General features: G+C 41.5%; 5 protein-coding genes, 1 long non-coding RNA gene and 1 pseudogene across 8 annotated transcripts; 3 read left to right on the forward strand and 4 right to left on the reverse strand.

The window, feature by feature from the left end:
- The first annotated feature begins 6,946 nt into the window (after positions 1–6,946).
- Positions 6,947–12,704, forward strand: LOC311345582 (phospholipase A and acyltransferase 4-like; annotated as a pseudogene). Its single transcript, XR_014684147.1, has 6 exons — positions 6,947–8,384; positions 8,484–8,586; positions 8,839–9,101; positions 10,792–10,819; positions 11,057–11,585; positions 12,499–12,704. The product of XR_014684147.1 is annotated as a phospholipase A and acyltransferase 4-like (transcript).
- A 2,705-nt stretch (positions 12,705–15,409) lies between these two features.
- On the reverse strand, positions 15,410–19,496 carry LOC311345512 (toll-like receptor 13). Of its 2 annotated transcripts, XM_084469934.1 has the most exons (5): positions 19,456–19,496; positions 18,997–19,111; positions 16,533–16,623; positions 16,039–16,156; positions 15,410–15,842 (listed from the first exon to the last, which is right to left on the reverse strand). In XM_084469934.1, the coding sequence occupies exons 2-5, from the start codon at positions 19,027–19,029 to the stop codon at positions 15,605–15,607; spliced, it is 480 nt and encodes a 159-aa protein (XP_084326060.1). In that variant the 5' UTR covers positions 19,030–19,111; positions 19,456–19,496; the 3' UTR covers positions 15,410–15,604. The 2 variants fall into 2 exon arrangements, with proteins under 2 accessions (XP_084326060.1, XP_084326059.1); XM_084469933.1 differs by having other exon boundaries at positions 16,533–19,111.
- An 11,776-nt stretch (positions 19,497–31,272) lies between these two features.
- LOC311345557 (uncharacterized protein) lies at positions 31,273–34,317 on the reverse strand (the record flags this gene model as incomplete). Its single annotated transcript, XM_084469977.1, has 6 exons — positions 31,273–31,401; positions 31,864–31,919; positions 32,034–32,150; positions 32,513–32,890; positions 33,666–34,001; positions 34,209–34,317. 6 exons carry the CDS (start codon positions 34,315–34,317, stop codon positions 31,273–31,275), a joined length of 1,125 nt encoding a protein of 374 aa, XP_084326103.1.
- Positions 34,318–36,429: 2,112 nt separating this feature from the next.
- Positions 36,430–37,414, reverse strand: LOC311344699 (coiled-coil domain-containing protein 106-like; the record flags this gene model as incomplete). Its single annotated transcript, XM_084469056.1, has 2 exons — positions 36,430–36,653; positions 37,237–37,414. The coding sequence occupies 2 exons, from the start codon at positions 37,412–37,414 to the stop codon at positions 36,430–36,432; spliced, it is 402 nt and encodes a 133-aa protein (XP_084325182.1).
- A 3,738-nt stretch (positions 37,415–41,152) lies between these two features.
- LOC311344875 lies at positions 41,153–42,711 on the forward strand. Its single transcript, XR_014633642.1, has 3 exons — positions 41,153–41,253; positions 42,186–42,332; positions 42,453–42,711. It is a non-coding gene; the product is annotated as an uncharacterized lncRNA (long non-coding RNA).
- Positions 42,712–45,290: 2,579 nt separating this feature from the next.
- On the forward strand, positions 45,291–47,824 carry arl9 (ADP-ribosylation factor-like 9). The gene is made up of 4 exons (XM_084469999.1): positions 45,291–45,618; positions 46,001–46,178; positions 46,768–46,943; positions 47,197–47,824. The coding sequence occupies exons 1-4, from the start codon at positions 45,391–45,393 to the stop codon at positions 47,371–47,373; spliced, it is 759 nt and encodes a 252-aa protein (XP_084326125.1). The 5' UTR covers positions 45,291–45,390; the 3' UTR covers positions 47,374–47,824.
- An 18,754-nt stretch (positions 47,825–66,578) lies between these two features.
- Positions 66,579–70,501, reverse strand: hopx (HOP homeobox). The gene is made up of 2 exons (XM_084469321.1): positions 70,141–70,501; positions 66,579–67,074 (listed from the first exon to the last, which is right to left on the reverse strand). The coding sequence occupies exons 1-2, from the start codon at positions 70,288–70,290 to the stop codon at positions 66,997–66,999; spliced, it is 228 nt and encodes a 75-aa protein (XP_084325447.1). The 5' UTR covers positions 70,291–70,501; the 3' UTR covers positions 66,579–66,996.
- Between the last annotated feature and the right edge of the window lie 1,334 nt (positions 70,502–71,835).

Raw genomic sequence — 71,835 nt, forward strand, 5'->3', positions numbered from 1 at the left:
GTGTGCGTGCGTGCGTGTGTGTGTGTGTGTGTGTGTGTGTGTGTGTGCGTGCGTGCGTGTCCGTGTGTGCGTGTTCTGCCGTGCAGGCCGTGGTAGCAGATGTAGTTGCTAATGCGATATCCACAGTTTGGCCGATGGCTGCCGTGGTCGGGGAGGTGATTGTTCAGAATGCTCAGCTCAATCACCGCTAACTATACACACAATGTACACCATGATACGCAAACGATGACGTCATTGCCCCCCCACCAGAAGGGGAACGTTAGAGGTTGTTTTTTTTTGTATTATTTTTGTAGCTTTAAATACAGCCCCTTGGAAAATTGAATTACTAACTGTAAAAAGTATTTTCTGCTCAATCTAAAAGGTTTAACAACTAACAAAGGAAAACAGAGGGGAAAAGATTGTTTTCGCCCGTGTGGACGGGGCCTTATCATATCTCCTATGTTTAATTAGAATCCACAGCCTGGGGACCTGATAGAAATCTCTCGTGTTGGCTTCGAGCATTGGGCGGTATACGTTGGAGGCGGCTATGTTGTTCACCTGACATCAGCAGACGGTAAGTAGGCCCAACAACGCAAGGCATTTCTTAAAACATGAACCAAATGAAGGTGCATCTTTACATATTTTGCACATTTCCTACATCAAGAAATCTTCATGTTATATTTCTGTAATATGTCATAAAAATACAAGACATGTAAAGGATATGCCAACTTTTTCTTTTGTCTTTGTAAGATCTAGGAGTAAGCGTAATTCTCGGGTCAAGCCAGACCAATAAGAAAGCCATTGTCAAGAAAGAAACACTGGAAGATGCTGTTCAAGATAGCAAGTGGAAAATCAACAATTTACTGGACGACAAGTACCCACCCCGGAAGGCCAACGTCATCATGAAGGAAGCCCTCAGATGGGTGGGCACCGAGCTGCAGTACGATCTCCGCGAGAAGAACTGTGAACACTTCGCTACACTGCTACGTTACGGCAAGGGTGAATCTCGACAGGTGAGCCTTCCTAGTGTGTAATGTGTGTACTGTTGTTACACAGATGTAGACTATTATAAGCTTGCAAGGGATGCGAGTATTTATCTATTCATCGCACAATTTAGCAACTCAGTAGTTAGTTATTATGCTGTTATTGTGGACAACAGCATGTATCATACTCATGTGCCAGCATCACAGTAAATGTGGCACAAAGATTTAGCTCATTTTGGTGCTTGATTTTCTATATTCTATATTTCCTAATTTCCTTCTGGAAAGTACCCAGTATATTTATCGTCACATGGTCACTTCTGTTTGTGTGTGTGTGTGTGTGTGTGTGTGTGTGTGTGTGTGTGTGTGCATGTGTTCTGCCTTGCAGGTCATGGTAGTAGGTGAAGTTATTAATGTGATATCCACAGTTTTGCCACAGATTTTATCCCCGGCCGTCATGGTTGGGGAGGCGATTTTTCGGATTGCTCAGCTCATTCAACACTAACTATACACCCAATACACACCAAATGTGGAATGAAAAACGTTTTGTACACTTTTGTACTGGACTTTGTCCTTCGTTAAATGCAAATTAAAGAGCGTCATGCACTTGGACTTTGTTTTCTATTTTTCTCACATTGCAAGTAATCATGCAACGTGAATATTTATATGATTTAATACTTTAATACAAGTTTGTATTTGAGCTCTCTGTCCTGTGTCTGTGTTTTATTATTATGTGTATGTTTATAATTTGTTTGCCCATTTGATATATGGTTCAGTAATAGTACAAGTAAAAGTAATAGTAATAATAATAACAGTTCAATAACCTATAATAAATCCAATAGAATAACGTTGAAGGAAGGAGGTATTTCAGGTAAGACTAATGTAAGGTAACTCTAACCAGACATTTCAATCAGTTAAACACTTCGATTTAATCTTCTATAACGGCTTCAAATCCTACCAGTGAGGTGGAGTCTAGTCTGAGACAAACACTTGTGCTGTTTGTCACAGTAACGCAAGAACAAGTCATGCACAGTCTTCCAGAGGTCGTTGGTGGAGACGAGGTCGGCGCTGTAGCCCCAGTTGTCCAGCAGCATGGGGGCCGTCACGGCCAGGACAGACACACCTCCCAGGGCCAGGACAGACACACCTCCCAGGGCCAGGACAGACACACCTCCCAGGGCCAGGACAGACACACCTCCCAGGGCCAGGACAGACACACCTCCCAGGGCCAGGACAGACACACCTCCCAGGGCCAGGACAGACACACCTCCCAGGGCCAGACAGACACACCTCCCAGGGCCAGGACAGACACACCTCCCAGGGCCAGGACAGACACACCTCCCAGGGCCAGGACAGACACACCTCCCAGGGCCAGGACAGACACACCTCCCAGGGCCAGGACAGACACACCTCCCAGGGCCAGGACAGACACACCTCCCAGGGCCAGGACAGACACACCTCCCAGGGCCAGGACAGACACACCTCCCAGGGCCAGGACAGACACACCTCCCAGGGCCAGGAGGCCCTTGGGCAGCACGCCGTGCAGCATCTGGCCTCCTGAATGACCCTGGCTACACACACACACAGGCACACATGCACGCACGCACGCACGCACACACACACACACACACACACATGCTTACACACACACACACACACACACACACACACACACAGGGAAGGAATAAGATATGATGGAGGAACAAACATCCAAAGGGCGGAGTTACACGTGGCTCCGGCTTTGTTTCAGAGAGATGATCCTACAAGACGAACTCTGGTTTGTGTGAGTGGATGGAGCTCCAGGATTTCTATCAGTGTATTTTCTTTCAGTGTAAGTCTACACGGTGTTGATTTGAAACCTGTACACACACTTTTTCTGAGCACATTCAGTCCAGATGTATTATGCACAGATACAATGTTTTAGCTTGTCTTTCTACCACAGCAAAGTTCTCTAGTGGTCGAGTTGGTGTTCGCTGTAAGCCAATTACAAGCTTACAGATGGTTTGAAACAAATATCCGGTAAGTAGAACGCCCCGTTCAATCAAAGTTGAGCTGGTCTGCTATCAGACTTTTTCTCTTAAGTCAAAAATCAACACACAGCTATGATGCGCCCAAGGACTCACCACCACCGCCAGGTAGGCCTGCAGCTCCACCTGGTGGTGATGGAGAGGGGGTTCACCAGGCGGGCCTCCTCCTGCTGGAGCTCCACCTGGTGGTGATGGAGAGGGGGTTCACCAGGCGGGCCTCCTCCTGCTGGAGCTCCACCTGGTGGTGATGGAGAGGGGGTTCACCAGAGGGGCCTCCTCCTGCTGGAGCTCCACCTGGTGGCGATGGAGAGGGGGTTCACCAGGCGGGCCTCCTCCTGCTGGAGCTCCACCTGGCTCTCCAGGTCCCTGTTCCTGAGCCGCAGGTCCTGGGATGGGCAGAGGGCATGGGGAGGGTGGGCTTGGTTGAAAGACAAGATCAGAACCCACTCCCACTTGCCCAAGAGACATTAAAGGCTCATCTTATCTTATCTTATCTTACTTCTGCTCTACAGAAGTGGAAAAAATGGCTGGGACCATCTTTGGAGGCCGGAGCAAAGGAGAGAAGAACAGGCAGTGATTGACATCTGTTGATCTGGAGGGGCTTGATTACTACCAGCAGAACATGATTGACACATTGATTTTACCTCAAACATGCGTGAACTGGCAAGACATCCATTACCTTTCAAATTCAGTGGTTGGATTGTAAAAAAAAAAAATGGACATTTGTTTAATTAATAATGAAGGAATTGTGCTTTGTGGAATTAAGGTGCAATAATTTTCAAATTTCAAACTTTTACACCAGCAGCACAACTAATAAGGTGTTTTCATTCTGCGTTCTGCAGAAGCCTATGGATCTCTGGCAATAATGAAGATGCAGTATCTTTAATACATATGCAAGATGGATTTTTAACAGATAAAGTAACCTAATGAAGGACTTTAATGTTAGTTGTATTATTGTTAATCTGAAAAAAATCTAAAACCGGATGCCAAATGATACCACAATGATACCACACTTTCCACTTCATAGAAAGAATATAACCTGTTTTCAATCTATTTTAAGGGAGGCTGGCCAATGCTTTTCTTACTGCAGACATGAAACAACGGTATCACTGAAAAGGTGCAAGGACTATTATTTTGAAAAGGTAAGGGGAGAAACAGGGGAAGAGCAGCGGGGAGAGACAAACGACTGCGACTGGATGCCTGGACTCTCCTTATGGTTAACCAGCCCATCATCCATTTTATTTGTTTTTCCTGTATGTATGTATGTATGTGGGTCAGGGGGGGTGTCATAAATACTTGGCCTGTTAAGCCCTTTGAGACTGTAATGGTGATTAAGGGCTATACAAATAAAACAGAATTGAATTGAATTGAATAACATAACAAACATACAATAATCCGAGGCCTCAGTTGGGAGTTCGCCCTGCGTCTCCCTGAGAGCTGCGCAAGGAGAAGTCCAAAGCGTTGGCCAAAGCAAGGCCTTCTTATACAGTGGCAGACAGGTCTCAGGACGCTGAGAACAGCTCTGCTCCTCAATAAATCGATCGTATTGGCCAATCAGATGGTAGTAAACAACAGATGAAACGCCTCATGATGTGTGATGGAATAATCCATATGTTGTTTCCCCTCCATCATCCAAGCCCTGTCTCCTATTCCTTGCACCAGGCACGGCGCCAGGATTCCAGTTGTGGATGGGCCAGACCAATTGTGGGTGGTCCTTAAATTAAAAACGTTATCAAACTCCTGTTTAACCTAACAACAACTGACTAATATACTGTTATATTATCTGTGCATAATAGAGATTTTAATAGCTTGATGCTCATTAAACATTTTGTTTTATTGTAAAAAGTTTCAGTGCATAGGACGGACCTATCCGCGATCGCTCTCTCCATCACGCCTCGGGGCACCGCGGCCGGGGCCCGGTGCGGCTCTTCTTTATGTATTAAATCAACCAGAAACCCCCAAGGAGCCCAATGGTTGGTTCTCTCTCTCTCTCTCTCTCTCTCTCTCTGTCTCTCTCTCTCTCTCTCTCTCTCTGAGTCTCCCTGGAAGTTTAATTGGTTTTATTATTGTGACGGACAGTGCTGTTAGCCAATCAGAGGGGTCATTTGAATGTCATGAGAGCCAAAATCATGGAGCAGTATATTCGGCATTTTGATAGGCTACTGCTCCAGTGGTAATATTTTAATTGTTGAAATTGTTATTGGATACACGTTCATATTAAAACAAATCAATCCATGCAAAATACAGCCTCATTAGGCTACGTTCAATCATTACGTTGCAAAAACATTTGAAAAAAAATTGCACAGGTCTTTAAGCTTAATTGTTTACATTTACATGATTAATCTCTAAAAAGCAATACGTCACGAAATATTTCTGAAAACGTTCAAATAACTTCACTTGTGTAAAGCAATGTTTTAAATACCCCGCGCAGCATGTGAACGCAAAGGATTGTGGGGATTTTGGCTCATGATGCATGAGCATCATGAGCATCCTGAGGATGCATCCTTTAAAAATCTCGGAATTCTCCAAAAAAAAAAAGGACGCGAATTTCCGAGTGTTCTCAGCATTGGAACAGTGCTTGTCGGCGTTCTATGACGAGGCGTCCTTAAAAGGGCGGCCGTTGAGCATGCTTCCTTCACATTGGGAAACAGCCGGTGTCTTGCCTTCTCGCTGCGTGCCCCTGGGCTCGCCCCCCGTGCACAGCGATAGACGGACACCAGGTCCCGGTCCTTGCGGAGGGAACTGGAGCCGGTTCTGGCAGGTGAATGCTGAGTGTGTTAATCCTGTTTGTTGCTATTGACCACTTACCTGTTCACTTCTGTCACCTGTTGCACTGACCGCATTGCTTTTTTTAGTACATGTCCGTTTTATATATCAACCATTTATGTAGTGATCGACCGATTATCGGCCGATATTTGCGTTTTTTACGTGTATCGTATCGGCCGATTTTTTATTATTATTATTTTTTTATATATTCTTTCCCAGCATAATTTACAGAAAGTTCAATACATTTTCCTTTTTTAAATTGAGACGTATAACATTTGTTGTCATCATTGTGTCATTTTTATGATGTAAATTGAGGGAGCAAAAACAGTATCGGCTTAGCCTGGAAATCCAGACCCACATCCGAAAGGGTCTGGCAACGAGTCATGAAAATGGGCGGCACCAAGCATGCATTTGAAAATATCACTGCACACAATTGGCTAACACTACGACCAATCAGAAGAATACAAGGGGTGACATATCCAGACCAGCGGAGCTAACCAATAGATAAGACTCTTGCCGTATCGGTAAAACAGCAACGCTTCTGGCCCGCCTACATCAGATACACGGATGTGATTGGTTAATATTCTGGGCCAGGGGGAATTGGGGAGTGAGTATATTGCTTGTTCCCAGAGTGACTCCCTGAGCAAATTCAAATTGTGCTCTCTACCCTGGATTTCCAGGGTAGTATCGGCTCCAAATATCGGCTCAAGAAAATCGGTATCTGCGTATCGGCCATCGGCTAATGAAAAAATATTGGTATCGGTATCGGCCCTAAAAAATCCATATTGGTCGATCCCTACTTTTATGTTTCATGTTTCAGGGCACTGACGTGACGCAAAGGGTTGCTGTGGCCAGTAAGGAGCCTCGCTATGAGTAAACGAAGCACACATGCTTTGTTGTATTTTATTAACTTTTAGCCATTCTATTTATAATTTTTTTATTCTGTAGAGTGGACGTCCCTCACCCCTGTTTCCTGACTTGGTAGGCCAGGCAGGACTAGTGTGTGTGTGTGTGTGTGTGTGTGTGTGTCTGTGTTGCAATAATGATTGTAACCATGAATGTAATAACTTTTTATGAATAATTTCTGATGTTTATAATTTACTGCTTTTAGATTATCATTGTTAACTGAATTCTGATTTGTATCTTGTGTATTGTTATGTTTTGTGTCTTTCTATGTGGACCCCAGGAAGACTAGCTCATCCCCCATGGTGACAGCTAATGGGGATCCTTTTAAACAATAAACAATTAACAGAGCTGAGCTGGTGACGTCATCGAGTCCGCTTCTGTTCCAATTGCAGGTGCGTACTCCCGTCCTCGGAAGTCTGTACTTGGAAGTCCGGACTTGCCAAGTTCGCACTTCCAAGTCTGCGAGTCCGAAGTTTGCGTACTTGGTATTGAGAAACGGCCATAGCTCGTAAACTTTTTGCTGTCCATCAAACAGAGACAGCTTTTCATTGGAGCATGAAAATTCCACCTCGGGTCGCAATTTTTTGTGTCCCAGACCAAAAAAAAACAATGCCCCAGGCGTTGTTTTCATGTTTTTTTATCACATGATTGGACAATTCAGCGAATCAAATAGGCTACCTCCCTCAGCAGCATTTGCGCACCACAACTACATGCACATGCAGAGAAGAGATGGATCGCTAACTAGCAGAGAGTTGTAAAAGCACTTTCCACCCATTTCAGTGGAGGAATTGGACTCCCCAAACAATGTTATACTTAAAAGGAGCAAGTAAGTTACATATTCATTTAGTCTTTCGGCCTGTAGCATATAAACAAAATGAAGCAAATGTCCCATATTTCTAACTGCATTTGACATTGAGACTTACAAAAAATGGACGCTAAAGGACAGTGATCATGATTTGCCTCAATATCAGAATAACAACAATGGCTAAGCTCGAAGCTTGTCCAGGCCCTGCAAGTCAGGATGTAGGCTATGAATCTGAATGAATAGTAGTTAATAGGTAATAGGTAATGGCCATCCCCAAAATGCACCAGAATACAGGAAATCAAATCTACCAAATTATATTTTATTTATGTACGTATTCTGTGTGTGTGATAGGGTTAGGGTTAGGGTTAGGGTTAATACTGAGTATTAGACTATTGATCTTATTGATGTGGCACTATAGTAAGTTGGATATAAACTTAGTCTCTGAGAAAAGGAGTACCAAAGGTGATTGGTGTTTTTTATGGCCAGGGCACTTACTTTTATTACAACCCTGAAACGAAACAAAAGCAACGCCTGAGCTCTTAACACATATTTGATTCCTCTTCAGTAACACGCAGATCTGGTACGTTACACTGATCAGCCCAGAGGTAAGATAAAGAAAACTGTTTTAAATAAATATGCCTGCAATTTAAGTTCAGACATAGGCTGCTGTTAGTGATGTTCTTAAGAATAAATAAGACATCAAAGTTCAACTGTTATCTGCTTGATTACAACACGTGGATATGTAGACCTAGTCCTAGCACAGTATGACAAAGATAAAATAACAAAAACGTGATTCGCTATAAGTATTAATGTGAGTGCTCATTATGATAATCTCATTTTAATATTCAACCCTTTGTAATTTCTGTTTTTATGGCTCATTTCTTTTTTTAAAGGAAAATGGGCAATCAGGGGTCAACCGCGGTGAGTCTCTGTCCAAACTGTTCAATGTCACTAGTATTGCTCTGCCTAATACGTTTTCTTACTAAAGGAGACTAAATCACATCTCCTATGTTTAATTAGAATCCACAGCCTGGGGACCTGATAGAAATCTCTCGTGTTGGCTTCAAGCATTGGGCGGTATACGTTGGAGGCGGCTATGTTGTTCACCTGACCGCATCAGACGGTAAGTAGGCCCAACAACGCAAGGCATTTCTTAAAACATGAACCAAATGAAGGTGCATCTTTACATATTTTGCACATTTCCTACTTCAAGAAATCTTCATGTTATATATTTTTGTTGTAGGCCTTCTTAAGATGTGAATATGGGTCTAAAAGTGATTAAAAAAAACCTAAAACATAATCCAGCTCTTTAATATGTCACAAACATACAAGACATGAAACGGATATGCACACATTTTTCTTTTGTCTTTATAAGATCTAGGAGTAAGCGTAATTCTCGGGTCAAGCCAGACCAATAAGAAAGCCATTGTAAAGAAAGAAACACTGAAAGATGCTGTTCAAGATAGCAAGTGGAAAATCAACAATTTACTGGACAACAAGTACCCACCCCGGGAGAACTACGTCATCGTGAAGGACGCCCACAGGCGGGTGGGCACCGAGCTGCAGTACGATCTCCTGGACAACAACTGTGAACACTTCTCTACACGGCTACGCTACGGCAAGGGTGAATCTCAACAGGTGAGCCTTCCTGGTGTGTAATACTGTTGTTGCATGAAAACAACACAATTCATGACAGATACTGTCATGAATTGTATCTACGGATACAGAGATTAATGTGAATCCTGTACACTTCATGGAGGAAAAGTGTAACGCACACCAAATAGCGAGGTGCTGGCTGCCGATTAAAGTCCAGTATATGAAAGAGAGGTAGCCGCACACTCTGATTTACAATTATCAAAGTTATTTTTTAATTAATAGATCATGGTGATAACGTTTCGGCCCAACACTTCATGACACATTAAGCTATAACTCTTAACCTACTAAATAACTGATCTTTATCTGTATCAGATTTGGATAAGGACCAATCCATAGCACTATACAGTGTAACCTCCTTCCCTTTTCATCTGTAATAAGTTGTTCTAGGTTTGGGTTTTCCTGTGTTGTGCTGGTGTGTGATGGTAGTCTCTGGTTAACCACTGAAGTCCCTGCGCTCTCTCTGTGACCGGACCTCCCACCACAGGTGCGCCGGGCAGACAAGATTGTCATGGCACTGGGCGTGGGGGGCATATTGGATTTCCTGAGTGGAGGCCGGATAAGAAGTAGGCCTACCGCAGGAGTTCTGGGATTTTAGATTTATTATTGTTAAAATGAAAAAAATCTAAAACCAGATGCCAAATGATACCATTCTTTTCACTTTATAGAAATAATATAACTTGTTTTCAATCTATTTGAAGGGAGGCTGGCTAATGTTTTCTTACTGCAGACCAATGAAACAACCATAATATGATCATATGTTACTCCTGCACACTAAAGTATTGGCAACAAGTTTCCTATGACAACTATTATCTTACTAATTGTCTACTAGAGTCATTCAAATGTAAGACTTGTTGTGCAATTTGACATCAGTTTGTTATTTCTTACATTTAAAAAAAAAATTAAAAATTAAAACATACATTCTTTATGTGAGAATTGTGTGAGTCATCGTCTTTCGAAATACATGTATCTAGCAGCTATCTTTTATTAATGTATGTATTCTGTGTGTGTGATAGATTATTGGGGAATTCACCTTATTGATGTAGCCTAGCCTATATAGTAAGTTGGAGGGTTAGGGTTAGTCTATTTCTATTTCAACTTAGTCTATTTCTGAGAAAAGTAGTGCCAAAGGTGATTTGTGTTTGTGTAATGGGCAAGTTGTGTTACTGTTGGGAAGAAAGTGAGATTAATTGCTCTGTGACGTTTGGAAACAGTCACACCTGCAAAGCGAGCTGCTCCCACGAACCTGAAACTAAATGAAAAGCAACACCTGAGCATATATCTGATTACTCTTCAGTACCACCAGAGAATGTCTGATAGGGAGAGTAGGGCTCTGGTACCAGGCAGTTCTGGTACTTTCACTGACAAGTCGAGAGGTAAGATAAACAAAACAGTTTAAAATAAATAGGCCAACAATTAAGGTTCAGACATAGGCTGCTGTTAGTGATGTTCCTAAGAAGAAATCAGACATCAAAGTTCAACTGTTATCTGCTTGATTACACGTGGATGTGTAGACCTAGTCCTAGCACAGTAGTGATGACAAAGATAAAATAAGAATAGTCTTAAACAGGATTTGCTATTTGCAGTATTAGTGTGAGTGCTCATTATGATAATCTCATTTTAATATTCAACCCTTTGTGATTTCTCTTTTTATGGTTAATTTATTTTCTGAAAGGAAAATGGGCAATGAGGTGTCAACCGTGGTGAGTCTATGTCCAAATTGTTCAATGTCACTTGTATTGCTCTGCCTTATATTTTTTCTTACTAAAGGAGACTCAATTATATCTAAGTTTATTAACAATCAATGGGAAAAACTGATATCAATCTTTCATTGTGGATACGACCATATTCATCACGACAGGAAACATGTATTGCTTTGATACCAAATACTAAAATCTTTTTCCAAAATCATTTCACCCTGCAAATAAATAAATCTCTAGTCTGGAGTTAAGCCGCAGCCAGGAGACCTAATCGAGATCATCCGTGACCTCTACCCGCACTGGGCTGTGTACATTGGCGATGGATTTGTTGTGCATTGGGCACCGCCTTGTGAGTGACTCCACGGAACACACAGCCTTCACCAGAAGCGGACCCAACACAATCTGTGCATCGCCAGGCTAATCAGCTTGCAATAAGATAATAATACATTTGTATTGGATCCTTCACTACGCGCTTTTCGTGCTCTCTTGACTGTAGCGGAGAATCCAGGGGCTGGAGCCTACAGCATGATGTCCATCGTTTGCAATAATGCTCTGGTGACGCGGGCTGGGTTCTGGGAAGTAGTGGGGACCGACGAGTGGAGGATGAACAACATCCATACTGGACAACCAGTATGAGCCGCGGCCGGCCTACCTGGTGGTGCAGGGGGCCCGTCGCTTGGTGGGCACCAAGCTGCCCTACAGTGTCCTCCAGAGCAACTGTGAGCACTTTTCTACCGAACTCCCCTATGGCAAGGCCCCGTCTCGACAGGTATGATGTAGCATCACGTCTTTGCCCCATGCCTTGCAGAATGGCAATGCTTTTGCATTTGTGTTTCATATAATTTCATTATGTTGTTTTTTCTTAAGGGGTGCGGGGATAAGCAACACAAACCAATATGCATCATTGTAGAGTAAACAAATACAGCCCCACAATCTAACTTTGGAGACAGAACCAATACCTAAACCTAAGACAGTATGAAACACAATCCATGGCAGATACTGTCATTGCCATTGTTTGCATGGTATCCTACATTTCCCTACTGGGATCAATCAATAAGGATTATCCTATCTTTTATAAGTGACATGTCACATCAAACTATTTTATACCAATCATAAAGAGCAATAATAAGTGTAGGCCTATGTCAGGGTTATTCCTGACAGATATTAGATTGACAGCGTATGCTTATTAGTCAAAATCCAATCCAAATAGTCTGTTTCAGATACAGAGATTCATGTGAATCCAGTTCGCTTCATGACACAATAAGCTATAACTCTTAACCTAATAAATAACAGCTATTACGGCCAAATAAAGGCTATTTATCTGTTGGGCGGAGATTTGTTTAGATTTCTTCTATAATAAGTGGTTCTAAGTCTGGGTTTTCCTTTGACGTTGTGCTGGTGTGTGATGGTAGTCTTTGTTAACCACTAAAGTTCCTGTGTTGGTTTGGTGACGAGTGGGTTGGTTTGGTGACGAGTGGGTTGGTTTGGTGACGAGTGGGTTGATTTGGTGACGAGTGAGTTGGTTTGGTGACGAGTGGGTTGGTTTGGTGACGAGTGGGTTGGTTTGGTGAAGAGTGGGTTGGTTTGGTGACGAGTGGGTTGGTTTGATGTCTATGTGCCGCCTCACTCTACCCGGCTTTGCTTATGAATATCTGTCTGCCTCTCTTCCTCCTGGTCTGCAGGGGGAGCTGTCTGGGTTAGCTTTGCGGCTAATGGGCTGCTGATTGGAGGGAGAATAAAAGCAGTTCCTCCACTGAAGCTCGCTCTCTCATCTGCTGCTCTGGCCTTCTGCTACTGAGGGCTGGCTACAGTTTCTTTCCTCTTCTCTCCCCACACCTCTACTTTCTACACTGCATCACATTACTGACCTGCACCACATTCTGGTTTGACCCATACATAAACTGATACCTTTGACTTTTCTTGTTTAGTGTTTATCTAATAAATAATGGTTTAAACGTAACATCGGTGTGGTCTCCCAATGTCATTCCTGCTCTGAGCCAGGTAGTTCTGACACTAGTGTTATGCACTTTACTCTCGTTATGCACTTTACTCTCTAGTTTTATGCACTTTACTCTCTAGTGTTATGCACTTTACTCTCTAGTGTTATGCATTTTACTCTCTAGTTTTATTCACTTTATTTTAAGTCGTGACCCAGTTTGGGAAAGTCTGATCTAGTAGCAATCTAGTATTTTTGTGTGTGTGTGTGTGTGTGTGTGTGTGTGTGTGTGTGTGTGTGTGTGTGTGTGTGTGTGTGTGTGTGTGTGTGTGTGTGTGTGTGTGTGTGTGTGTGTGATAGAGTATTAGGGCATGGAGGCTAGCAGGATCAGATTCATGATAGGTGCTACATATGATGTGCTCCCATCTCCCCAGAACTTAAATCAATGGTTTAGTGAGGATGAGACATGCACACTATGGGCCCTATCTTGCACCCAGCACAATTGACTTTCTACACCGACGCATGTATCGTTGCTAGTTTGCACCCAGCGCAAAGCTGATTTTCCCCCGCAGCAACCAGGCGCCACTACACTTGCGCCTGGAGAGGCGTGTCGGCGAAAAGCAGGGGCGTGTTCTGGTGCAAATTATACTTGGTGCTATTTTACAGATCTAAACATTGCGCCAATGCAATTGCGCAACTGACCGAAAAATTCCTGGTCTAAATGCACTAGCAGATAGCACAGTTGGTGTTGCTATTTTGACGTGCCATGGCAGGTCGGAACTCCAACATACGCTTACACACACATAGGCTATACACAGCACAAACATGCAAACGATTAGCCTTATTTAAATATTATGATGTCAAAGATTGTTCATGAGTGAAACTGCATAGAAATAGCATTTGGATTGTGGAAATATATTTTTTCCATAGGGGCTGCATAAATGAACACAGTAGAGTAGGCTATGCCATGCGTTTAAATAATAATAATAATAATAATAATAATAACAATAATATACTCGAGCAAAGTATATTCCAGCCTCCCAAAATAAAATCTTGTTTTAAAATCTCGTGTAACAGCTGATACAGCGGTAAGCAGGTGCGTCATTTCCACCAGGGACATGTCCCCATCACTATTTATAATTTTAATTTTGTCCCCACCACTTTTAAAAATGTGCAAACCAGGTCCGTCAAGCTTGCATTTCGCTATGGCGACGGCTCGAGAGGAAATCAGAGGAGAGGAAATCTTAAAAAAACTGATGAGGGGTCGGGGCTTGCGGTCAATTGTTAACGTTAGCAATAGATGAAAGAGGAGGATATTATTGGATAACTAGCAGCTAGCAGTTAACTCTGAGTTAATATCAAACATCGTAAACCAAGGTAATTTGTAGGTTTCTCATGTAGGTTTGCACTTACAGCGCATTTTTGCTTGCTGAAAAAGGATCTGATATCGGTTCCAGCTTTTCTCTTAGACATGATGCAGGATGAATCCAGTCAAATAGCCTTGCGACTTGCACCTTTTTTTTGTTTTTAAATTAGGCTATATTTAATGTCATTGCAAGGGGGAGGGGGGAGGGTAAACGTGTGCTGTCTGCACATAGCGTTATAATGGAGAAGTGGCTTAATTCATTTTCAAGACAGACAGCCAAAATTGACATTTTTATTCAGAAAATAGCCGGTCCTTTTGCTTCCTGTAAAAAGCATGTTTGTGACACTGGATAACTATATGGATATGGATATATACATCATCTAGCCTGCATGTGGAGGGCCACATAAGGTAAGAAATGAAGTTTGAAATTCATGTGGTCATGCGTTTGAGACCGTCTAACTCAAACGCAGACGTGAAAAGCAAAGTAGCTGTGTGGGCGGTTCTACGGCGCTGTTGCTATTATGACGGCGAGATAAATGAGCTTTGCGCCCGACGCAAATCTAAAATGGGTTGGTCTGAAACATGTAAGTGTGTTTTGAGCGTAACGTGCAATAAACCAATGAGAGTGCCATCTTCCATCCCCTTTAAGAGCCAGCGCAATTAGCGCATTTGACTTAATAACATGCAAATTAACTGATTGATTGACTGACTGAACGACCGCCCAGAGACTTTGAGCGACCAAGCCCGCCAGCGACCACAGCGACCAAAAGCAGCCAGACGAGCGATCAACACAGCGACCAATGCGACCTACGTCGTTGGTCACTCACGGAGCTCGGCCCTACTGCACCCTTACCCAGTGTGAGTGGCAGGGCGACAACAAACGTATTAACTACTGATCCAATTCAAATGACTGGATGAGGGATCATCAATGAAATAATCCTGGTAGGTGGAGCGCCTATGCCACCATGTATAAGAAAGCATCCTGTTTTTCTTCCTTCTTACTGAACATACCTATTTTTGCCAGAAGGGGGCGTGCTTACACTTCTGGGCCTCCCCATTTTTGTCGATGTAGGTTCAAAACAACGTTGTACTTAACTAGTTAACAAATGATATGCGTAGTAACCAAGGCTTGACCAACCATTCAAATAACTACTTTATTGGTTCAATTTGACAAATTTTAAAACAAGGTTGTGGAATTGTTATGCCTGTTCGATCAGGCCAGACTAAGAGAACAACAAACACACATCTGCATACATATCAAGTGACTGATCCTGTCACTGTTCTGTTTGGCTTCAGCTTACTGCTTCAACCCGATAGCATCAATTTATTAGAGCTTTAATGGAAACTGGTAAGAAAGTTCACACAATATAGGGCAAAAATATATATATAGGTCACCTAAAATCGTACCTTACTTTACTCTACGACAAGAAAAAAGTAAAGTCAAACTCCATGGCAGCAGGTGAGAGCGGACTGTCATTCCAACAGGCTATAGGGCCGGCCCAGACAGGAAGTGTGTGTTGTCATCGTGGCTGTCTCCGCTCTCCAGAGCTCTGTGGACGTTCTGCCAGAAGAGTCCAGGGTGGCGGGCGGCCTGGGGCCAGCTCAGGTAGGTGCTCCTCCTCACCAGCTTCCTCATGCGGTAGTAAGGAGACAGCTGCTTCTCTGGCAGCTCTTCCAGGAAGAGCAGGATCAACACATCTTTCTTCTCATCCAGCAGACGGTAGCTGGAGACGGGACACATCACCACAAGGTCCTTAAACAGCATCCAAGCATCGGACAGAGACGAGAGTCATCACGTGAAGGGAAAGCTATAGCTAGGATTAGAAAGTGAAGAGATAAAGCCCTCATGGACGCTGGACCCAGAGAGAGTGAGAACATCTGAACTGAACCAAAGACAGACGGTACAGTTGCTGGTCTCACCTGGCCATCTGGATCTCCCTGGAGCACCACTCGCTCTCCAGGTAGTGTCTGCTGATCACACAGATGGTCTTCCTACTGCCATAGATGGCCTCTGTAATGTTCTCCATGATGGACCTACCTATGGAGGTCACACGCAGATATGGGCATTATTTCAATGACATGTATTTGAATTAAGTGTTTTAATTACCATAGGCTATTTCGTCCGTTGTATTTGATCAGAGTGAAAGAAAATAGACGTCATTTGTATCCAGATACATTTGGCCATAGTATTTTTTGTATTTGAAATACTTAAATTACTTTATTAGTGTCAAACAATTAAAGGAGGTAATTATATGTTCATACTTCGCTTATATTTCTTAATTCAATTTTGTAGTTTTGACTCTTGAAGTTGGTATTCGTCACATGACCTGATGCATGACTTGCATGTGCGTGTCAAATAACAGAAGGCAGACAGTACGTGTAAAGATCTGGTCAAAGCAGGCAGCCAGCCCTACCTGGCTGGAAGTCTCGGTGGTGCAGGCAGAGTCTCCAGCCTCGCTCGTCCTCCAGCGCAGGAAGCATTTCCCTGTGGACCCAGGCTTCATCCTGGACGTTGTAGGAGATGAAAGCGTCGTAGCAATACGGCTTGTTTCTCTTCCTCTCTCTCATATCATAGAGCAAGGCCATGAGGCGGTAGTAGGCATAGACCAGACGCCAGTGCAGGAAGTGGTAGCCGAAGGCAGTGAGCAGAGTGAGCAGAACCAGGCTGGTGGTGGAAATGTAGCAGAGGAAGCTGGCGTCCATCCAGCAGGAGTGCATGTCAATGTCCAGGAACATAGTTCCCCTTTCGCTAAGGGGGTACGTGCACACGTACTGGGCGACATTAACGATCTGTGTTTGATCGCTGCTCAGCGCCCACAGCAGGAAGCCAGAGTTAGAGCAGTCACAGGTCAGAGGGTTAACAGAAAGATCTAGATACGTTAGGGCCGGGAGGAAATGGAAGATATTGTGATTGATAACCGTTAACTTGTTCTCACAGAGTTTCAAACACCTGAGGCTTGTCAGGTTCGCTTGGGCCAGGAAATCTAAATTCTTGAGGGTATTCCTGGAAAGATCCAGAACCTCTAGCTTTGAGATTGGCTGAAATAGCTCAGGATTTAGGTCTGAAAGGCCACTTTCTCTTATGGCGAGACTCTTCAGGTGAGGTGTGGCTATAAACGTGTTTATATCTACCTCAACAAGATGGAAATTCTCAGCTGTAAGGTTCTCTAGATTCTTCATAACTTTAAGAAAATGTATTGGAACATGAAAAGGCTTTGAACAATGAATACCTTTACATATTATGTCCAGATTGCTCAAAGAAGGTAAATACATCAAGTTTTGGTAATAGTTTAGATCAACCCCTTTGTAGCCTTCTGGGATATTCAGATATACAGTGAGATTTCTTAACAACTGCAGTCCGCTTAAAATATTGTCCATCTGTAGTGGAAAAGACAGACTAGGACTGTTCAATCCTTCAAAACCCTTACTGTGTACATCTTCAATTATATTTAATTTTAAACAACTGAGGGATTCCAAACTTTTAAAATCTCCTGTTCCAAAATGCTTGATGTGGTTATTACTCAAATCCAAGAACTCTAGGTTCTTAAGACCAATCTTAAAAACATTGTCTAATTCCAACAACATGTTACCGCTTAAATCCAAAACCTTTAGATCCTTTTGATTTTGAAAAACACACTCATCTAGTTTAACAATGTAGTTGTTTCTGAGATATAGTTCTTTGAGTCTTGTTAAATTGAAGAAATCTAAACAGCCTACCTCAGCAATGTGGTTGGCTGACAGAAATAGGATTTCAAGAGACGAGAGACTGTTAAGGTCATGAGGCACGCTGAAGAGATTGTTTTCTGTCAAATCCAAGTATCTCAATCGCTTCATTGATTTTATTGAATTACTGGAGAGATTGGAGATTGGATTGGAGAATAGGTCCAACTTGGTTATCTGTGAACAATAGGCCAGCTTCTGGTCAATGTTGACAACAGAGTTATAATGGAGGTCCAGTGACCTCAGAGAGGGGATGCTGCAGGCTGTCTTTAAGAGACCTCTGTTGATCCATCTCTCTGTGTGTAACAGCTGAAGGTGCACCAGTGAGACCAGACTCTCTAGGAGCTTACTCATGTCTTTGAAAAAGATGCAATGAGTTAAAGATTGTAGATGAGTTACATTCCTGAAGAAATGAGGCTCGGGTATGTCCACCTCCATAACAGGATTTGTGCAAGTGCCATCAAAGCTTATCTCCTCAAGATAGGGAAAGACAGGTGTTGTGATGCTGAAGATTGTTAACTTTGATGAAGACAATTTTAAACCCCTGAGACTAGAGGACATGTTCAGGGGCAAATGTTTAGTCTCAAAAGAGCTGAAGGGGTTACTACTAATATTGATATAATCAATGTGTGGTAGTTGTAATATGTACTGAATGTCAGTCATTTCTGTTAGCAGGTTGTTATCTAAATTCACCCAATGTAAGCTGGACATTGACCCAAACGCAGAGGGGGGGATGATTCTGATTCTGTTATAGCTGAGGTCCAGCATTGTGAGCTTCCACAATCCTTCAAAGAAGTTGTTTGAGAGTTTAGTCAGTTGGTTATTACTTATGTCAAGTTCCCTTAGCTCTAGCAAACCAATAAAAGATCTGTCTTCAATATGAGCAATGTCATTAAAGGCTAGGTCTAACACTGTAAGGTTTGACAAATACCTGAAGTCATTCTTGTGAATTGCTTGGATTTGATTCATATAAATGGATAACCGTGTCACACCTCTGGGAATGCCATCTGGTATGACTAAAAGTTTTCTTTGAGAACAGTCAACGTTAATACCAGCCGAGTTAGACCTATTCTCAGAGAAAGGTATGGTGCAGTTTTTTAGAAAGTAAGAAAGTGAAGGATTAAGATAAAGCATGGAAAGAAGAAGTAAGACAGCTACATTTTGTAGAACCCAACATCCAACTAGGGACATGGTCTTCTTCAAAGTGATCACAGCCAGGTCCGTTTGGTAGTAATTGTGGAGTCGAGTGGAATGGTGACAAGTCCAATAGACACTACAAACACATACATGATTAATGAATAAAAAGCTTAATCAATATTGTTAATATTATTATAATTGTAATAATAATCATTATCATTATTATTGCTTTTTATTTGTTACCTATTCATTCATTGCACTTTGCACAAAGTGAATTACAATGAGTTCAGAGACTTTATTCAGGTATCAGCATTTTTCTCTAGGTTGCCTACAGCTGTCGACCTTGGGGATTGAACCCAGAAGGTTTCCCTTGGGGGTTGAACCCCTAGTCCCTACACTCTTCGCCTGGTAAATGATGAATACTTTAATATAATTAATGCAAGTAAAATTACAGAAGTAGATTTTGATTGCAATACTCACAGTTTTCCCACAGAATGTCCTCTTGTGCTAACACTGATCAACTCAACAGGATCTGATGAGTGGTGACTGTAGGCGGGTGTTGGTTTAACTTCAGTGGGGAAGGACGCCTGACTGCATGCTACTGATAGATCATACTGACGTTATTATTTCTTGTTTATCCAGGGGTGGTGCACCTTTTTTGACACATCACAACAATAACAATATGATCTTCATAAATACAAAAGAAAAATAAGTAAGCACATATGTAAGCAACACTGGTAATTAAAAAGTAAATACAAATAATACAAATAAAATGCAAATTAATACTAATATAGTTCTGTGTTTCTAATTGATACAAGGGCACAATTAAATCTTCACTATTGTAAAAAGATCAAACCTTGTCTTCTGCATTAATCATTAGTGCTTGTTGGCCAGAATGTTTAATCGGATGCTCGTCTTGATGTCCAGTCTCTCGTTAATCTGAGGCTCACTTAGCACAGGTGGAAATAGCAAAAATTTGAGCTGTCCTTCGGGATCTAATCCAGTACGTGAGTTGATCTCCTAGTCGCTACACTTTTCATCTCGTAATTATTAACACTTTGTTAATTTAATAAATGCATGTCAAGTTGAATGACTTCAGTCTATTTTTATTACACACAGTTTGAAGTATTTCCTCTTCTGCTAACACTGATTAACTCTACAGGATCTGAACAATGGTGACATTTGCATGAGGTTTCAGAGGCCTGGTTTCACTTCCCCGGGAAGGACTGTAGGCCTATGGTACTGATAAATGTTATTATATCTCTTGTTTATCCATGGGAGGTGAGCACAGGTGCACGTTTGCAGCAATGCCCTGCAACACAACCATAACAATATGATCTCCATAAACACGCAAGAAAAAGAAGTAAGCACATATGTCAGCAACAATTGTTTTCAAAAACCGATTTCAAATAATACTAATACTAAAAATAAAGTTTTTTAAAAAAATCACAAACTACAAAAGACTACATTTCTAAGAACTGACCAGGGTCTATCCATCACCTGAGGCGCTTGGTTAATAACGCCTCCCACTCACAAAGCAACAGATCCCCGCTGATTCACATGAGGGCACTGTGGACAATATCTGGACCGCATCTGGCGATATTTACTTCATCCATGCTTCAAACTTTACCGGGAGAAAAACCCAGGCCCCCAGGAGCAGTGCCCTTCCGCAATCCACCAGTGCTCAGTGGTCAAGCCTGGTATTGCAGTTTTTTTAGCGGGCTGTGGACGGGTCGCAAATCTTTTTTTCGTAGGATGGTAGGGGCACGTACTGCCTTTTTCGCCTCTGATTGGTTAGAAGGGCTCTCCTCCGATTGGCTATGGCACAGGGCAGGCTGTCGGCTACCACCAACAGAAGTAAACAAACTCAATCCAACAATGATAATCCAACAGTGATAAGTGCGTCCAGGTCACACAATTACACAGAGGGAACAAGGTATGGAAAGCAGCGAGAAATGTAATGTGACTATTGTACACTGCAGTGGAGTAACATTGACAACAACCTCTAACAATTAATTCCAAGTTTTCCGAACCAGCAAATAGGCTTATGACAGCAGTACAATTAACAGAACAGTCAACACAGAGTCCATTAAGGCTCCCTGAGGGGAGGAGAGATGTGTTGGTCCTAACTTGCATCCTGCCTGCTTAACATAAACTATTTAATGAAACTATTATGTCCAAATTATTACCAAAGTAAAGGCATGATGGTCATTTTTAGTAGGCTACCACAGATGAATGAAGCCACAGTCAGTCAATGGTAGAAAACACACCACAGTTTACTTCTGTTGGTGGTGGACCAGCCGACAGCCTGCCCTGTGCCATAACCAATCGGAGGAGAGCCCTTCTAACCAATCAGAGGCGAAAAAGGCGGTACATACCCCTACCATCCTACGAAAAAAAGATTTGCGGACGGGTCCCTCGATTCATGGGGCCCAGAAGTAGATATCCCCGTTCACTCCAATACAAGTGGGGAACAGGAATGTGTCTCTGCAATTTTTTTCTGGATATCAATCAAAGGCTCATAATTATCTTTGGACCATGTACTATTAAAATGTAAGTTTTCTCTTTTCAAAACGCCACCTCAAGCATTTTATTAGCCGTTTTATTTGATTTATTTTATATTTTATTTTTTGTGCAGGAGAAGGAGGGGTGGGCAGCAGAAAGGAGTCGTAGTGAAACAAATGTTGTTTCGGCCCGGCCTCCGAGAGGGCCCAGTCCATGGGTTCAGTGCACAGTAACTTCTCGTGTCCAAGGTTTCTGAGGAAATAGGTAAATTACCTTTAATCAGAATGCATGTCCTTCATTGCCATCTGGTTGGCATCTGGTGTATTTGCGAGTGTTTGGCTCTGTGCCATCCAATTATATTTACCCTGAACTTTCAATAGAGGGGTCAAGTGTCAAAATTGTACAATGGGTTCTCAAGATATCTACCTGTTTGTGTCTCATAGTACTACAGGGCTACCAACTTATAATGACCAATTGATAATTATTTCAGGTGGAAATGTAATCTTTTATAATTGTAACGATTAACGATTCAGCACATGAAAAATGTATCGGAGTAAAAGTATTAAACTCATCAAAAATATGTAGTGAAGTAAAAGTGGAAGTAGGAGAAAAAAAGAATACTCCAGTAAAGTACAGATACAGCATTTTAGTACTTAAGTATAGTAGTGAAGTACTTCTACTTCGTTACTATACATCTCTGACTGTTACTGATAATGCTTAGAAATAATACGATAAACAGATGAATACTTGCAAGTAAAAATAATTAGGATCAAAAAGATTAAATACATGTACAAGTTGAGTAAGGATTTTTTAGCATACTAGTGAAATGAAAGCCCATGTGGTCTAAACATCCATTTCCATGTATATTGCATCCGTCCAGAGGATGGAGTGTACGCTGAAGAGCCTGCCTCCCGCCTCTATCTGACCGCCAGCAGCGCCCTGGTGGACGACCTCATGGTCAAGCTGATACTGAGGCTCCACCCCCTGCTACTGAGGCTCCACCCCCTGATACTGAGGCCCCACCCCCTGCTACTGAGGCTCCACCCCCTGCTACTGAGGCTCCACCCCCTGATACTGAGGCTCCACCCCCTGATACTGAGGCTCCACCCCCTGAACGGGGAGGGCTACAGACCGCTGGACCAGCAGACGCTCCTGACCACCGCTCTGCTGCTAGTGCTACTGATACTACCACAGCTACTACTGCTACTGCTACTGCTACTGTTACTACTACAACTGCTATTATTACAACTACGACTACTACTACTACTATTACTACTACTACTACTGCTACTACTACTACTGCTACTACTACTACTGCTATTATTACAACTACGACTACACTGCTATTATTACAACTACGACTACTACTACTACTATTACTACTACTACTACTGCTACTACTACTACTGCTACTACTACTATTATTACAACTACGACTACTACTACTACTATTACTACTACTACTACTGCTACTACTACTACTGCTACTACTACTATTATTACAACTACGACTACTACTACTACTACTGCTACTACTACTACTGCTACTACTACTACTGCTATTATTACAACTACGACTACTACTATTACTACTACTACTTCTACTACTGCTACTGTTACTACTACAACTGCTATTACAACTACGACTACTACTACTAATACTACTACTACTACTACTGTTACTACTACTACTACTACTGCTACTACTACTGCTACTACTACAACCATAGTATGACAATATTACTCATGCCACTGTTAGATTAGATGCTTCAGTGGTCCCTACTGATAATTGTAGATATATCTATGTATCTATTGACCATTACGTACAGTCGTATTACGTGTACAAGTTATCATACCTCCTGCCCCAAACTTGTTTGCTAACTTTCTTCTTCTCTCACTCTTCTTTGTCACCGTCCCTTCTTTCATTTCCATACTTAATCCCTCCACTCCCCTCCATCTCCTCTCTTTCCCGTTCTCTCCCAGATGAGTTGTTTCATCCTGGCCACGCTGAGGAAGATGCCCGGCGTCACCGTGGACACCAGCCTCCCTGCTCCGGGCTGGGACATCAGGAGGCTGCCATGCTGGTGCGTTGCAGCCTGATGAAGTCCTTCGGGACCTCTCTCCAGGTAGGATTGGTTACCGTTGACAACCATGGATCACTCAATAGATTAGACCTTGATAATTCAAGTATCCTCCTAGTGTCCCTGAGCAAGACGCTCAACCTTAACTAACTGCTCCTGACGAGCTGGCTGCCACCTTGCATGGTTGACTCTGCCGTCGGTGTGTATTAACCGTTGTAAGTCGCTTGGGATAAAAGAGTCTAATAAATACCCTAAATGTAAATGAGGAGCCCTTAACAATGTGTTGAATTGTAATCATACGTTGATGTCTTTGACTTGTTTATCCCGATACAATAAACAAAGACTGCAAGTCTAGCACCAAATACATGTGCAGCTTCAGAACACGAGAAAATGATATCTAAGGAATATTGATCTACTGATTTAGTTTTAGACAATCTAAACAGTCCAGTGTCTTCCGGTTCCGGTTGTGATCCAGCGGTCCACAGTTGGACTCATTGTGGCCCAGCTGTTCAGAGGCCGGGATGAAATGTCCTCCCCCTCACACATCCTCCGGTACACAGCCTTCCAGAAGCTGGTTGTCCAGGAAGTCCACCTCCTGCTGCAGAGGGAGGCCACCATTTACCAGGACAACCATGGGTTTCAGCGGACCCTGGAGCGCCTGAAGGACCCCGTGCAGGAGGTATGCTTGAGGTTTAGTTATAAAACCAAACAAGGAATTAAATTTGTTTAAACAGGATAGAAACTGTTAAGTACAACGGCTCCCTCTCTATCACATCCATGCATTGTTAACCTGCAGGGTTTTCCTCATTTAATGAATGCCTGCAAGGCGAACTTTGGCAATTTGCTTGAAAAGTAATAAAGTTCATAAAACATGAATTAATGATGTATATTGTGGTCCTGAACAGGACCCCCAGGACCCCCTGATGACTTCAAGGGAGCAGAGGAGTGTCTTCACGGGGAAGCCACAACGTCGCTCACCTCCCCTGAGGTCAGTCATCTTAGTAACAGCCGCACACAAAGGCCCCAACGCCTTTACAGTAACAAAGGTTTCTGTCATTCCCAAGTATAACCTACAGAGTGCAAAGAGTCCAAAGACATGGGTGTTATATGTTATGTTATATAAGATTTTGTAAATTGCAACCATTCCAATTTATATATTTTTTTTACTGAATGGAAGCAAATGGATGATATTCATCCATCACCATCATAGCCAAAGAGCAAAGCAATATTATTCGGTATATAGTACATAAATACGTCAGATATTTTTGCTGCAGATTGATGGTTAATGGTCCTTGTTTATTATTGCTCAACAGGAGACTGTGGAGGTGAAGAATAAAAAGAGGAGGTGGTCTTGGCTTCGCCGGCTCTTCACCTGCAAAAGCAAATAAGCACGCTACTGCTTTTTTTTTTTTTTTCCTTGTTTTTGTTTTATACCTTTGATTTATTTTGTACATTTTTTGGAATGGATTTTAATAAATGTCTCCCCCATTTTCTCTATAGTATGCATAAGACTCCATATGGCATAATGTTAAAGGGCATTCAGCTGGGAGGACCTGTGGTTCCGTATCAAATGAAGCGGGTGGTGGGACCTCTACAAGTACAACAGTCATTTACGCTGTGCTTTTTGTGTATCGCCATGTCCGTCCATGTGGCATAGAGAAACATATGAGCAGAGAGCATTACAAACGACAAATTATGCCATTTGTCACTTGAGTATTGTTGACAGAAATAGTTTGCTTCATCACCTTTAGTTATGTTTTGAATGATCAGATTAAATATTACAGCACCTTCTTCCTCTGTCAATGTTAAATTAAAGTGGGGCTTCAAGGTAATTGATTTAAACAATTTTGAAGCGACCATTTCGGGAAAACATCCAGGAGATTGCCTGTACCAGTATAAATAATCGCTAAGCCTATTTTCAGCTTCACAATGAAGGGTAACAGTATCTCCAAGTCCTGCTGATTTCACTAAGACCAAAGGAGGACTCTCTTGGGCCTGAATCAACCCTAAAAGAAAAAGAACGAATAAGATCTATGAACTATTGGTCTCGAACATTCATACTTTTTGAGGCTTGAAAGTTTGTGAATACACTGATAAAGAAATTTACCTATTCTGCAATGCAAGTAATATTATTAACACCTATGGCTACATTTGAATTAGTTATATAAAATAGAAAGAAATTGAATTTGAGAAGAAATTTACTTACGTGGTGTACTCAGGATTATCATTGCAAAAAACATTGTCACGTTTTGGAGGTGAACTAGCGCTGTAGTCACTCAAATGAAAGACTTGAACGTAAAAGACACCATTTACATACCATAGACCAACTGTGATTGGCTGCAATTTAGAGACATTGAATGAAGCAAGCCAATGATCCTCCTAGTTTTCAGTGGTTTGTGGTTCATGCTTATCGACCCCAACAAACCAATAAACTGGGCACAGCTCCTACCAGCTCACAGACAGGTCTCGGTGGTAACCTGCCAGCAGCCTGCGTAAGGTGCCTGCTCCTTCCCACCTGCCCGCTGCTCCTGTGGTCACACAAGACCCCCCGGGGTTAAGACGGCTTGTCCCTCCAGCTCACCGTTTGCCCCTCCTGCTAACCGTTTCCCCACCAGCTGGGCTCCTTCAGGACTTTGACACTTCATTCCACACTTAAACTTTTGGAAAAGGATTGGGCGGGGGGGAAACATTGGGTTCACGGTAACCCCTTCTCAGGGAGTTGTTTATTTATTTATAGTCGCCTATTATTTGTTGCAATACCATTTGTGACCTTTTTGCTATGTTGGTCACTGTTAGGCTGAACGTGTTATGGGAAATAATGAAGCCGTATGATCTAACCTGAATGAATATCGAGGGTCCTCGTCCTTCTTGGAAAGATCAACAACTTTTCGGTTCACTTCCATGACAAGCAAGAAATTTCTTGCTTGCGTAGTGAACCTCAGTAGGGGTTGCGAACACAGCCTTTCCTAGCTCCTCCCCCTGCACCCAGGTGCACTATAAAAGGGCCAAGATGGCTGAACTCAACCTCTGCTGGTTGCCTACCAGGGTGGTGAGTAGGGTCCCCGCTTTTTAACAGTTTTGAGTTCCAATTTTCCCTTTTTATTAATCTGTGTTTCTTGTTTTTACGATCCCCTGCTGCTGTTCTGTTTTGGTTCTGTTTTGATATTTTCTTTTGTTTGCTTTGGTTAAGTTTCCTTTTGTGTTATTTCCCATTTTCTATTTCATTGTTTTGACAATTGGGTTGCTGGTTTACATAACCTTTGTTTTGTTGTTTGGTTTGGTTTGGTTTTACTCCAGTTTTCTTTATTTAGTGTTTATCATTATTGTATTAAAATAAACATTTAATATATATATTGTCTCTGCCTCTTTTAGATTTTCGAACTTGTGTCCTTATAATTTCTGTAAGGTAATAGTTTAATTTTCTTTGTTCTTTATTTCCTGGGGTGCAATTCCCCTGGTGGCATTGTCGGTCCCTCTTTAGTTATCTCCCCCCGTTTATATTGAGTTTTATACAGAGTCCCGCCACACTTGTCATGGACGTACATTTCTACACATCACTGACTGAACCTATGCTGCCATATTTGTATGTGAACACTCTTGATTCTCTTTTAGATTTTTTTGGTGAAGTTAATAAACTCAGTACTTTCATGATTCTTACAATCTACAATTGTTAGAATAATTCATAATCTTATTATGCAATGGTTGATTCAATTTAATTCAGAGATTTCAATATCTTAATATTTTAATTCACTTGGGATCATAATTGACTGCAGGGAGCATCAGATGCAACTTCAACTACTTGTCAAGTGTTGCATGCGAGATTTGTCAGTTCTCTTAGCCTTGTGTGGTTTTATATTGGGTCTTTATGTAACAGCCAGTGTCCCATTGACAAGCCATTTCAAAGTGTAGCCCTTTGTGACATCCACCAAGTGGGAGTGTCCGCTCAGATGTGTGACACGCAGATCAACTCACACCTACCAGATGATGCAGTCCACCAGTCCACTCCTCCCAGCCGAGTGGACACTCCCACATTGATGTCACAAAGGGATGTGTATCTGCTGTGTTAAGTCTTTGTGGTTACACATAAAAACATGGTTAGACAAAAAGCATGCATGATAAACACTTCGTGTGGGCTCATGATCAACACAACCAATATCAAATTGTTGACATCTGAGACGTAAAGAGATACAGCCTATAAAATGTCTGGTCAAAATATCGTGCTGTGACCTTTATGCTTGTGCTTTTAGCTGCAAAGCATCACTGCTCTGTTATGAGTGCTCAGCCTGTGCAAGCTGTGCGAGTACTGTGGTTTACAAAGCAGATATAATCTTAATATCTTTCATGCTTTTCCTTTCCCGTTTTACCTTGTTTTTTGGATAATGTTTGTTTATATCTCGTTAGGTTCATTTCCTGTGCACGTCAGTCTGAATGATTCTGACTTTAGACCAACATTTTCATATCCCGGATCCCCTGTGATTGGCTTGAATTAAAAGGCAGTGAATGAAAAGCGAACACTAAAAACATGTCATGTCTTTATCTTTGATATTAAAAACATTTCATTAATATTGTCCCTTAACGATGAATACATTTTATTTTTTTTACTTTACTTTATTGTTAACTGTAAATATCACTAACCATAATATAATATGTAGTAGTAATAGTAGTTGTTGTAGTGGTGGTAGTAGTACTAGCAGTAGTAGTAATAGTGGTGGTAGTAGTTGCAGTAGTACTAGTGGTAGTAGTAGTTGTTGCAGTAGTAGTACATAGATGTCTTATTCCGGCTTGTCCCACGTCCTCCTACTCAGTTCCCCTTTTTCCACACCTGTATTCCATTAGTCATCAGACTCTGATAATATATACTATCCCTGTTGTCTTTTGTCATTGTCTTTGTTCCCCAGTGATTACATATTGCCTTTTCAACCTCGATATTTCGTGTTTGATATCCCCGGTTATTGATATTGCCTTTGGCACTTTATGCTCTTCCTTTACTTTGATTTTCTTGGACATGCTACTTTGTTACTGTATGTGTTGGTTGGTTGAATAAGTTTTTGATTTGAACTTTATCATGTGTCCTGAGTCTCTCTCTGCACCTGGGTCTCTGTACTAGAACTGTTACAATAGCAGTAGTAGTAGTAGTAGTAGTAGTAGTTCTAACACTAACTTTATTATTAATGATAATAACTTCATTTATACAGAACACATAATATATATATATATATAGCACTTTACAATTAAGGCAGGGTAGAGTTTTAAAAATGTCGGTAAACACTGAAAAGTAGGTGTAGAAAGGCACCTCTCTGTGATTAAGGACAGATATTCTAGAATAAGTTAATAAGAATGTTTGAGTACCAAAATGAACCCCTGCTACAATGAGGTGGCTGGTACATAACCACCAGTGTGTTAAGACAAGCCCAGGAAACGCAACACTGTGCGTTTCCTGCAAACAAAGTGTCGCTTCCTTTCATCTTTCCCCCTAGAGTGTGTGTGTTTTTAACACTGGCGAGAGAGCGGCAGCAGGTTGAGAGGTGGGGGCGGTGGGTGGTCATGTCTTTGTTTTTTGACAAACCCACCACAACTCTTAACCATGGACGGAGCTGACGCTATAGATCCCCATCACCAACTGAGCCTGAATAGTGTTTGTTTAGTGAACGGAGAAAGATTGTAATTGTATTCTATTATTTTTGTTTGTATCTTTTTTAAAGAGTAATAATGAAGTTAGTTGTTCGCAACTATTTTGATGACGATTTTAATTAAATGTTTGATTCATTTTTATTCAGATACAAATATCTTAATATTAATGTTCATTTGGGATCCTATTGCACTGCAGTGACCAGCAGATGTAACATCAGTCCATTTAGGAGCAACATTCCCACCATTCATACAAAGCACATAAAACAATATCTTGTCTCTGTCTTGTCAAGTATTAAATGCAGGGCATGCCATGTTTGTAGTCAACCCCTTTTCTCTCTGGAGTTATCTCTCTACACAGATCCACACACCAACAAGATTTCCATGTTTCAGAAAAAGCAAATCCCCAGCAACCATCAATACGTATTTATGTATCTACTGTACATATGCGTGTGTGCATTTTTGTTGAAGAGAGAACCGGATGACAGTAGAGTAGAAGAGTAGAGTAGAGTCCTAGAGATCTTAATCATTAAACCAACCATGTCTTTTTTATAGGCCAGCCCTGTTGTGTTCTCCCTTCATGGGAAAGGACTAGGTAAGTTACTTACATTTTTCTCTTTTTAACAAATTAGGCTACAGGTGTGTCCTGTCTGCCGTACTTGTGTGTGTATTATATGCAATGACAGAAGTAAGGGTTTTTGGAAACTTTTTAAATGAATTCAATTTTCATAGTTAGCCTTGTTTTGTAAAGTGTCTATCTTTCTAACGGGTGTTGACAAGCCATTTTAAACTCTAAATGTATGACCTTAGTGGGGGAGGTTCACTCAGATGTGACAAACGGATCAACTCAAGCCTACCAGCCGATGCAGTCCACCAGTCAACTCCCAACAGGGTGGAAACTCCCACATTGTTGTGTCACAAATGGAAAGATTCTGAAATGGCTCATCAACATGAAACCTTGTGATGAAACGGGCCATAAATGTTAGTGAATTGGCACCACTTTCTGCCCGTGCCCTGTTCCCATCCTAGATTATCCTTATTATTGTAAAACGACACCAAGCAAAAAGCAATTGTCTCTAAACATTTACAGTACATTTTATAGCTGTTTGTCTCATTTAGATTTGTATAACATCAACATGTTTACGTCCCTCCAACAACCTAGACAGCCATGGGGATTGTAAAATATGATCCTTGAAGCATACAATTCAATAATCAAGGCTGTGTTCATTATAAATTACAAAAGATATATCCAAGCTTTATTTTTAGTAGTTGCATTTATTTTTCATAGCAAATTCCCACAAAGCAGTACATCTAGAAAAGTTGTTTGGAGCATGGAACTAATGACGTCAAGGTCACAAGTTTGTTGTCCATTCCAACTAATATCAGTTAACACATTCTAGTAACAATTACACAATTAAGGATCAGAGACCTTCGTTAGTAGATACTTAAAAAAAACTAAATGTAAACACAAGACAAAACAAAGTTTTTGGACCTCATAAAATGTAGGATTTTACTGAAAGATGCACACAATGCAGGCGTATTAGGTTTATTTGCAATGACTGAAAGTATCTACATTAGGAAACCAAAAATTATATGCCTGCTCATCTCCATTTGTGCAAGCTGTGTCAGGACTGTGGTTTAAAAAGCAGATATGAACTGAACCAGAGTTCAGAGTCTTTAAGTATCTTTCATGCTTTTCCGTTCGCGTTTTACCTCGTTTTTTGGATATTGTTCGTTTATATCTCATTTGATTCATTTCCTGTTCATGTCAGTCTTTCCTCTTTCATTCTTCCTCTTTCACTCACTTCATCGTCTCCTCTTTTTACTTTTGTGAAGTATCATTTTAGACTTCAAGATTATTTTAACTGCTTGATTTTTCCTTCATGGCCAAGTCCTGCTGGGCATCAACCAGATAGGTTTCCCAAAATACATCCCAAATGATGAGCAATTAAATGTTTCTGATCCAAACAAATCAACATCAATAAACATTAGAAACAATCTACATGCATTCATGATAATAAACAATACCACCGTTACTACCTCCTTCAGCCTCAGGTGACACAAACTCCCAGGTCGATGGACTTCAGTGGCAGGTTTCTCTCACAGCAGAATACACACTCTCCTGAGGCCTTTCACTGTTCTTCTTCCGTCCTCTGGTTTTCCTGCCAGAGAACTCCAACGCTGCGTAGTTCAAGGAATCTGTTTCCCCATCCTACAACAGAGAGCTGTGTTACTACCAAACGTCTGAGAGGATTCACAGCTGTAGTAGAGACAACTTCTTCTAGAGTGAAAGTCAAAGGTACAATCCAAATGGTGTATTGGTGTATAATCATATACTGAGGTCTAAAACATGTCTGTGTCTTACAATAACCAACCACTAGTATTGTTCATTTTACCATGTAGCAACACTTTGTGCAGGAAGGTGGTTCGATATTGCAAAAAATGTACCTAGTATTAAACTTCATTAACGATACTTTTTTTTAAATCCTCCTTTTAATCTTTCCGATAAGGAAAGTACCTCCGTTTTTTAAATACATTTTTTAATTATATATTTTCCATTAAATAAGCAAACAATATTTCCGTTCGATAATGATTTATTTGAAGAATCGAAAATTCGATAAAATAACGGGTGGTAAGTCAATGTCTACCAATGCAACATGTTAAACAGATTTACCTGTAGTTCCTGATTCCCTAATTCACGTGGAACTTGGTTGGAAGCACTCAGTGTTCCTGAGAATAAGGACCGAAGAATATTAATGCTCTGAATTCAAACAACAGATACATACAACTGTATGTGTAAAAACAAAATATCTCACTGAATAAATTCTGGAGAATGTACTGTACCTTTGCGATGATCACAAACATACTTTTTATTTCTGGTTATAAACAGGATTATAATCACAGCCAGACTGCAAGCCAACAGTATTCCAAGCACCATGGTAACTAGACGCCAGTTGGGTTCTAGAATCAGATAATCAACATTTGGTCATCAGAAAGCTTTATGCAACTTCTTTTCCTGGCAATTTCCCCTGGAATGGGCCTCTTAAATCATAAAATGTACAGCAATAAAGATAACCATATAGATTTATTATACATGTAATTAGATTTTGTATTTGCATCATACTTTTGGATTATTGTTGTACTTTCTGCATTCTTCTATTTTTTTGTTTTTTTGTTGCCGATAAAAAGTAAAGACTGCGCTGCAGGGCTATAATGTGCACAGGCTGTTTACTTCCTCTTCTGAAAGGATGGTTGCAAAAATTAATCCCAGAGATTTGTCCATTCCTTCATTCAATACATCGAAAAAACACCAATATATTCACCTGTTATGTCCAGCGTAGTTCCACTCCCAAACACAACTCCCCCACACGCTGCCAGGGCACAGTAGTAAGTGCCAGCATCAGAGGAGTCTGCGTTGTTCTTGGGGAGAGTGTAGACACAGCTCTGTGGAGCAGACGGAGGCCCAGGACTACTCTGACATTCACCACTCCTGTTTCCATTCAGGTAAACGGCAGCAGGGTGAGATGGTCCTGATCCAGATCTGAACCAGTACACAGTGGGTTCCCCTTGGCACTGGTTACTGTGGTCCGTCCTCTGGGAGGTAATAGAGCACTGGAGAGCCACAGGGTCTCCCAGCTGAGCTGATGCCGTCACAGGCTGTTGGACCACAGTCTGGGAGACAAACCTGTGGTCATTGGGATCTATGAATCAAAAAAACAGCTATCATATAAAGGTTCTTGCAATGGTCTCCTTACAGGTCTCCCAAAAAAAACTCTAAGGCAACCACAGCTTGTTCAGAATGCTGCTGCTAGAGTTCTAACAGAGACCAAAAAATGTGAACATATTACACCAATTCTTAAATCATTACATTGGCTCCCTGTATGTCAGAGAATTGATTTTAAAATCATGTTGCTAAACTATAAATCCCTACATGGTTTAGGGCCAAAATATTTAACTGATATGCTTCCACTACATAAGCCTTCTAGGCCACTAAGATCCTCTGAGACCAATCTGTTAATTATCCCCAGAGTCAACACGAAACATGGGGAAGCAGGATTTAGTTACTATGCAACAAATAGCTGGAATAAACTCCCTGAGGATTTAAGACTTGCCCCAACTCTGACAGCTTTTAAAACAAGACTGAAGACTTTTATGTTTGCTTTAGCTTTCTGCTAAATCTTAAATATTTATTATTTTAACTTTGCCTTTATTTTCTCACTTTCTAAAATGCATTTCTTTTAACTCTGCCTTTCTAAAATGTTTTTTAAACTTTGCCTTTATTTTCTATCTATTTTACTTTTTACTTAACTATTGTTTTCTTTTATTGTATGACAATGTTTATATGTGAAGCACTTTGAGTCTGCCTTGTGTATGAAAAGTGCTATATAAATAAAGTTGCCTTGCCTTGCCTTGCCTTGCCTTCTTGAAATGGTTCTCATGATATTGAATATGAACAATGAAAAAGATTGATCTTACCTTTGACAGATAGAAAGGTGAAATTATTCCATTTCTCACGTGAGTATTGTTGACAGAAATAGTTTGCTTCATCACCTTTAGTTACGTTTTGAATGATCAGATTGAAGACTAAAGCACCCTCTTCCTCTGTCAATGTTAAATTAAAGTGGGGCTTCAAGGTAATTGATTTGAACAATTTTGAAGCAACCATTTCGGGAAAACATCCAGGAGATTGCCTGTACCAGTATAAATAATCGCTAACCCTATTTTCAGCTTCACAATGAAGGGTAACAGTATCTCCAAGTCCTGCTGATTTCACTAAGACCAAAGGAGGACTCTCTTGGGCCTGAATCAACCCTAAAAAAAAAAGAATGAATAAGATCTATGAACTATTGGTCTTGAACATTCATACTTTAATTTGAGGCTTGAAAGTTTGTGAATACACTAATAAAGAAATTGACCTATTCTGCAATACAAGTTATATTATCACCAAACACCTATGGCGAAATTTGAATTAGTTATATAAAAAATAAATAAATGGAATTTGAGAAGGAATTTACTTACGCCCTGTGCTCAGAATTATAATAGCAAAAAACATTGTCACGTTTTGGCGGTGAAGCTGAACTAGCGCTGTAGTCACTCTAATGAAAGACTTGAACGTAAAAGACACCATTTACAGACCATAGACCGACTGTGATTGGCTGCAACCTAGAGACACTGAATGAAGCAAGCCAATGATGCAATCGCTCAATCCTAGTTTTCTGTGAGCTGCGGTTCGAGGTTTTCATTGTGGCTGGTGGAAACAAAAGCTAGATAGGAAACACAGAACCCAGCTATCAGCTATGAGAGGGTGCGACTGCGTCAGGGATTGTCGACCCCACGAGCCAATAAACTGAGCTCATTGTGGTCCTTACCCTGCCAGCTGAGCCCGGCTTCACACCAGCTCACAGACAGTTCTCGTGGTAACCTGAGAACTGAACTTTACCCCTCCTGCTAACCGTTTCCCCCACCAGCTGGGCTCCTTCAGGACTTTGACACAACCTTCCACACTTGAACTTCGGGGGACGGAGGCGGGAAGGAATTATTTTGTTCACAGTAATCCCTTGTCACTAAGTCGTTCTATTATTTGTGCTTATTTGCTGCAATACCAGTTGTGACCTTTCTGCTATGTTTGCCACTGTTAGGATTACATGTTAGAGGAACTATACACACTGTGGGTTCTAGCCCAAATTAATATTGAGTGTCCTCTTCCTGTTTAGCTACAACAACCACTTTTAGGGTCACTTCCTTTCTTGCTATTTCTTTTACCACTGGGTTGGAAACAAAGCGCAAGGGCTCAAGCAGCAGATGAGCTGAGAGGCGAGGGCTGTGGTTGGCCTTGTCTCTGTTTTACACACACCACCAAAACACGTGAGCATAATATAGACCTGGCTGCAGGTATCAACAGGATGCGCTGCAGAGGTTCTGCAGAAACCAACAATGAAATGGACATACATTTCCCATCACTGACTGAACCTAAACTGTGATATTTGTGTGAACAGAGAATGTTCACTTGATTCACTTGTAATATTCTTATATATTTCTTCAAAATAGTAAAGTTAATTAATTCAGTAATTTAACAATTGTTACAATCTTGTACAATGGTTGATTCAATTCAGAGTTTTGAAATCTCTTTCACATGGGATGATATTGGGCTGCAAAGAGCATCCGATGCCACATCCGTCCATTACAGAGACCCATCACCAATCATTCATACACAACCACTGATGTCTTGTCAATTGTTACCCGCATCGGTAACACTTTATAACTATCCGTTATAACTAGTTAATAGATCATAAGTAAACTGTTAATTAATGAGTTATTAATGACTTGTTAAGTGTTTGTTAACAGTGTTTGTTAATGATTTATAATGATGCCTTGTAGATAGTTAATAGATCATTAATAAACTGTTATTTAATGAGTTATAAATGACTTGTTAACTGTATGTTAATGATTTATAACTATACCTTATAAATTAGTAATAGATCATGAACAAGCTATTAGTAAATTACTTACTAATGACTTGTTAAGTATCAGTTAATAGTTTATATATGTTATTGGGACGTTATTCTAAAGTTGCAACTATTCCTCATTTATTAACTGTTAGTAAATGAGGAATAGTTGCAACTTTAGAATAACGTCCCAATAACATACATAAGCTAATAACTAATACTTAACTAATATATTAACTCACACTTTACAGATCAGTTGTTAATAGTTTGTTAACCATCTACTAATACCAGTGAACAGCAAATGGGTGGAACAAGTTAAAGGTACAGGAATTTGATGTGATATTTAAAACATTAAATTTTTGTACCTCAACCTTGTTCCACCCATAGGCTTTTCTGTGTACTGTATTTTACCAAAGAAACACCACAGATGAAATGTTGAACATTGTGTTTAATGTATAGAAACACATACTGAGCCATCACATGGCAGAACAGCAGTATACAACAGTATACAAACCCATGAGGTTTGTGCACTTTTTGTGCAGGACATGAAAACAAAATTAACCAAAATCAAGCCATTGGCATTATTGATATGAACATGTCTTAGCACAACTTGGACCCTCTATACTTAAAGAACCAGACCCGAGCTACAACCGAACTGCTCTAACCGAACTGCTCTGCACCATCCCACAGTGACACAACACCTAAGCTTTCTTAGACAGAGGAATCAGTTTCCTCTTTTTCTGTTGATGTTCAACATCCCTCAAAAGGTTTGGATCATTAATCAACACTTCCACTCATTTTTTTGCAAAGTCCTGCAGTCGTTGCTGTGGTGTATGAGCAACCAGCAACTCCATGTATTTCTTCTGGGCCACAACAGCCAGCTCACAGATCGGGGCATTGGCGACGACGGTGTTTCGGTCGACACCGACCTTTCGATATGCCACACTCAGCTTTCTTCCTTTCTTGTACGCCTTAAGGACTTTCCTGTATCTCTTGATGACCTCCTCAGGATGACGTGCTGAAACAGATAGAAATGTAGTTAAGTATAACAAACATACAAGTAGTGAATCGACACAGGGAAACACACACATAGATGCAAAGTGGTTGCAAAAAGTAATGAAGATTACATGGGCACAGAGCAATTGGAGGGTCCAAGATAATATACCCACCAGGAAGTTCATTTTGGAAAATAAACTTTATACATAGAGAGAGAGAGAGAGAGAGAGAGAGAGAGAGAGAGAGAGAGAGACATTGTGATGTCTACATGCCTGACACACATGAGGGGAGCAGCCTTATTGCCTTCCTCTCTTTACACTTACCTCTGTTGCCTTTTTTTCTTCTCTTTTTTCTTCCTCTTGTCCCTTTTACATTACTTACGTTACTTCACCCACATTACCCACAGGGAGTGAACGCATTTGGCTGTCTCACGCGAATGCCGCGGAGAAGTTCAAATATTTCTACTTCAACTTTTTTCAACACACACAAAATTAATCATTGGATACTTGGCACCAATCTGGTTGAATTATGTAGTACAAATCTATCAGTCCGTGTTATCCTGATCAAACATCTTTAATGAAAAGATAACACGCAGTCTTGCTTACCATCACCGTTGTTGTCCATGTGCACAGCATGGTCCACAGGTGTAGTTTTCTTTTTACTGGAAGTACCCGCTGTTGACTTCTTTCTCTTTCTCCCGACAGTACCTGGATTTATCTCTGTATTTTGCGCATCGCCGCTGGGAACACTGGTATCAGACATTTTACCAGACCGTGTATTCATTCTTTGAAAACAATGCTAATGCAAGCTGCCCATCCAATAATGAACTTGCTGAGTGAGCGAAGGATGGGTGTGTCTGTCTAGGTTGTCACCGGTTGTCACTCATCAAAGTACAGTGGTGATGCGAGGTGATTGACAAGTTGACAACCAGCCAATATGATGGAGGAGGCCGGATGGCTCATCCTCCAGCCTGTGAATGCAATTATGATTGTTTCACCCTCGTCACCCCTGACCTATAATACAATTCAAACGTAATCTGGCGGGAGTATAGTCACAGAGACTCGGGAAGCTTGTGTGATGTGTGTGGAAAGAACAGAGGACAAGAAAATAGGTAGGCCCTAATCAAGTCATATTGTAATATCGTAGCCAAATAATGCCTGGTTTAGCCACTGAGCTAAGAGAGCTTATTGAAGGCAGAACTAAATCTAAAAGAAGACACAGAGAAATAATCAAATGGATGCAGAAGAAAAGGCTTCTAAGAAGATGGATGAGATGCCAAAAATGCAAACACAAGATGAAATTCAAGGAATCAGTTTGTGTGGACAACTATGCATGGTAAGTTTATTTTTATTGCATGAAATGACAATATATGGGTATTTTGGTCCAGAATTCTAGTGAAAATGAAATCTATTTAATTGTGAGCTGAGAAGAGTGCCCAATATATCTTAATTGATGTTAACATTAATTTCTAGAAATACACTACTATACACTACACTACTTAATACTAATCTACAAGATCACAACACGTCAAAACGTTGTGAGCTTATAGATCTGCTATTTTCAGACAGAAATACTGAACAATTTTAAACATTATTTAAACATATTAACACACATTTTGGGGGTTCCTGGCACAAAATATTTCCAGATGGGGTCCATGGCCAAATACATTATTTGTATATATCTTCAGGGTTTGCAAACACCATAACCACAGAGGGAGGAAACTGAAGAGCAGCAATTCAAAGGTCTCCCTCTTCAACTGGATGCGCTTTGTGTACAGGTACGCTATGGCATAGGTATATGATTTTAGTCTGTCTGTCTATGATGAAAAGTGTTTATTTCAATAGGAATACTGTATAACTATGCTGTCATAAACAATAACTGGAGACTATGTAGTAAAGCTTGTGATTATTATGTTATGGAGCATCTCTAGACTCATGATGATAACAGGTGTTTGGAGTTATTTCACTTTTGTGATTTATTTTGCTAAAAAGTGTAATTTACAGCTTGAATTCTTAACAGTTTAACAATTATGGAAATATGTTTAATTGCTGATACTTAGGGGATGCTGTGTTGGTCAGCATTAGGCCTGGTGGAGCAACATGAGTGTCTGACCCTGCCTCTTGAAGCTCAATGGCAATTGGCTCTCTCAATCTATAGGCTCTGGCAATTAATATTAGAAATAGGATTTTACAAATATCCTACAGTATAATTAGTCCTAAATGTATTGACAGAGCTCTGTAGAAAATACCACAAAACATATTTTCCATCATTATTGCTGTTTTTGTCTACACAGTAGTGGACAATTTTCATATCCTGGGGTGCAGTAGATGCAAACTTTGTGTATCAAACCAAAAAGATCAAAAGAGCTGTGGTATAATAATTATTTGCCTTGTTCTATCAGATTTGCACAAGGCCTGCGTCTACGTCAAGTGGACATGATCAATGATGACATTTCTGGAAGCTCAGCAACCCTGTCCAAGATGGCTCAACAGCTGCGAGATGTGTGCACTACTGCGATGACAGATATCAGCAAGCAAGAGGCCAGTACATTGGGGGGCGGCAGCAGTTTGTCACCATTGATGAGAGCCACTTCAGACACAAAAGAAAGGCAAGCAGCAAGCACTATTATCAAGATAGTAATGCAAATTACCATTGAATGACAGATTATTCATTTTGTTTAAAGAAGAATAATTCCAAATATTTTATGTTTTCATCAGTACGGACGGCGATGAATGGCTGGTGGCTTGAAGAGGAAGAAGTGGGTGTTTGGGATGCTAGGTGTGAACAGGAGAGGGAGAAGACATGCAAAGCCTGTTCTTCGCTTAGTCGAGAGAAGAAGAAGGAGAGATCTGGTGCCACTTTTAGCTCACCATGTTAAAGTGGGATCTACAATAATAAGTGATGAGTGGCGGGCTTATCGCAATGCTTTACCTCAGCTAGGTTATACCCATTTCACTGTCAATCACAGTGTGTCATATGTCGATGCCCAAACAGGTGCACCTACTCAGCACATAGAGAGGGCCTGGAGAACGGTTAAGGAAAATGTGTAAGCATCGCAAAGGGCCGTTAGGACGGATAATCCATGACATTGCTGTGATGTATGGACATTAAATGTCCCTCTGAAATTCTGTTTATCCAGTGTTTAGCACAAAAAGTGCACAAACCTCATGGGTTTGTATACTGTTGTATACTGTTGTATACTGCTGTTCTGCCATGTGATGGCTCAGTATGTGTTTCTATACATTAAACACAATGTTCAATATTTCATCTGTGATGTTTCTTTGGTAAAATACAGTACACAGAAAAGCCTATGGGTGGAACAAGGTTGAGGTACAAAAATGTGATATTTTAAATATCACATCAAATTTCTGTACCTTGAACTTCTTCCACCCATTTGCTGTTCACTGGTATTAGTAGATGGTTAACAAACTATTAACAACTGATCTGTAAAGTGTGAGTTAATATATTAGTTAAGTATTAGTTATTAGCTTATGTATGTTATTGGGACGTTATTCTAAAGTTGCAACTATTCCTCATTTACTAACAGTTAATAAATGAGGAATAGTTGCAACTTTAGAATAACGTCCCAATAACATATATAAACTATTAACTGATACTTAACAAGTCATTAGTAAGTAATTTACTAATAGCTTGTTCATGATCTATTACTAATTTATAAGGTATAGTTATAAATCATTAACATACAGTTAACAAGTCATTTATAACTCATTAAATAACAGTTTATTAATGATCTATTAACTATCTACAAGGCATCATTATAAATCATTAACAAACACTGTTAACAAACACTTAACAAGTCATTAATAACTCATTAATTAACAGTTTACTTATGATCTATTAACTAGTTATAACGGATAGTTATAAAGTGTTACCGATGCGGGTAACAATTGACAAGACATCAGTGGTTGTGTATGAAAGAGCAACTTGCAGGTTTAATTTATATTCTACTCAATGCATGATATTGTCTGAAAAGGTCTTCTAAAAACGTAAACGTAGAAATTACTACGTTACACAAAACGTAAAATATATAATTTGATGAAAATGCGCCAATTTTTAAGCTATCGTTGAACCCCCTAGCAACAAGTCCTATGACGTAGGCAGAGGCACTCCCCTTCGCGCGCCACTCTCTCACTGTGGGTTTCGACGTAGTACGAGAGCGGTAGCAAGAGACAGATTGCGTTTGCGATTGAGTTTAGTCATGGTGAATTATTGTGTTTGTGCAGGATGCACGAATTCCTGCCTGACAGAACATCGTGTCCATCATTTTCCGTCAAGGAAAAGCAAGGCTTTTCGTTTGTGGGTGCGTTTTGTGGAGGTGAAGAGAGCAGACTTCACGGCGGCGTCTGTCACCGTACACTCGGTGATTTGTAGCGCTCATTTCACTCCGGAGAGCTATCGACAAGGAGGTTTGTTGGGAGTCTCAGATGGGATTTCGGAGTAAGGATCATGTGAGGCTGATCGCTGATGCTGTTCACTTGATGGTTTCAAGTTCAAAGCCAAAGGATCCACTTGAAACTGGCGCGGGCGGGACTGGAGGACCAAGTGCTACCACTGCTGGTGCTAGCAGAAATGCTTTGCACCGAAAGCTGTCTCTTAGCCGAGTAAGTCTTACTTTTACCTCTTTTAACTGCTGTTTTGGTGATTTCCTAATGTGTTAGTGTATTAATGGCGGAATAGAGAAGTGATTTGAGCATTGGGCAATCCTCCAGCTAGTTAGCAACATAGGCCCACAACACATTTGGCTATTGCATTAGCAAACATTTTGTAGCTGATGACGTGTGTTCCGATATCCATACTTCCATAGTACACTATCCGCACTCACTAAGTGTGCTGATTTTCAGATGTCCATGTCTTCCAAAACCGAATACTCCATGGTGCACTACCCAGAAATTCCCGCAAAAAACATCCCGCTGTGAACGGTGAACTCTTTACGTGTAGTAGCTATAAAAGCTACAAAATAACTAAATTAATGCAGGCTATGTGGAAAATGCTCGTTGAGTCCACACTTCGCGGTTTGACCGTTTTGAGTACACCATCCCGGTCCTTTCAGTACACTTCTATTCGCCCCGATCTGAATTGGAACGCCCTACCTACTCAAACTAAGCATAGTGAGTGCGGATAGTATGGATATTGGAACACGGCACATAGTGACATGGTTAGCATAGTTCTAGCCCAACACTCCCGTTTCCCCATTCGGTTTTGTATCCTGTGTTACTCTCAAGTGATTTCACAATTTATTTATTGATAAATTCTCTGAAATCCCATATGTTTGCCCCTCAAGTTGACAGACAATGTTGCTTAGGGTTAATGGATGAATCTGGCTACATCTAATGCAGTAACATAGTAGCACACACCTCATTGAAAAATGTCCAAATTGTTCATTAGAATTACATCACATGGAGGATCGCCTCATGAAACGTGATTAAAGTAACCTTAACCTCTTGCTGGAATGTACTGTATTGCCAGCGTCAGACCACTTTTCTTTTTGTTTTAGTTGTGGTGCCTAATACTGAAGTGTACCTTTTTCCTATAGACTTCTCTTAGCAGTCCTCCATTTCAATGAGAATGGAGACAGATGTATCCCGGACAAACAGTGGTGAGGCACGCTACGCAGTCCGTTATCCCAGGTTTCGCAAGGGTGGCTGGGTTGTCCGACCCATAAAAGAGAAACCATCATATGGTGAGAACTTCATTCAGTTTCTAAAGATATTTTTTTAAGTCTAGTCAAATTTTACCTGACTCAGTCAATGAATTAACTATTCCGTTAAATGTGATCTCAATATTTCTTTCCCTCATCTAGAATATGCATCGGCCCTGATGGTCTCACTAAGAGAGGCATACATGAGGTCACCACAGTCCCTCCAAGAAGACAGCAACATCCTGTCCTCAGCTGCACCTGCCCCCCTATCCACACACCACAAGATCGCCAAGGATGAGGCAGTCGGCCACTATCTTCAACGTCATTCACGTTTCAAACAATAAATACATTGTTTACACCAAGGCATTTAGTGTGTTCATTTTGTTAAAGATGTATGTTTATTTATTGATCATCCCCCATATGCCGGCCATTTGAGACCTCTGTATGTTCCCCCTTCTTCTGGAAACTGTCTCCTGATTGCAGCCACAATACAAGCGGTTATCACCTTCCTGATCTCCCTGCCCAGAAACCCATGTGCCCATCGGACCACCTGTCTAGGCTGTATATCGGAATTGCCTAGAATGAGGGGATAAAAGTATTTGATGTAACAGTTTCCATTCTATTCAATAATTAAGTGTATGTGTACATTTAATTAAATATCCACTTAACTGTGAGCATCAAATGCTAATCTTTTGACAATTTGTTAATTGTGTAGAGAACTGACAAGTATTGGTGTAAGGTGGATAATAATAAGGTAGTATAATTGTATTGTAAATTAGTCTTGTGTAAACATACTCTGCTCTGCTGGCGTGGATAGCGCCATGCTCCTGCCTGAAGTTGAGGTATGCAACCTGCAGCGAAAATGGGTTGAGGCAGCAAGCATCAAACCCGGGATGGAGCGTCAGGCAAGTAATGTCCGTGGCTGGGACTAAATCCTGCACTAGGGCTCAGTAAGCATCCACCTTCGACAACACATGCTGTCCACTGCCAATGCCATAGCCTCACAATGTCCACAAAGGCACCTAGCCAATAAAACACTAATCAGCCGTTTGGAGAAACCCTTCTTTCTAATTTGGCCCCCTCTCCTTCCTTCTAGCAGGCAAAATTGTATACTGGATTTTCAGACAGTGAGATATGATTGTTAGACTGTTATTGTAACTTTGGTATTGACATTATCTATGCATGTAGTCAATATAGATAGCAGCTAGTGCTAACCAGCTTGAGCTTCCTTGTCTGCGTTAAAATCTCAGGTTGTACGTAAAGACAAAACGTTGCTGGCTTAAATTAAGACAATCTTCATGGATGTTTAATCAAGAACAAGGTCGTAAGTATGTTTGTTAAAGCAGATTTATTGCATAACACCAATGTATGCTCGTTGGCGTGCGTTTCTTCCTCAACATCCATGTTAACCGCGCTTGGACTTGACTGGACTCCCTCGCGCTACGTCATTTCCGGTCGGCGGTTTCATAGAGACGGAAGTTATTTTCATAATAATATCACAATTTTAGCTCAAAATATCGTTTTAGAATGGTTAAAAAATTATTCAGTCCTGCACATCTAGTTGTGTTATCCTTAATATACACTATTCTATGTAATGGTGTTTAACCTGCATGTTGCTCTTTAAGCTTAGTTACATGTTTGCATTGAAAGGGACTGAGTTATCAACTTTTCCAGTTTTTATGCGTGCAAAATGCTTTTCAGATCGAGAGAAGCGCTTTTTGACCAACAATGTGTTTTTGACCCTAACACACTCGAGACCGAGACGCTCATCTAAACAAACACGGCAGGTGAAATGGAAATGATGATTTCTCTGTGCAATGTACTATCTTCAGTTACAACTGGCCATACTGTGTCATACATATTCGTCACTCCAACGCCGAAGGCGAGTGCTGTAATTGCTGTGCTTAAGCGATGGGGGGAAAAAAACGCAAAGACGCCGGTTCAAACCGTAGCCTACTTGGAGCGGCGTTTCTAAAAATAAAAATAAAACTTGCCTTTGTGCTTTTGGTTTGAGCCATACTTTTGCTTGTGAGTGAAAATGATAAGCCAGCTGATCAACTGCAACTATCAGATAATCGCACGCCTGTAATCTAAACAGAGAGGCATGGCGGGAGTCGCGTTACCACGACAACTGTTTATCAAAGTCATTTCAGTGTGGAACGTGGATGCAGAACATTCCGTAAACTAATTGAAAACGATAGTGTGGACGGAGATCGTTTTCAATGCGAATGTGCGTTTTTATATTTACCCGGGTTAGTGTGGACAGGGCCTAACACCTATATTAAAGCATCCATAAAATAGCATGCCATGGGACCTTTAACATTCAGTTCTACAACTCTGATTGTCTATCTCAGTGGTCAAACTTTTTCTAGTGTAAGATATTTTTTCAGTTAAGTAGGCCTACCCCCTTCACCGGTACAAAACATTTTTGAGAGGAAAATAAATTAAATAAAAAATATATGTGCGTGTGGCACATACACGTTGGCAGTGTGAACATGAAAGGGTGCAAATACTCACAATTTAGTCAGAAACATGGGCCTGTGCTTCCTGCAACTGTTCTCCCTACAAAAGGGGGATTATGTCATAGTTACGGTTAAACCATTGGTCCATTTTATCGATTTTATTTTGTCTAGCTTTCAGAATTGACTTTTTCTTTTCTTCCAGGAGTAGGCCTACCCCCTGCAATAGGAAGCCCCCCATTAGAGAACCACGACTCTATCTTAACCATGTTTCACGAAGGTGTCACTTGAAGTCTCTGGACTTCTGCTGAAACTGCAACCTCGTCTGAAGCTATGCGATGCGGGGGCACTATATCGCCATGGGAACTCAGAAGAAGCGCATACAGTGCATTCGTATTGGCATTGTTTTGTGTATGTGATCGCCCTCTGTTGGCTCCCTGTGTTATTAAAGCACTTGTTACTTCTTTGTTTTCGCCCGGAAACATCGTGTGGACAAGTTGTGTCTAACTTCCTGTCTTTATAATCCACTTGTGGAGCAGGAGAACAGATGGAAAGGCAAATTCGGCAAGGCGTTAAAATGTGATCAACGGACGCGTGGGGAAACAAATATTGTATCGTGTTTGCAAGAAAGAAAATATAACATGTCTGGGTTTAGGGAAGCGGTGTTTGTCGGCGCATCTATCGCACTTACAGGCGGACTTGGTTACGTAATCTGGACGTACATGAGCTCGGGATACAAGCAGCCGAGACTAAAGGAAGATCCCGGTCTTCAATCGTCAAAACTTGAATCAGTAGACCCCATTGCCCAAACAGAACTCTCCGCTGTGACTGCAGAGGCAGTGCAAGTCCAGAAAGCATCCGTAGCCGAGGTACAGTATTCATGTACTGTTGTGTTGTAGAATAGCACACCTCCTTGACTACGATTGACGGTCTTCTTGTCTGTGTGTCGACTTCTCTTGCAGCGTTCCTTATTTGTGACCAATTCATTTTTGAAGTGAAAACAACATGCATGTTATTTTGACAGCACACTTATAGCAGGCATGACCAATGTACATCAAATAACGTGATACTTGAAAAAAAACACCAAAAGAAACGGAATTATGAATGGAAGTGAATAAAAAATGTAACATAGAACAAATGGCCAAAACAGGGGAGTGATTAGCAATAAAATAGCAGAGCAAAATAGTAAAGTAAATAATGCCCTATCATGCCTCGTTGAGTTCATCAGTATTTTCCATTTCCCTCACCCAGTCAAAGTCGGGCCAGAAGGCTAGTAACCAGGTGCTGGTTCTGGGGCTGGACGGGTCCGGGAAGACCAGCCTGCTACACTGTTTTTCCACGGGGGGTCTGGAACAGGACGTGGTGCCCACTGAGGGCTTCAACGCCGTCTCCATCAACCGAGAAGACCTGCAGATCGAGTTCCTCGAGAGTAAAACTCAACTCAACTCACACTCTGAACTCATGAAATTATATACGTAGCTAGATAGACTCTGACTTCCTATATGATTGCATTGTGCTCCAGGGAGGAAGTTCCTTATCAGCAACATTAATGACAGCGAACACAACGGCACATAAAAATACAGAACAAATCACCAGTGCCGTGCTGTAGTTATCAGGAGTGGCATCATTATGGTCCTCCTCATATTTCTAGGAGAAAAAGCAAGTTATCAATATTCCTTTGTCTTCAGAGCGTTCATTACTCTGAGTAAAGTTAGACGCTATAGACGACTCCCATCAGTTGACAGCTCCAAGAAGGTGGCTGCATTGAGGAGTTTGTTCAGAGAACATTTTGACATTCTACAAACATTTGATGAATTAATACTTACTATATGAATAAATAATATTTCTGCAAGGACATTTCACCCCCGCTTTTCCTTAAAAAATGTGCAGTGTCATAATAATTGTTAAATATATATATTGTTCCGGGGAGGTAAGACGCCAGGGTAAGAAAGTCATTATTGCAAATATATGTGCTTATGAATCTTTTTATGTGACGTTGGGACATTTGTGTTGTGCAGTCGGAGGAAAGGAGCACTTGCGTCCCTACTGGCAGAAGTATCTGGGCAGGGCCGCCGTGCTGGTGTTCGTGGTGGACTCATCCAGGGCCGACCTCTTCGCAACGGCCAAGATACACCTGCAGGAGCTGGTGGCCCAAGACCCCCTGCTGCCCCTAGTTGTGCTGGCCAACAAACAGGTGAGAGGGCGGGGACTCCATGATTTTATTTTCCAGGGTACTGGTTTAATCCTTTTCCAGACACAGAATTCAAATTAAGGTCATTGAAGAGCAGGTATGGTCAGGCTGATCTATCCATCATCTGGGTGGACACTGCTAGTGTGATGTCACTGTAGGGCAGCTTTTGAAATGGCCAATCAACTTCACACTCATGTCCCTGAGCACCCCTCGGCTGGGGTCTCTGATTGGCTGATGTCTTCCTTCTCGTGTGCAGGACCTGGCGGGGGCGTGCAGCATCACAGACCTCCACGAGGCCCTGGGGCTGTGCCAGGTCGGGGACCAGCGGAAGATGTTCCTAATCGGCACATACGTCCAGAAGGGAGAGGCAGAGCTAAACTCAGGAGCAGAGGACGCACGTGACCTCATCTTCCAGATGGTCTGTGACGTGTGATGACGCCAGCGAATTATTACCTGGATTTTGTCCTGAGGGAGCCTTTTTACGATTGTGTTTCTGTTGTTGCTTTAATATCGGCAGTTTATTTTGCACTTGTTAGTTGTCTTTTGTGTCATTTGTTTTTCACAGAGGTGACTCAGGCTGTGGTATTTCAATTTAATACATGACCATGTTTTTCTACAGGGAATCAGATGAGACACAATCAAAGACCTGCACACACAAGCACCAATATTTCTTGTTTTAACTAACTTGACTGTATTGCATTGCTGGTCATTTCAGACTCATCAGATTCCATGTGTTTTTATTTACTAGTGTTTATGATGGTAGTTCAGGGTTTGGCTTGGTAGATGTGTACTACTTCACCTCTTTAAGGTTTCTATGCTTTCTGTCCAACCAAACCAGGTGACATCGCTTTACTGACCTTATAAAGTAATTTTGCTTTGGGAAATGTGTCATTGTCACCAGAAATTTTGTATTACTTTTTATTTTAAAAAGGTATCGCAAATATTTGCGGTAATGTAATTTGGCTGGCTGGTTAATAATTTGTGTTGAAAGTGTGGATTGTGGATCGGTTTGAAGGAGTTCTGCTTAAGAGAGCTTTTTATTGTAAAACACCAGCAGTTGCGGCGCCAAATAATTATGACTGTGGGAGCTACAGGGTGGGCTAGTTTGTTTATAGCAGGTGCTAATACATTTTGAAGCAACAAATAATACTACACACTACAATATGATACGAATTAACCAATTAAATCACAAGCAGCAACGGTCATTTACGCAAATGAAAATTATGATTTCATTGTCACTTTTGGTCACATATAAGGCAGTCCGATGTCTTCATGTATATATGTTATTATATTATTGTGGCGATGACGGCCATGATCGACAAGTGCCGTAACGGATCCTGGGAGGCGTGTGGTGTGTTCACTTAAAGGAACTCGCAGGGCCGTGCAGAGTATGGGCCATGAGAGTTGCAAACTCCTATAACTTAGGCACCCGTCTGGTCATTCCCGTGCTGCTCGCACATTATTCAAAAGCGTTCATATTTTTATTAAGGGGGAGCTTAAGCCCCCGCTAGCCCCCCCCTCGCACCGCTGTTGAACACCAGCAATGTCTTAAATTGAAAATACAAACCATGAATACCTAATGATATGCATCATACATATGATATACTGTATTTTCTTTTTACAGTACTATCCATGCAGATGTGTCTTAGATACAGCTCTCCTCAGTCTATGGCAGTTTGAAATGAGAAACAATACATTTTCTGTATTTTTCTAACAAAACATAGTCTGAGCCAATGTCACAGACTTTATATTGTTTACTCACAAACTAGAAATGACCATATTGAGTCAAGTTTTTGTGTTTGTGTTTCTATTTATTTTGTCTTTTCAATTCCTAGCATTTGCATTTAAAGTTAAGCCTTGTTAAATTGCATATCTTTTTCATATACCACCTTTATAATACCTTTATATTTATGGTATGATTTAATTTTAATTTAATATATTTTTTCATAATGTGTAGACCCCAATGTTATGTATAAATCACAAACAGATTTTAAAGAACAAATCAACTGTATGACTTTAACTGGTTAAATGCTCAACCCACAGTATTAGCATATCAGTAATGTAATGTTTTACTAAAATAAAGTGCTGAAGACACTAGGTTGATTGTGTTGTATGTATTCTAACCTTACTAGTCTATAGTCTGACCCATATCGCTATTGGTTCAATTTGTGTAAAGACCAATCCGCCCAATCACAGCTCCAGCCTCACCTGATCAGCCTGCCCCAACTGTTAGGGTCTTTCTCCAGGCTCTCTTGTACAACGAAAGTGTCACAAAGACTGCAAATCAAGTCTACATTTGTCTGCAACTTTGAAGTTATTAGGCGATTTGGAGTAACCAGCCATGCAGAGCAAGCTTGATTTTTAAGGCATCCAAACAAAGAAATCCCATCCCTGACTTCAGGCCTCCTTCCAGTCCCTCCCCTTGAAGAGCGCATCAGAGACCACCCACTTTTTGAACAGCTCTGGTTCCGGAAGTCAATTTCCCATTCATTTTCTCTATTGACTTTTCAGAAAATCGTTATAAAAAGAGTTTTAAGCCTTGAACCAGGTCAGTCAGGCTAGTCATAACCATAAACCATAAAACATTTGATTCGGGGCAAAATACAATTTGGAAAACATAAAAAGGCAAAGGTACAACTTGTACCTTTACCTTTTTTCTTGTACTGTACAAAACTACGAAGGGACTACTCGTGGACTACCCACTTCCAACCCAATAGTTTAGCGTGTCATATATATTTTGTGTGTGTGTATGTTTAGTGTTTCATATATAGTTTTCATATATTATATATATATATATATATATTCATATATTCATATATATATTTCATGACAGCAATCACCTCTCCATCAATGCCGGTTCTACCGGCTCCCACCGAGTGGGAAGACACGGTGGATGATTATATAAGGTAATAACTTTACTCGTTTTTAATACATGTGAATTCAGTTTCTTATTCCAGTTACGTATTCATTCAACATTATGTATTCATAGCCTTTATACTACCCAAATGACCAAATAACACTGCTAGGTCTAAATCATCTATTTTCATTTTGATCATATGTTCTATATCAACATATTTCTCAACATGTATAGCTTATTTCCTCTACAGCTCTAACAACAACTCTCTAACTTTCCATAAGTCTAAGGGAAATCATGGTCTGTGGTATGGCTCTGTGGTAAGCGATCAAGTTCAGTGGCAGCAGTTATCGACTTGACCTTTGCAGCAGCTTGTGTTACACTTTAGGATTGTGGGTAGTGTAGTGCTTTTAAATTACATTGTGAATAAAACATTGTTTTTGTGTGTTCCAAAGAGATTGGGCTTCTTTAGCTTGTACACATACATACATACACATACATACATATACATACAATACATATACATACATACATATACATACAATACAACGGCTCGTGCTATGATTGACCAACAAAGTGCGTCGCCACGTACGTTGCTTTAGTCGGTCGGCTGGCTGCTTTTGGTTGCTGTGCTGGTTGGCTGGCTGCTGGCTAGTTATAGAAACGTCCAAAAACCAGATTTTTTCAGCAGACCGCTTCAAAATCTGAAACTTACCACGTCCCTTAAACCCAGTCTCACACCAGAATGTAGTATAACTATGTTGGACAGAGCTCAGCTCTACTGCAGATAGTAATGTGGACAAAATTCCATGTGCTTCAACCTCTGCAAAACCAGCTTGAAGATAGTTGATGGATAAACGCTCTGATACTGATACGTCAAGATCGCGAGCCGCGGCGCTGCAGATTCTTCCACCCATGCCAGCCACCTGACCAAGGCCATGCACCCCAAGTCACAGCTTGTAGCCTGTACTAGCTCACAAGGCACACTGCACATCTGAGGCAAACCCTCCAACATTTGAGGAAAGGTGCCTACAGCAGGTCATCTGTTGTAGCTGTTGGCATGTCAGAGAGCCAAGGACGCTGTGACACTGGATGGTGAAATTCTCAGAATAACTACAGTGTTTGAGAATGTATTTTCAGTGAAAGTGTGAATTTCAACTACTCATGCTCAAGGTTCTCATACTCATGTTCATCAGATTACTGCTCTGACTACAACTTGTAGCTCTGTTGAAAACCTCATACTGCTCCTACCCTGGATGCTTTCTCTGGATCACACTCACTTCTCCAGGTGTCTGTCAGTACCAGTTTTGAAATGATGGTCCTCTCTATGAAACTGGAACAGATCAATGCACTCATCAAAGGATCTGTTGTACCTGTTGGCATGTCAGAGAAGCCAAGGACTCTGTGATGCTGGATGGTGAAATTCCCAGAATAACTTCAGTGTTCGAGAACCGTCACCATGAGCCAGCAGTGCAAGAAGCCTTTGCGAAACATGTTAGGTCCCTAAACGCAGTGATTGAGATGACGTGAACCTGTTTCTTTAAGAGAGTTCAGATCTTCTAGTCTTCGACTCCTTGGATTTGAAGACTTTTGTAGAAGAAGGGCTGGAGCAGCGAGCAAAGCTAATCACAGACATCCTCCCAAGACAAGATGCCTTTCTTCAGCCTCAAATTTCTATAGAAGAAATAACAATATAATCTGAATGATAGATTGACTTGTTTATACATTTAAATTTCTTCTTTAATACGCAGGTGAATCAAAAAGCCAGGCAAACTTTGTCTGATCCTGTTCAACTCCTTTTCAACAAATTCAGCCCCTGAGATACTTTAGAGCAGCTAAAGCAACCAAGAACAGCTACAAAGTTTTTTATACCAAATGCATTTACTTTTCCATGTCTGTTATTGCTGTCCGTATGTTGTGTTATTTATTATTGTATTGAGCTAATTGTAATTTACTGTGATGTATTTTAACTAGCCTGAGAAAATACATTTCCACATTTGTGGACAATTTCAATTATTATGTAGTAGTAGTAGTTAAGTATGATTTGTTTAAATAGTAGTGTAATGATTATAATACTATCATATAGCCTAATAACATAATTGTATTTTAATTAGACTAATATCTAGATGCTAATTATATCACTTCCCATCCGACCAGTGGTGAGGGAAGAGGCTGGAAGTCTGTGAGACGCAGCAAGTGGCTTGGGTTTCTGACTTGTCTCACTCTCACGGATCTACGCCAAGGGATAAGTTACTACAGGCTGACGTTGCTATGACGCTGACAGAAGATATCAGTTGTCGACACCAGTTTCTGCCAGCTCATGCTTCTCCACTTGAGTCAACATGGTGTCTGTGTCTGGCAGTGGTAAGTGTTTTCTTTTTAAGAGCGGATTGGTCACTTTTTTCTAAGAGTAAGCAACAAATGTTTCCATCTTTTTTTTAGGGATGCAAGGCACATTCTCACCTTCAAACAGGTGCACATCTTTGTGTGTGTGTGTGTGTGTGTGTGTGTGTGTGTGTGTGTGTGTGTGTGTGTGTGTGTGTGTGTGTGTGTGTGTGTGTGGCTTTAATTGTATATAACATACATCTGATCTGCAAATAAATAATCATGAACTTGTAATTAATCTATGGTTCCATAGTTAGTGTTGTTGTTGTTGTTGTTTAATGGCTGTAGGTATACTATTCTGTGTCCTAGAATCTTGGAATTGGCCTGCCACAAATGTTCCAAAACAGTTTCTGTTACAACTCCTTGGTGCGTATATCTAAAAAATAAACAGTATTTATCTCGTCTCATAACAATGAATATTGAATCATATTGGAAAAGAACAGGTAGACATTCACATATGTCTTTGTTTGTTCTTTTTGCCATTTCAAATGACTCCCAAAAATATTACAAAATAAGCCAACATTGGAATGGAGTTTTGGTCTGAGTACTAGTAGTAGTAGTAGTAGTAGTAGTAGTTATTACATTTTTGAGCAATTGGTTCTCCTTCAGTGAATGTTTTGTGTCAAGACAGATGTCTGGCGTCACGTACACAGATTTCAGCAAAATAATCTGAATAGTATGAGGGGAAGAGAAGGACTTCTGATAAAGGCAGATGCTGAACATTTTACCCTGTAAAATTTAAATGAATAATTTGCCCATTTTCTTTATTTTGTTGGTTTCTATGATAAAAAATGTTTTATTTTACTGGCCAGTGAAAAGCTAACCTGGGGAAACCAGGAGCCAATATGGCCAATCTGTCGTGCTGCACTGGCCGCTCTTCCTTCCAAAAGAACACAAAGCTTGGCACGGTCAAAGAGAGATCTCACAGCAGGGGGTCCTGACCACAACAGGTAACCACCCCCAGTAACCCCCCCACACTATTATTGATGAGCTATTAACAAACTGTGACTCAGCACCTTTTTGTGGACCTTGTTATCGGTCCGCTGGTCCAAGACTCTTCCCAAATTGGCAATGCCACACCCAACTACGAATCAGCTAAGGTTTCTACATTGTAACTACAAACAACAATAACATGTATTGTTATAAAACATTTTGGTAGGGTGTTTGACAGACAAAAGGTGCTAGGTTTGATCCCCAGTATCAACAGCTTAACCGGGAGGCATTCCTGAGCAAGCTTACCCATACCTACTCATAAATTACATGTATCTGAATTCACTGTTAGTTGCTTTGGATTAACAAAAGTCTGTTGTACATTTTTTTTTTATGTGGTCTCTGGTCACTGCTATCATAGGATAGGACCACGTACATCCCCATCTCCTGTGCTTCCATCTGCACAGGAAGAGACTGCGACTGATAGATGAGCCTATTCCTGGATGTAAAATTAAAAGCGCAGCAGCACACAACATAATTTAATCAGAACGGCAAACAGAAAGCACTTCTCCTTAAACAGTGCTTTAATTTGTGTCTCAATAATAATAATAATAATAATGTCTAACTCATGTACGCCATCTTTACGCCAACTTCCTCTCAGGCATGAGGTCCTTTGTTCCAATGCACACTCACACATGTGTCACTAACACAAGTGTGTGTGTGTGTGTGTGTGTGTGTGTGTGTGTGTGTGTGTCCTATAGGAGAGAGGAAGGGAGCTTCTGGAGGAAGACTCCTCCACTATGTCCTTTCTCCAAGAGGTCCCAGGCTGAGCTGGTCACCCGCCTGTCAGCCCCTCGCCCGTGGCTCAACAGCTCAGAGGAACCAGGGTAACCACGCGCTACCACCCTAACCCAACCAGGTCTAGCAAGCTGTCCAACTACAGCCAGATAAGATCAAGCTATTTGATTATTTACAGTTTGTGGTCCGGTTCACTGTTTTGTGACTTGAATGTGAGCTGGGTCCGGTTTATTGCAATAGAAAGGTTGGTATTATATTCATGGAGTCATTCATGCACTCAGTTAATTTGTCACAAGGGGAAAATTCATGTGAAAACACAAAATGGTCACATGGGGCCCGGTCTTGGGGCAGCTGTGTGTGTGTGTGTGTGTGTGTGTGTGTGTGTGTGTGTGTGTGTGTGTGTGTGTGTGTGTGTCAGTGGTGACCTCTGTTTTTTCTGGGGCTCAGAAATAGTCCTCAGAAGTAGCAGTGCAGCCAGTACGGCCTCCTGCTGTTGTGGATAGACGACAAGCTGCTCAAGCTATTGAAGAGACCACCATGGGCTCGCTCTCTTTCTTGCCTTTATGTATGCACAAAAAAAAAGAAAAACAAAAGAAAACACAAACTTCTGGTTAGGGTTAAAAGGTTACACAATGTAGTCAATACAATATACCTGTTACATCTGAATGGACTTCTAAGAGTCAGTTCAATTCACAAATCAGATGACCTCTTCAGGGGTGAGGGGGGTTTGTGTTGAGTTGTTGGTGATAGTGTTGTATGTACTGGTTTATTTTCTGATTGGTGCAGCGCACTTTACGGCCACACCCCGGAATGTGAGGCCACCTGTCCCGTGTGGCACGTGGACCTTCGGATCAGAAACCCAAAACTCTCCCCTCGTCTCCTGGAGCTCTCCAGGCCCAAGACCGCCCACCCTCACTTCCAGAGCAACAGGCAGGTGGGGGCCCCAAATGCACATGTAAGCCCCTAGACCATAGGTAGGGGCACTGAAATACATAAGTAGATTCAGTAGAACACAAATAGGGCCCCTATAACACAGGCAGGGCTCTCTAACAGAAGGTTCTTTGAACACAGGTAGGGGCCCAAGTACACAGGTTTGGGCCCTAGTAGACAGATAGGGAACATAAAATCACCTGTAAGTTAGACCAGAGATTACATGCACCTAATTATTGGACAAAGTAGGGATTGAGTGGAGAAAGGAATAACTTAATTATATCTCAGTTTAAAGTTTTTTAAAGGTTTTTAAAGGTTTCAATTTGTTTTGAGGGTGACAATTCAATTTTCTCCTTTCCACTAAATATTTGATTCTCCAAACAAACTGTTTTGCATTGATGGCCCTCAATGCATAAAGATGATTTGAGTGGACCCTTGTCCACTAGGTCTTGGAGAAGAGGACCTCTGAAACCTCCAGAGTACAGAGCAAGTCCCCCAGACTGGAGCATTTGTCTTTGCCCAAGCTGAAGCTCAGCCAGGTCTGCTACCAGCCGAGCCGACCCGAGGAGCCCATCCGGACTGTAAGAGACTTGGTTCGGATGTTACTTATCTCTATTCAGTCATTAATTTACCCAGAACCTGTAATATCTTTTTTATATGGGAGAGCTCTGTATCATTTTTGGCTGATGATTTTAATCATTGTATGTTATGGTTTTATGTATAGGCCTATACTTTTTTTTTTAAACATACTTTTTGTTGTTATGCAGCCTTTCTGTTAAACACTTAAATACTTTTTTGTTTTAAAGGGGCTATATAACGTACTTACTTACAGTCACAAGATTAATCAGTAATATCAGTTAATTAATAAGTATAATTAATTATAGAACTCAGAGTATAATCTGGTATTATGTGTCTATTCTGAACTATATATTCTGGGTATCCATCTTATTCCACGACCATTCTTTTTCCCATGATTCATAGTGGCCGGCCGGTTTTCCATTTCCAGTCGAGTGCGGTTTACATAGCGGCTAGCACATTTGCACTGCTAGCGCATACCTTGAAGGCTACGGCAATAGTCTTAAAAGTTATATATTATCAGGTCAAAATGGCAAATAGAGCCCGAACTCATCCTCTCACTAAAGTACTACCAGCTACGTATTCTCCCTTCTAACTGGCAATGGGAAACCGGACTGGTCGTCATAGTGGTGCGCATTGTTTAGCCTGGAATATGGTGGATACTGTAGTATTATCTGTCTATACTGTAGTCCTTTGCATAATTGCTTCAGTATTATCTTTATATACTGTAGTATTTTGTATATACTGTAGTATTTGTATAATGAATGGTGTTGTCTACCAGGTTTCCAGGGCGGCACGGAGGGCTAAAGCTTCCCTTCGCATCGAGAGGCTGGCGACTCCCAAGGGACATGCCCCTTCATGAACCTCAATGGAGCCCAGGGCCCAGATACCCCACCTGACCCCCCACTAACACAAACTCAGCCCCAAGGCTACATTGCACTTTTTGTCTTTTGGTTTGATAATTATCCTTTGGGTCACTTACATTGATTATCTGGAGGATAATCCACCACCTGGATTATGGAGGTGGTGTGGCTTGTTTGTAGATAAAAATCTCATCTACAAGGTAGTAGAAAACATGTCAACAGTGATAAATAATGTTTTAGAATGTGTTGCAATTGAAATACTAATCGAAAAAAAAAAAACATAATTGTGAGTTGCCTATACAGAACTCCAGGCTCTAATATAAGGGCTTTTTACACTGCCAAGCAATTTCACCGTCTTATCTGAAGTTGCTTGTGTAAAACCGAGGGAGTAAAATCCCCCGTTCGCCACGGCGCGGGCATTCTTGGTTCGCTGGAGAAGGCGGGCTACGCACAGAGTCTAGGGGCCTCTACGAATAGTCTTTTTTGCGTCCTTTCCTAAGAAGATGACCCGGAAGCAGTGGCGGAGCCAGAGGGGTGGCCGGGGTGGCAATCAGGTTCCCCTGGAACCCGATTGGCCACCACAGGTGCCACCCCTCCCGCGTTCGACCCCCCCCCCCGTCGACAATCGCGTTCGCCCCCCCCCCCCCCCCCCCTCGCGACAATCGCGATCTCCCCCCGTTGACAATCGCGTCCGCACCCCCCCCCTCGTTGACAATCGCGTTCGCCACCCCCCCCCACCCCCCCCCCGGACGACAATCGCGTTCGCCCCCCCCCCCCCCCGTCGACAATCGCGTTCGCAAGTTTACCGTCTCTACGCGAAGACGCATGAGAGACACGGTAAAGCAGAAGAGAAGAGAATAAAATTAATAATAATGGATACCAATTCCAGAAACATAATTATTTGAATCTAAATTAATTATTATAATTATATATTATATATTATTACTATTATTAATTTATGCTGGTTAGTAAGAACATAATATACACCATAAGAAAAGAAAATGCCAACTTCACAAAGAAAGACTACTGGGGGCAGTTATTTCAACATCAACATAAGTCTAGCCTGTTTATTTCACATGTGAATTGGGATTCAAGTCCGACCTAAGTGATTCTCACTGTTGGCGATAACCTGATTTAAATCAATATGACAAGAATGCATGGATCAAAGAGTGCTTGTTGTAGTCAATCTTACGAAAATTGTAGTTTCACACTAGAGACACTAGAGACAATACCCGCCGTCGCGCAATGACGTTGGTTAGGAAAAGTGGAGTTATAATGGCCGTTTCTCAATTCGCGTTCTCGTCTGTACTCATGTACTTGCGTTCTCATGAAACATCATCAGTGGTAGCCCAAGTACTGTTCCAATTCCAAGTACGCGAGTACACAAGTACAGTCATAAAGTGTTCTCGATGCGTTCTCGATGAAGCCGTTCTACCAAGGATGCATCCGAGGTGACTCGTGTGGACTTGGGACCGTTAAATATCCCAGGATGCATTTCACATTCCCATGTTTTAAAATATTAGTATGGAAGCTATAATAATAGGCTATATATAGGAACATTTTACATATATAACAAAAATGTAGACCTATTCATTCAAACTATTGACATACTATTTTAAAATGAAAGAGGCTGGGGTTTTGTTTTATATAATTTGTTTAAATTGTTCAGTAGTATATGCCTACATGAGGCCTTAAAGCAGTTAACAGAGCTGAGGTGGTGGTGACGTTATCGAGTCCGCTGCTGTTCCAATTGCAGGTGCGTACCCGCGTCCTCGGAAGTCTGTACTTGGAAGTCCGGACTTGCCAAGTACGTACTTCCAAGTCCGCGAGTACGTAGTCCGCGTACTTGGTATTGAGAAACTGTTCATTTTTAAACAGTGCTGTCTGTTTTCCTGTTCGAAAGGAAGCACCTTTTCATCTCTCCTTGACCCGATGACGTTTTCCACAAAGGTTAAAGAAAGGAAAGAAAGGTTAGGAGATTAGATTTTTCGTAGAGGCCCTAGACCTCTTTAGAGTTATTTGCATACTCCCGAATGTTATTATTAATTTTTTTATGAATGAAGACACCCGCATCATGCAAGAATGAGTTCACGTCTGAGTGTAGGCTACAAACGCGATTATCTATTTAAGTGCAAAAACGCCAGCATATTCTTTATTTTGCTGACCACTTGTTTTTTATCCCGACAAAAGCCTCGCAAGGACAGTTCCTCTGCGTCTTTCTCGTAGATCGCACCATCTTTCAACGTCTTTGTTTAATGCATTATGCGACTGCATCACCTTCTCTCCCATGATGGTCAGCAGCTCGCGGATTTCATCGTCTCTCCAGTTAGAACTACTCATGTTGATATCGCTGCGTTGTCTCTGTTGTAGAGACAGCGCAGCAACACCTCTACCCAAGTCCGTAGGCCCCCTACATGCTTTTTCGAGTGAGATATGCATTTCTGAATGTACCCCGTCTACAGTTACCAAACGAGCGAGTCGGTTTTGGTGCCTACTCCTACGTAGGAAGCAGGCACATTTGCATATTACCACCCACTTCCCCGTCCCCCTCCAATCAGAGCATAGATACGATTTTGTGGACCAGTGGACGAGCGCTGGGGGGAGATGTTCGCGCATTTCAGAAGCAGGGACATTAATAAGTACAAAAACAAATGTGACTGCCTGGCAGGGAGACCGGCGGAGCTGCCGGACTGCCACTGAGCTCCCCCGCTGGCTGGGGGCTTTGGCAGCAGTCCAGCAGCTCAGCTCTGGGAGTACAATCCCTTTCTCCTCCATGTCGCGGTTCAATCTGGACTTCATAGAGTCAAAGCCAAAGTTCCTTTCCCCCAATTCTTCTCAACCATGGCCAAGATAACCCCCACTACAAGTCTTTACTTGTGGAAGTACCAGAGACGTCAGACGCAGTCTTTATGATTCATAAAATCATCACGGCCAAGGCACACATAGCTTTTGGCCGTGATATTAGATATTATATTATATAGATACCTATATATTATATTATATAATATTGTTATATAATATAATATTATATAGATATAGAGCTCCAGAGTCTGCAAACGGCAACAATCACTTTGCTGCTTCTTCGAATATGTTTGGTATGTGTGTGTGTGTGTGGTGCGAGTGGCTAGCCTGGCTCCGCCCGCCTCTGTACTTCCGCTCAATTTTCATTTCCCTTCAGTACACCGTCTGGGTCTGTGGTATGTTTGTGGGTTTTCTCAGCCAAAACTCTGGCTGGGCCAATCAGCGAACAGAGGGAGTGGCTGAGAACATTGACGTTGAGGTCGTGCGCTGGTTTGAGTCGTAGTCAAACATCAGCAATTGGTTATGGCAGATCCAGTGGCACTGGGCAGATCCAATAGTTTTAAACTCCAACAGACACCCGCCTTCAAGTGAGTTTGTCAATGGAGAGTGGCCAGACTCTCTGTGCAAATGAAATGAAGTATGAGATTCTGGTAGGACCAGGCTAGTGTGTGGCCTGGCTTGTGTGTAAAAACACTGGCTCCAATTAGCTACCATGAAACATGACTCTGCCTTAGCCAATCATAATCGCTTATCTCGTTGTTAATCCACCCGGTCTCCTCACTAGCAGTATGTGTGTGGAGCCAGGGGTGCGTTCGGATTACGCAGTTTATTCAATCAATTCATAGTAACGCACCGCATTTAACGTTCAATAACGATAATGGCGTTGTAACGACGGAAACAGTAATTAGTTATAGTTAATTAGTACCCCGTTACTGAAAAATGCCTAATGCCTAACGTTACCTAATGCCGTTCTTTTAAATGGCGTTATTCCAAAGTAAATATACAATGTGAAAGTTATTAGTGTTATTAGTTATTAGTGAAATGGTAGTGAAACACATCGACAACAGTTTTAGACAACATTCAAGACATTGTTACGTTATGATGAAAAAACATACTGTACATAATTCTTACTTACATTGGAACCTTTAACTCTGTGCAGACAACTCTTACTGTGTGTTCACACCAAACGTGCCGGCAACGTAGAGACGCAAATCGGGCAAAATTTGTCGCTGCAAAAACCTGCGACAAGATTTGATTGATGGCGCAACATTTTTCCCTGTCACAGGCGAGCGCGTTCACAAGGATTTGCAGCGCGACAAATTTTGCAGAAATTTAAATATTTGTACTTTTCCGCGGCATTTGCGTTAGACAGCCAATCAGCGTTCACTCCCTGTGAGTAACGTGGGTGAAGTAACGTAAAACAGCCAATCAGAGTTCAACCGGCCGGGCCAACCGTTCCCTGCAATCCGCAGTGAACTGCAGTTTGGAGGAGAAAGTGATTGTTGCCGCTTGTGACTCCCGGAGCTCTATTATATTATGATATTATATAATATAATATATAAATATCTACATAATATAATATGTACGATATATATAATATCACAGTACAAAGCGGTGTGCGCCTCCGGATGATATTATTAACCCATAAACGACAGGCATTCCGACGTCTCTCTCTCTCTCCCTCTTCCACAACAGGTAAAGACATGCAATGGTGGTTATCTCGGCCATGGGTGATGAGAATTAATTGGCATAAAGCACCGTTGGCGGGCAAAAGATGTTGCGCGACAAAATTTGCTGCGAGATAACTGCACAGCGACAGATTATGATTTGTCGCGCAGCAAAACTTAGGCGACAGCGCGACCAGGTGAAAAATGTGTCTTTTGGTGTGAACACACAGTTATGACTGCCTCTCCCTTGTCTTTGATTATCCTCAGCAGTCTTTCCACAGCCAGGAACAAGGAGTTCCACCTTGTAGCATTCGGGCGTAGAAGCTGGAGGGAGCAAGCATCTTCGACAGTTTCAGCTGCAAGTGTGGATCTTCCACATTTGTTCCAAAGTACGTAACACTTAAATGTTGAAATGGTGTTATGTTATTTTTAATCCAGGAAAGGCTGCCGAGACAGGATCGCTTTTAACTTACTTTATTTGGTAAAGGTTTTGGTCTATTGTCTATCGTCTATGAAACAAAAGGAGTGGAATGGTATATAACACGTGCCGAGCGTCTCTAAGCTTTATATCTACGATATGCCGCCCAAGAGATTCTGGCTTCCCCCAGCAATCCTGTTGCTTTTATAATCAGGTGAAAGTAGACTTCTTCTACAACTCTAAAAACTTGTTCACTTCCTCTGTGTGTCCGTTGTTGCCCCCTATGTGTAAATGTTGTAACTTTATTAAATGTGCTCAGTACTGCCCTCTGAGGTTGTGTGAGAGTATTACCGCCTAATTTGTCAAATGTGCTCAGTGCTGCCCTCTTGTGATTGTGAGAGGAAATTACCTCTCAACTATGCTCGGTGCTGCTTCATGTGGCTATGTGAGAGTATTACAGTTAAAATGTGTCACAAGAGAATATTACAGCTAAAATATGTCACAACGGTAAACTTTCTTGTATGCCTCATTGGATGTTGCTTTCATGGCATCGACCGTAGCTATTAGGTTGAGTAGGTGACAAGCATAGCGCTGGTGCTTCGGGAGCTGGTACTCAAAGCCATCATCTTCATCCAGAAGTGCTGACACATCAACAGACTCCACTTCTTCACTCCCCTCTTGATCCTCCTCATCCTCTCGTGGTTGAGCTGCATCACCACCACCAACTGCATTGTTGTTTTCATCTTCACCAAAAACTCGCCAACACATGAAATGTGAGTGAACCTCTCAGTTGTTTACAGGCTAGGGCTGCTGAGCATCTGTTGAGACTGGCAAGGTCAATCCAACCTCTCTCATGACCTTGGTTACCACCTTCTTTCCTTGGAGGCATCATCAATCCTGGAGTGCAGGGTCATCCGTGACATCATCTTTGCACTAGGCTGCAGATCCTTCACAAAATCTTGGAATGGTTCTTGTTCGACAACATAGAATGGCTGGAGCCCTTGGACCACATGCTTCACCACAGCTTTGTCAATGGACTTCTGAAACAGTCCAAGTGGTGTTCAGTAATGTGGTCTGCCTGGTGGTGGAGACAGTCTCAGGAGCCTGTTTTCTCTTTGTTGATGGCAGTTCTTCATATTTTGTACGGGGGTGTACATGCTTTCTCTGAAACAATTGAGAGAAAGACATTTTTAAGCATAAAAACTTTAGCTACAGGATTCAAAAGCTACTCAACAACACCAACAGTTAATGACCATCATTTAAAGCTGCATTAGAACTTAGCACTTTGGTGGCACCCTCTGGTCATAATAATAAAAAAATGCATGGTGAATTAGCTAGTACATTGACATTCTAAAATGAAGAATCCACAGGGTATCAAGTGTCACACAGATGATTTTGCTTATAATCTTGATAATCTTGCTAAACCCAATTCCAAAACTAATAGAAAACAAGTTCATATTTTACTATCAAAAACTTATCTCATGCAACATATTAACTGTTAGTTTATCCCAATTTCTAAATAAATTAATGATTTTTATCAACACATTTTACAACTTATCAACTAGCCCCAGTTTGTGCCACTCATGTAATCATCGTTTCATTTTTAATTTTAACTTTGATTACAATGGGGGGGAATTCCCCCCTTAAGAGCTCTACATAGGGGGGGTTTTTAAAGTTTGGGGGGGATACTACTTGCAAGCTTATTTACATTTGGCCCCCAACACTAAGTGAAGGGAATCTCTTCATTAAATATGATATATGCACGCAACATTTCTGCATTGGTCTCAGAATGCTTCTACAAATTCGGTTCCGGTGTTACAACAATTTCTGCGACCCACCGCAAAGTGTGACCCAAGAAAAAACATGCATGAGTTTGAAGCGTAGACAGGCATGATGTCGTTCACATGCGGAAACATGCGCAAGCTTAAAACATAACAATTGTATCGTCATATGTTTTTTACGTTGATCCATAGTATGGGTCTGCCGCCTTGGGTCACACTTTGCGGTAGGTCGCAGAATTCAGTGTAACACCGGAACCGGATTTGTAGAAGCATTGTGAGACCAATGATGAGTGGACTTCTGTTGTCGTGACTCGTTCGTATTGGACATGTCTGTGCTTGCCGTGAGTCAAAACTAAACTTAACCGTGGTGGGTTGAGAGCATTTGTTGCACTCGCCAATCAACGTTACAAATCTAGCTAGGACCACCATTGATTGGCTAAACCTGCTTGCTACATCCTGTGCCTACATCCCAACATTATGACATTTCTAATTTCTTCAGATTTGATTTTGTAGCGAGTAACGAAGATGCTAAGGGGAAATGTATCGGAGTAAAAGTATACATTTTATTTAGGAAAAGTAGTGGAGTAAAAGTGAAAGTTGCTACAAATTTAAATACACAAACACATCCCGAAATAAACTACTTAAGTACAGAAACGAAATATTTCTACTTTGTTACTATACACCACTGCTGAGCATTAGCCTTAACTGAACTCACAGAAGAAATCACTAACTCCACAGACAATAAGAAATTTGCAATCGGGACATTTATAGACTTAAAAAAAAAATTTGATACAATAAATCACAATATATCAATTACAAAACTAGAACAATATGGGTTCCGGGGAAGTTTTGAATTGGGTGAGGAGCAATTTGCAGTTTCCAGTTCAGTAAAAACCGTGAATCGATTGTCAAACTCATGCCTGAGTCCGGAAAGCAAGTTTGCATACTTGTCCATACTCTGATGATTGACAGGCTGAGATTTTAGACAGGGGAAGTGGGTTGCATTGTGCTTGGAGAGCTGTGTCTTCCAACGCCAGTTTACTTTGAAAAGCACAAACACTATCATAATACTCTGTGACGAGTTTGTTGCGGCCCTGCATAGTAACATTCAACACATTTAGGTGTTCCGTAATGTCGACTAAAAAGGAAAGATCCCTGGTCCATTCTGGGTGGTCCAATTCCACCACAGGCTTCCCTTGTGTGTAATCTGTAAAAATGTTTGAATGTCATGACCTTCTCTATCGCACATCGGTGTGATAGAGAAGGTCATGATAAATGTCGCAGCAACAGCAGTGACAAACCAACTGACGAATTCCACTGAAAATTTAATAAAAATAAAAAAAATTAAATAAATAAATATATTTTCCCCTTATCACCCGCGGGCCGGATGTGACATACAGTCGGGCCGTTTCCGGCACACCTCTCCAAAGTGTACTGAGGCCACGGAATCTAACTGTACTTGAGTACGGATGGCGTGCTCACACTAGCCAAACGATGTAGACTTTAGGGGGCAAACGTACGTCGGGCATGGTACAGATGGCCTAGTGTGAGTGCGCCCTAAAAGGACGTAGAGGGGTTGGTGGAGATCTGACCAATCTTTTCATGGCATACTAAGACATTAGGCGAAACAGAACCCTGCTGATAAACCTAACCTGGGATTCAATTCAGCGATCAATGACCTGGGATTACCAAGTAGGGTAGAGAGTTAGTAGAGGGAGGGAGGGAACGAAAAGGAAGGAAGGAAAGAGGAAGGAAGCAAAGAGAAAGGAAGGATGAATGGATTGATTGATAGGTGAATGGGTTCCTGGGAGGGAGATAAGGAAGGAAAGAAGAAACACAGAAGGTTGGATGGAGGAAATACTGAAGGAGTGAATGAGGGAGGGAAGTAAAATAATGAATGGAAGGGAGGGAAGAAGGTCAGGAATAAGGATAAATGGAGGAAAGGACTTGAGACTTCCCTCTCATCTTTTTCAATCAGATGCCCAATGTTGTATGTTAATTAGCAAATATCCTTAACTTCACTGACTCTGGAGCAATCATTCATTTAAATCAATTAATTCATTAAATATGAGTCACTCACTTCACTCTCTCTCAAAGTTATGAGAAACTTGTATTCTTTCTTGCCAGGAACTGGACCAGGACACGTGACAGGAGCTGTGAAACATCCAGAGGGACAGATTGCTCTCTGTCACACAGAGTCTGCCTAGCAACACACAATACAGGCCTCCATTCACAGTCCACACTTTGGCCAAGCGTTCTGATTGGCTCCAACACAGCATACAGACAAGCGTTGTTCCTCACTTCAACCAGAGAGACGTTGAATGAAGACACTTGTAATTCACTGACTTCTGTCTGTATGAGACTGGCTGAGTACAGCCCTGGTAGACACACAAAAACATGTGTCAAGCATGCACACATCCAAGCACACCTACACACACACTCTTGACTAGTTCATATAGATTATGGAGTTAAGAAGAATTGACATTTAGAATAAATAGGAATAATAAACAGAACCCACAGTCTTGGGTTTCTGGGCCAATGGGCATTTTCCTCCTCCCCTGAGAAAATGAGAATAATGAATAACATCCACTCAAGAAAATCACGTTTGTTTAGAGTGGGAAACACACACAAACACAAACACACACACACGGTTACTGAACTCTCTGTTGAAGACAAATGATAGCCCACTCCCTGCTGGTTTCCACAGTAAACCAGCGCGTTGACACAGAAAAAAGTTTTTATGCTTGCTATAGTTTCAACATAAACATACATACAATATTTTTAATATACTGTGTACATACTATGTATTTTTGTGTGTGCGTAAATATATATATTAATATATGGAGGTGGGGGTGGTGGTGTTGATGGTGGTGATGGGGATAGTGACTATCAGAAGTGGGGGTTGTGCTGCTGCTGTTTAAAGAGCTGGGAGCTCCGTTTGATGGACAGACAGGATGTTGAAACTATAGCAGGCAGGAACAGCGTTCTGTGTCAACACGCGTACTGCGGAAACCAGCAGGGAGCGGGCTATCATCTGTTTTCAACAGAGTTCAGTAAGCGTGTGTGTATGTGTGTTTGTGTGTGTTTCCCACTCTAAACAAACGTGATTTTCTTGAGTGGATGTTACTCATTATTCTCGTTTTCTCAGGGGAGGAGGAAAATGCCAATTGGCCCAGAAACCCAAGACTGTGGGTTCTGTTTATTATTCCTATTTATTCTAAATTTCCCCACTGTGTCAATTCTTCTTAACTCCATAATCTATTTGAACTAGTCAAGATAATTGTATTAGTATAGCCATTAGTCTGTTACAGTCTCAACAAGCTTAACAGGCCTTCATTATGGAAGTCCCCCTGACCCTAAGTCCACCAGTGTAAGCCACCACACACACAGAGATTTCTATCTATGCACACAAACAAACAAAACAAACACATACGGCACATACCCACACGCATTCACGCATGCACGCACGCACACGCACACACACACACACACACATACACACACACACACACACACACACAGCATGTCCAACCCTTCCCGCCATTGTAGCCTACGTCCTGTGTATATCTTTTGGCCCAATCAGATGTAGCTTCAGAGTAACAAAGCAAAAGACAGAGTCATTTTCAACATAGAATAATAAGAATAATATTAATAATGTTTATTCATTTCAGCAAATAAGGTATTCATGTGTTGGCAACGTAAGACAACTAAGCACACTTCACATTCCTGTAAGATAAAATAGCTTCATAGATATGGAGACAGGAGAGGAGGGGAGGTGAAAGGGGAAGAGGAGGAGAGGAGAGAGCAGAAGAGAGCAGGAGGAGAGGGTAAGAGATAGAGGATAAGGAGAGAAGAGAGAAAGAAATTAGAGGATTAGAAGAGGAGGAGGAGGAGGGGAGGAGGAGGAGGAGTAGGAGGAGGAAGGACTGGTCTCAGAGCGTTGGTTCTCCTGCGGCAGGTCTACGAGGAGCTCCAGGTGATGACCAGGTCCTCACTGTTCTCTAATCCCGTCCTCTTTGGACAGCCACGCCCTTCGGGTTACCCACACCCCCTCAGTCGTTTACGGACCCCAGCTCCGCCGGCAGGCCCTCCGCTTGGCGCCACAGAGCATTACGGTACCGGAACCATTTCTACAATGGAGAGAACATTAGAATAAGTTGATTCATACTGATTCATCAAAGTAAAAAATGATTTTAGAAATATTTTTATCAGATGGGTTTTATTCTTTGTAGACGGCGGTGACACTGAGGTTATGAGGCTTTTGTCTCACAAATCATACTACTAATCTGAATTTGGGTGAACGGGGCGTGTCCCCTTCATTTGCTTCCTCTTTGTTTTGATCCGCTGGGGGCGGAGATCTGTAAGCTCATAATTGGCCAACAGTGAAAACAAACTCGGAAAAGCACTAGTAAATTCAACTTTTCCTGCAGTCGGTGTGAAGAAAAGCCTATATCAAAAAGAACATCCTGTCCCTGACACCAATGTTCCTAGACAAAGTGTCATAAAGGTTTAAAATAAACACTGTGAAGACTGGCCACTGTAGAAATAATACACTTTTACCAAAATCCTCTTCTGAAAGCTCCATCTTGCCATTAGCGAATGACAAGGATATGATGATAACTCTGAATTGTAGGATTGCTGACTGCGTGATTTGGTAATCTTAGACCTGGCACGGTTTTAAGCCAGAAACCAAAACCTGAGTGAGGTCATCGTTTTTAGCAGCGACCACATCCAATGAATATTCCTGAGAACCCATTCAGGTGGGGCAGCTGTATTGTCAGCGCTGGATTTCTGTAAACATCCATAGAGAGATGCTACCAGACCTGGAGGCAGCAGAGAACTCGAGACCCCCCCCAGTTCTGTTTATTCATGATGTCAGTGTGACCTGAACTCAGCAGAACACGGCAGCGGTCCAACACACACACAGCGTCTTCTAAACGGATGACACACAGCGACGACATCGTACCACCAAACTGCTGGACTGCAGGTCCATCCACTGAATGACTGAATTGCTGATTGACTGACTAACCAATTGGCTGGCTGGCTGGCCAATCGACTGACAGTGGGGTTTTGGCAGGAGTTTGGTTTCAGAGCAGTCTGTGTTTTTAAGCAGTGGAGAATTAAGTGATTTCTTCCAGTGAAGAAACAGATTCTGAACTTTGGACCCCAGTATCAAAACACTGAGCCTCATTCTGTGGTTTATGCAGTGGTTCGGTCAGGTTCAATATTGCCTCATATCTCCACTGCGTAATGCAGTTCTAAACACATTGCTCTGGTTAATGGGTTCTGCATATTATGATTTGATACATAACTTATTGCTGGAGATGGAAGACAGAGAGAGAGAGACAGAGAGAGAGAGAGAGAGAGAGAGAGAGAGAGAGAGAGAGAGAGAGAGAGAGAGAGAGAGAGGTTTTGAGGTTTGAGGGCAGCCAAACCCCCATTCTATATTTCAAGTCTTGTTTTGAGTCTGTTCCAGTGTAAATAAAAAAAAAAAAATGATTTTGTTATCAATTTGCTTTTTTTTTTGTTTTGTTTATATTTGTATTAACATTATGATTCTATTGAAGTAAGTGAGAGAGAGAGCCCAGCAGGTATAACTGTTGGTGGTGAAACCAGATTAGGGCCTATTGGTTTGTTTATATTATGTTTGCATGGAAAACTCAAAATAATACAAATAATACAAATACTACAAGTAATATTAATAATACAAATACTAGATGTCTCTCTCACGCTCTCTCTGGCTATCCCTTTCTGTCTGTGTGTCTCTCTCTCACCAACAAGAAGATGAATTTGCAAGTCAAATGCTTAGTTTACTTGTCATGATGTCATCTCATCGCTACAGTTCAGGGATGCTTCTTGGGCTCGTCGGGGCAAATAAAGCTTAACCAGCGATCAAGCTAAAAATAGCTATAGGCCAACCAATCAGGAATTGGCCCAATACTTTCTGTTATTAAACATCTGTTTTAACTAAATGGTTATTACACATGAAATATTACCATAAAATCATAAAATCACCACTCTTAAAGCTGCGCAAATGAGTAGTTTTTCCTCTGGATGTCATTCACACATGAAGAAAACAACACTGGTTCAATCTAACATAATTCACAATCTATGTCCAGCATAGAAACAAAATAATTAATCTAGTTAAATTAAATTTGTTCCGTAACAAGTTGCTCCCCCATTGTCCATTGTGTTTATCAGTGGTCCAGGGGCTGCCTGGGTAGTCTTGCTAGCAGACTTCCTACGACGTCTTGTCTCTTATCAACATTTACAGAAATCTGCCACCTCTGTACATCCAGTAGGGTCTTTTGGATATGCACACTTCCGTTAAGTGCAGAACTGCAGAACGGGTCAAGTAGAGGTGAAGTGGTGATGATAAAGCGTGACAATTTCAGCTGAACATCTGCTTTTAAACAGGCGTCGTCTGTTTACAAAGGGCAAAGGAGATATGGTTTGGTGAGTTCATCACCAGAGCGAACAATTAACTTGTTATCCCTTAATTTGTGTAGTAGGCTACACTAAAACGAGGAAGTCCTGTGTCTAGTTTTGAAACGGCTCAAGGATACAGCTGGTTACTGCAGCAGATTGTGTCAGTGGAGACAATGTAGCTTCACATAAGAAGCTACAAAGTTATTGTCTCTGCTCACACATGGCCAAAAAATGCTCCTCTTGCATTGACAAAAATGGACTACATCTATAATCATGTGTGTGTAGATCTTTCACAACATTGTTTCCCCTATTGGCATTATTTGGGATGGATAGTGCATGCGGAAAACACCCCAGCATTGAAAACTATAGGCTATTCCAAAAGTAGGCCAATGGACAATTAATTGTACGCACATGGTTCGGTTCAATTGTATTAACAGCGATTAAAGTAGCCCACATCTGATGACTACATGGTGTGTTAATACACAGATGATTGCATTGTTTTATCTGGGGGGCAGCAGGTTAATGACGTTGAGATTCCAGTGGTAGCCCGATCTGGTATCTAGGTTTAAAAAAAAGTTGAACTTGTGGGGCGGGGGGGTTAAAGAATAGTGGCTGCGCGTAAAGCCAGAATGAAACTAATAACGCACAGCAAGTGGCCGAAATCCACACATGCAGGATCGATCATGCGAGGACGTTTGATAAAGCTGTTAAGTGATACCAAAGTCGATGGTTAAAGCCGAGAGCATCCAATCCAATCAGATACTCACTTGCGTCTCCTCCTCCGTTAATCCACACTCGGCTGCGATCAACATGAACGTTGTCTCGTCGGGATGTCTGCTGACTGTAGCAAAATTATGCTCCAAGATCCGGATCTGATCATCCGCCAACTGCATACTTTCAATCGTCCGAGTGGCCATGTCTATCTTCAAAACAATCGACCCGAGAATAACGTCTACTATGTGTTTTTAGTGGTAGGCTAAGTGTTGTTTTTGTTCGCTGATGTCAGGAGAGACGCGCTGCACTGCTGGGCTGCGGAGTTCCCGAGTGAGAAAATAGTTTTTAACATCAGCTGGTGAACTGAACTCTTATACGCCTGGGAGGGAATGAGCTCTCTCAGCTCCGTGTGAATGTTATCCTGCTGTCTACACAATGAGGAGGAGGAGGAGAGAGAGAGAGAGAGAGAGAGAGAGAGAGAGAGAGAGAGAGAGAGAGAGAGAGAGAGAGAGAGAGAGAGAGAGAGAGAGAGAAGCCTTCCTCCTCCAGACCTCCCCTTCAGGTAGGCCTATATACACTCACCCACCACGAGTTGACTCCACGGACACTGTAAACTTATCGTCGGAGGAGATTAAGCCGACTTTATGCTCGATCAAGTTAGAATATTTCCTGTAACTCGCAATTGTTGTTTTTTTTGTCAACTATGTTGCGGTGCGTGAGAAGTAGGGAGTGGTTCACACCCGTTTACGTAACACACACACACACACACACACACACACACACACACACACACACACACACACACACACACACACACACACACACACACCCGCTGTCAACATGTGTTGTTATGTTTCATATAGTTACTGTTTGTTAAAGAGTGAAAGAGTTAAAGCTCTCTCTCTCTCTCTCTCTCTCTCTCTCTCTCTCTCTCTCTCTCTCTCTCTCTCTCTCTCTCTCTCTCTCTCTCTCTCTCTCTCTCTCTCTCTCAACTGAAACGTCCATGGGCTAACAATGTTGATTTTCACACAGCCCTAATGGTAAATACCGACTCGCCACTCTTCACATGCACACGATTATAACCGAGAAACACACACACACACACACACACACGCACACACACACACACACACACACACACACACACACACACACACACACACACACAACAAACGGACAGACACAACGTGACTGAGGTACTGTATAAAAGTTATGTAAGACATAAAAACTATGAATGAGTCATGTATGTTGTCATCAATCACAGCACGTGGTAACGATAGTAAACCAGACCCACAATGACAGAGTTTGTTGACACTGGGTCTATGTGTCACCATGACAACATCTTACCTCCTCCCCGAGGCTGCCTCATTGTCCGCGACCATTGACCCTTGAACCCAACCCCTAGATATGAGTTGTACTTCCCAAACAAAGCCGTTCTGTGTTGACTGTATAAATAAACAATGATATATCTGCCTTTAACTTCATGTAGAGGCTGTAATCTACACTTCTAATCTACAACATTTATTCTATGTTAAAAGACAATATAAACAATGATTTTAATAATAAAACATTTGAGTTAATTAGATGTAACACATTAAAAACATAATATATGTCTAATCTCAATCTTAATCTCTAATGTTATTGGTTCATAATTAACACTAGTAGCCTTTAACTCATTATAAAAGTGGTGGTTGTCTCCTAAAGTGTAGCTGATGAGCCAATGTTCACTAGATTGAGTTCCTTTCAAC

The sequence above is a fragment of the Micromesistius poutassou genome, assembly GCF_964030765.1.
Source record: "Micromesistius poutassou genome assembly, chromosome: 6".
Lineage (NCBI taxonomy): Eukaryota > Metazoa > Chordata > Actinopteri > Gadiformes > Gadidae > Micromesistius > Micromesistius poutassou.

What these genes read in the sequence shown, in the direction of transcription:
- hopx (XM_084469321.1), bottom strand. Translation starts at nt 70,290, where the DNA reads ATGGCCACTCGGACGATTGAAAGTATGCAGTTGGCGGATGATCAGATC. An exon ending in TAACGGAGGAGGAGACGCAA is followed by an intron (nt 67,075 to 70,140) that starts GTGAGTATCTGA and finishes TCTCCATTGTAG; the next exon opens with AAATGGTTCCGGTACCGTAA.
- LOC311345512 (XM_084469933.1), bottom strand. Translation starts at nt 19,029, where the DNA reads ATGTCCCTAGTTGGATGTTGGGTTCTACAAAATGTAGCTGTCTTACTT. An exon ending in CCACCGAGACTTCCAGCCAG is followed by an intron (nt 16,157 to 16,532) that starts GTAGGGCTGGCT and finishes TGACCTCCATAG; the next exon opens with GTAGGTCCATCATGGAGAAC. An exon ending in AGGGAGATCCAGATGGCCAG is followed by an intron (nt 15,843 to 16,038) that starts GTGAGACCAGCA and finishes TCCCGTCTCCAG; the next exon opens with CTACCGTCTGCTGGATGAGA.
- arl9 (XM_084469999.1), top strand. Translation starts at nt 45,391, where the DNA reads ATGTCTGGGTTTAGGGAAGCGGTGTTTGTCGGCGCATCTATCGCACTT. An exon ending in AGAAAGCATCCGTAGCCGAG is followed by an intron (nt 45,619 to 46,000) that starts GTACAGTATTCA and finishes TCCCTCACCCAG; the next exon opens with TCAAAGTCGGGCCAGAAGGC. An exon ending in GCAGATCGAGTTCCTCGAGA is followed by an intron (nt 46,179 to 46,767) that starts GTAAAACTCAAC and finishes TGTGTTGTGCAG; the next exon opens with TCGGAGGAAAGGAGCACTTG.